Below are 72,089 nucleotides of genomic sequence, written 5' to 3'. Positions count from 1 at the left end.
AATAACTTTTAACTGCATCCTATTCTGCATGGTCATAGTGATTTTTTTAAAGGTCAACTTCCTTATAGAGTATTGCTATTTCATTGTATTTGTTGGATATCATTAGTAATTAAGCAAGTTCATAATGGGCAAGAAGCTGTAGCATAATAAATGTAAGAGGAAGCTGCAAAATGTGTCAACAATACAGGTGTGTAAGGGGCTGTAGAAAAGGGCTTGAGGCTGCATGTGTGAATAGGCAATGCCATAGTTAGTAGAAATTAATAGTATTAATTTCGGGAAGTAATGTTGTAATTATATGAGTCATAGAAATGTACATGAAATTAAGAGAATGGACAGAATTATACTTAGATTCAATTCCAACGAAACAGCAGGGGGGGGGGGAAGTCCCAGAGTGTAGATTTGTTGTACTTTGACCTCTTGTGTAATTTGTTTCGGTGATTTTGTTTGCATTCTCTTCATTTTTAGCATAGCTCTTTCACCCTCCTGGTTCCCTGTCCAATGTCCCTGGGTCTGCACATTGCATGTAATTCTGCCTCTGTTAGCCTGTGTTTCTTGATTTTGCTTACTGGCTCCTTCATCCTTCAGGTTATCTGTGTTAGCTCCCTGGGATTAACTCTTTGCATGGAATTTGTGTGTTTTGGACTGCATTTGTGACCCTTAACCCCTTAAGGACATGGCCTATTTTGGGCATAAGGACGGAATGATTTTTTATTTCCATTTTTCAAAAGCCATAACTTTTTTGATTTTTCCGTCGACACAGCCGTATACGTCACGAACTGTAGTTTTTATTGGTGCCGTTTTTGAGTACATAAGACTATATTGTAAAACTTTTATTAATTTTTTTTTATGATAGCAGGGAGAGAAAACACATCAATTCTGTCATAGATTTTTTATTTTTTTTACAGCATTAATCATGCAGCATAAATGACACAATACATTTTTTTGGCGGGTCGGTACGATTACAACGATACCAAAATTCTTATTTATTTTTTTATTTTTTTTCCCCACTTTTACACAATAAAAACCCCTTTTTTGGAAAAAAAATTTCTAAATCGCTGCATTCGAAGTCCAAAAACCTTTTTATTTTTCCATTGCCGGAGCTCTGTGAGGGCTTATTTTTTGTGAAACGAGCTGTAGTTTTTTTTTTTTGTTACCATTTTTGGGGTACATACAGCTTTTTTGATCACTTTTATTGCGTTTTTTGGTAGGCAAAATGAAAAAAAATAAGCATTTAGCTTTAGTTTTTAAGGACTTTTTTAAACGCTTTTTGCTGTGCAGGATAAAAAGCATGTTTAATTTATTGTATGCATTGTTACAGATATGATGATACCAAATATGTGGGATTTTAATTAAAGAATAAATTATGCTACATTGGGAATAAGCACAAAAAAGGTTGTTTTTTTTACATTATTTTTATCTTTTTTTTTTACACTTTTTATGTCCCTGTAGAGGACTTGTACAATAGCACCTATGATCGCTATGATAAGGCATTGCAAGACTTCTTTCCTCTAATGCCTTATTGCTTGTATTAGCGATCGCAGGCATTGGCAATACAGGATGCTGCGGATTACATCACAAGAGTCCGATAACGTCACAGAGGGAGCTTGATGCACCTAGACAAAAATGCACGCCAGGTCCGAGCTGGTGTGCATTTCTGGTAAAACTTATACCAGTTTAGAGCATGAGGGCTTATTCAGACGACCGTATATCGGCCGCATATTCACGCCGGCCGATATACGGCGTCTCTCTCTGCAGGGGGAGGAGGCTGGAAGAGCCAGGAGCAGTGCTCTGAGCTCCTGCCCCCTCTATGCCTCTTCTCCACCCCCTCTCCGACCCTCTGCACTATTTGCAATAAGGGGAGGCGGGATGGGGTGGAGCTAATTTCTGGCACTTAGTCCCGCCTCCTCTCATTGCAAATAGTGCAGAGGGGGGAGAGGGGGTGGAAAGATGGCAGAGACGGGGCGGGAGCTCAGAGCACTGCTCCCGGCTCTTCCAGCCTCCTCCCCTCTCCGAGAGAGACGCCGTATATCAGCCGGCGTGAATACGTAGCCGATATACGGTCGTCTGAATAAGCCCTTAATGATATATAAATATTTGATCCTGGGCAGCCCTGCACCTTAATGAAAAGCCCCATACAGTTTACAGAAAAGTGTCGAGGCTTGCAAAGAAAGGATAAAAGTTGTACATTTTTGCACAAACATGTAAAGAAAAAATTGCAACTTTATGCCAGAAACTGGCATAAAACCTTTCAGATATGTGCTCTAGGGTATTTTAAGAGTCTTAGATTGTATTCATTCCCAACTGTCACTTTTGTGTAGCATTTATAGTGGTCATAGAACACCTCATGCCATTTGTCTCCTTGGTTTGTAAAAAAAACCAACAGATTTCTAATTTAGCTTTTAGCATTTGTATCAGCAAAGTCTCTAGGTGTTAGGGTTTTTGCCGAGATCTGTGGTACTATATGGGTTTTCAGCGGCATAGCCCCACAGGTGGTGGTGATTGAGCTGACTGGGTCTGGATTCCTCCAGCCAGCCAGTCCTCTGGGTCTTAGACCCCTGTGTGTTAGATGTCTGTATCTCTGGAGGCCCCTCTTTAAGGGGGAAGGACTGTTAGGGTTCACTGCTGGGATCTGTTGTACTATGTAGGTTTTCAGCAGCATAACTTCACAAGTACTGTTGATTGAGCTGGCTGGGTGTGGATTGCTCCAGCCAGCCAATCCCCCAAGGTCTGTTGCTCATATATACCAGCTCCTCTGCCAGAGGCTGCTGGCCTTTACTCTGTTTGATCAGGATGTTCAGTGTGAACAGTGTCATGCTCCTGTGTCTGTGCAGTTCTCGGTACGTGTAGTGTGAACTGTGTCTTGCTGTGGGTCCTTTATCATCTAGAACGAGGTAGGTCCCTAGGTTCCAGCGTTGGGTCGCCCCTATTGGGACAATCACCCCGCATTGCAGGCAGGTTTCCTGAGGTTATATATCTTGTTAGTGTAGGGATCTGCAAGACAACGAGGACCCATGAAGTGGGCTGAAGTATCTTGGCTAAAATACCAACTAATACCTCGTACTGTATCTATTCCATCTATTAATACATGCGGGTATGCCTGGTGCGTGTTTTGAGCATTTAGTAGCCATTGGTTTTTGTCAAAGATGAATTTCACAGTTCTGATGTTCGGTCTGGTTTCGCTAGTTAGTGAGTGTGAATGGTATAACATTTATGTCTGTTTCTCAGTCATGTCCACAAGTTTCGTGTCCAGTTTACAGTTGTGTAGTTCATATGTCACTAAGACTCTGCAGAGTGTTCATGTCCCTGCTCGCCATTACACTAGGTGTCCTTTTATGATCCCTTTACAGCACATTTGTGATGTAAGCATAGCTAGAAGCAGGGGCGTAACTATAGAGGATGCAGGGAATGTGGTTGCATCCGAGCCCAGGAGCCTTAGGGGGCCCATAAGGCCCCTCTTCTCCATATAGGGAGCCCAGTACTATGAATAAAGCATTATATTTGGGGGCGCCGTTACAGGTTTTGCATTGGGGCCCAGGAGCTTCAAGTTACGCCTCTGGCTAGAAGGACTTATCTTTCTTTCAATCCCTCAATCCTGCACTTGTTACAAGATGGAGTATAAATCACACCCTACACAGTCCTATGTACACCAAAAATACTTGCTGCTATCACTGGCTGTTTTACTGTAAGACAGGGTAGCCACCTAAACCTGGGTAACGTTACGGGGTACGGGCACTCCCTGCACTCCAACAGTCAAAGTTACATTCTTATTGAGAAGGTCTGGTATCTACTTTAAGTCCTTAAGTATCTACTTAAGTCTGGTATCTACTTTAAGTTACAAAAAGAAAGGGAGCAGATGCTGAATATGGGGGTTCAGGGTGTCCTATAATCCTGCTGTTCAGACTATAATAAATGGCTGCATTCCCCAAACACAATTATATAATATTACCCAGAAAATGCATTATGCCAGGGAAAGCTTAAAGGGGTTGTCCCGCGCCGAAACGGGTTTTTTTTTTTCAACCCCCCCCCCCCCCCCCGTTTGGCGCAAGACAACCCCAATGCAGGGACCTAAAGAAAAATCGGCACAGCGCTTACCTGAATCCCCGCGCTCCAGTGACTTCTTACTTACTGGCTGAAGATGGCCGCCGGGATCTTCTCCCTCGGTGGACCGCAGGGCTTCTGTGCGGTCCATTGCCGATTCCAGCCTCCTGATTGGCTGGAATCGGCACGTGACGGGGCGGAGCTACACGGAGCCGGCATCCTGCACGAGCGGCCCCATTGAGAAATGAAGAAGACTCGGACTGCGCAAGCGCGTCTAATTTGGCCATTAGACGCCGAAAATTAGGCAGGCTCCATGGAAACGAGGACGCTAGCAACGGAGCAGGTAAGTGAAAAACTTCTTATAACTTCTGTATGGCTCATAATTAATGCACAATGTACATTACAAAGTGCATTAATATGGCCATACAGAAGTGTATAGACCCACTTGCTTTCGCGGGACAACCCCTTTAAGTTATATTATTGTCTTTGAACTGTAAAATAGCTGGATGCAGCCTGCTGAGATCACAGCCATTATGTTGTGGAGGTGGGATTTATGAATTGGCTATGCGGCGTTTGTCTTTGCATCTGCAGATGCAGAGACTCTGTTTAGACGCCGCTCAGCCTATTCAAAAGTCCTGCCTCCACAACGTGATGACTGTGATTGGTTCTTCGCGCGCTGCTCAGCCAATCACTGCAGCGCTCGATGAACCAATCACAGCCATTGCATTGTTTCTTTGAGTGCTGCATTGATTGGCTGGCAGCGCTCGAGAATCAATCAGAGCCACCTAATTTATGAGTCCCAGAACCAGGAAGCGATCTTCTGTCGGTGGCTAAAGACTGCAAGCAAACTGGAGCTCCAGAGACAAGTGGGAGGACACGTACCACGGCTACAAGGTAAGTATAATAAGACATCCCTGAAAATAAGACCTAGTGCCTCTTTTGGGGCAAAAATTATATAAGACAGGGTCTTATTTTTAGGGAAACGTGGTATTATTTTATAGATATCAGATCCTCGCTCTAGGGGAGACATTTGATTACTTACACAGTCCATCTCCTCGTTTACTTTACAGCTTGCCACTGTGTTATGGTTTCAGTGTTCAAGCAGTATATTCCTTTCTTGTTCAATATCTATTTAAGGGACTGCGTTTTAAGAGACAATTAGAAGCAAAAGTGAAAAGGCATTGGAGAATTGAAGAATCTGCAAAACTATTATCGGTTTCAGAAACTTTAGAGGAGTTTGTTAGTTACAAAGCTGTAAGGCCTTCGTGTTCAAAATCAAAACTAATAACAGTAAGCTGAAAATTACTGGGTGGAATAATTGTTAAGACATTTATTATAAACTCGTAATATGACACATTGAAACTACCGACTTTCTCTACATGGACAAGAGTCCTATTGAGGACTCTCCCTGTAAATAACTTCCTATTAAAAAAATATGAATGTTGCTCTACCAGTGTTCTCACTTTCACTAAATTATACTTATTTCAATACTTCATTCCAGTATTTCTGGATCATACAGTTAACGGGAACCTGTCACCTCCCTATAGCACCATAAACTAAGTTATGGTGCCGTTAGGGGAGGAGACAGGAAGACAAGTGATGTATTTTTTTATACTTACCCACTCCCTGGTTCCTGCACTGTTACCCAAAAAAGACCGCATGCCACTTGGAAATGTGACACTTCTCAGGTTGCAATGCATATGCTCTCTTGTAGACTTGTGTTGGAAGGCATGCACAGCAATCTGAGAAGAGTCACAATTAGAGACCCTATGCCTCTACACTGGGATGTAGAAAACTGATCAAACCTCCCTGTAATGTTGCATTCACATTCATGAGACAACCTAACCACCAAGCATCATTTTACATGCAAGTGACAACACTTTTTATATCTTCCAAAAACAATGTTTCACATGAAATGTTTGTTTGCTGCACTTCACTAGTCTATGTAGAAGACCTCTTCACTATTGAGCCATTCTGCATTCCAGGTATAAAAACATGAAATGTTTGAATCCCAGATAGTCATCTGATTTCTTCATGTTGTCTTTGTAGCAAATAAAAAACAAATTTTATTTGTATAGCGCCAACTTATTCCGCAGCGCTTTCAATTAATTATCCCCCACCAAGCTGGGTACTCATTTTACCGACCTAAGAAGGGTGGAAGGCTGAGTCAACCTTCAGCTGGCTACCTGAACCATGCAGGGATTGAACTTGCAACCTTCAGGTCGTGAGCAAGGGCTTAGGACAGCATTTCTGCTGCCTTAGCACTCTGTGCCACACGAGGCTCTTTAACACCTTCTCATTCCCAATTTTTTTCTCTTGACTAACATATTCCAAGTTCATATTCTTGCTGCCTGAGTCATAATTTGTTAAGTATAAGAAGTTTATGTTGTAAGCTTGCCCTAGCCGCTAGCTTCTTCACAGTTCCACCAAGTCCATTACATGAATTCAGAGGCGTTACTTGAAGCTTCTGGGCCCCGATGCAAAATCTGTAACAGGGCCCCCAACTATAATGCTTTTTTCATAGTAATGGGCTCCCAATATGGAGAAGAGAGGCCTTAGGGGCCCCCTAAGGCTCCTGGGCCCGGGTGCAACCGCACCCCCTGCAACCCCTATAGTTACGCCCCTGCATGACTTCCTACCATGACACATGGCTTTGGAAATCTGATGCAGATAAACTATTGCACATGTGAACAGAGCTCTGTTTATACTTGAGTTAGTTCTTCTCCTTAAAGGGGTTCTGTCACTAAAAAAAAAATGCTATACTTTTCTATTCCTCTCCCATCAGTCTACTTACAAGATCTTCACTTCCCTTATCTTCTCCTGTCTCCTGCAGTCCAGGGGCTCACTTTAGCTCCAGCTGCCTGATTCTGCTCCCTCCTGTGAGGTTATGTACATTAGGTTGCAATGTACATTAGGTCACAGCTCACAGGCCAGCAGGAGGACTGCCTATTTTCTTCAGAGATTGCTCATGCGAGCTGTCTCTGAAATAGATTACAATTCCTTCCTAGGCAGTGAAGCTACAGCACAGGGATGTGACCTTCACTGACCCAGCAGGAAGGAGTTTGTGATGAGCACCCTTCATAACAAGCTGGACCCAGCCTTCAGTGAGCGGACCTGGGGCACTGGAGAAGCTCAACCAGGAGAAGATGTGATAAGGAGACAGACAGGGAAGGAATAGGTAAGTTTAGATAATTTTTCTTTTAATGACAAAACCCCTTTAAGGAAAACCTGATGGAACCATTATAAGTCAATGGAGGAAGCAATCCTTATAGATCACAACAGATCCATGAAACGCATCATGGTGGATCGATCCTTGATCTTATAAAAACATTTATGATGCCATGTGAACAGAGCTTAATTTATGTATAGAAATATAAGCAACCTCTTAAACCATTGCTAATAGAATGGGCAATATATGACCTATGAAAACAAAGAGAGTGGCTTTGTTATTCTCTAAAAGAATGACACATAATAGCCCTAAATACAGTCTTATCACATGATTCCTGATAATTATGATACTGATAGAGAAATTCAGTAACATTATATGATCGGGTATTGTTTTTGCTCTCAGTAATAGAAACAAAATAATCTTGTAGATACAGTATGAAGCCTTTTAATCAATAGCAGATTATAATAGGAGCACTTTTAGTAGCCAACTGAGACCCAAGGCTACAGGAGAGTCCATGGCGGCCCAAACCACTCTTATTATAATCCACTATTGGCTCTGTCCCACCATCCTTATACAAAGCAGCTGAGCTTTCAACAGCGGCCAGTTGCAAAATTTTAGCCTGGTTGATAAACACTTGGCACTAGTCAATTAGTAGCAGCCAACTCTAAGGGTGGAGACACATGGTGTGGCTAGATACATACAGCCACATCATGTCCACACAAATTACTGGCAAAAATGTGTGTGGCCATTGACCACAATAAATGTGCATAGTCCGGCCCTGTGGCCCCAACCACACTGTGTGTTTTTCCCCTGAACCTGTTTATCTACTTAACATAAATACAGCTCCAGAACTGACCTTAGTAAATAAATACGCAGCACCAGAACCAAGCTCATCACAAAAATACAGCACCAGGACCTAGAACTATGTCCTTTTCTATAAGACCAGTTTCAGACAAGCATAATATGAGTACAATTTTGCACTCATAATAGGATGAGTATCCCAGCCCGACCATGGGGCTATTAACATGAACTTACAGTACTATAGTGATTTATGAAATGAGAAGGTTGCGTATAGAAGCAGGAGCTTACATAGAACTCATGGGGCCCCATAGCAAAACTCAGAGCTAGGCATCCCCTCCTTCCCAATTTTTTACATCTACATTCTACAACTTTTATAATATGGTGGGCTTAGATATAGTGGCTCAGCTCTAGTATACCTTTAAGTATTGCAGTCATCAAATAAAGCTGCATTCAGATGGCCATATGTGAGTTGTGCCTGAGAATCTCAAATGGTATGCGATGCACCCTTGATGCCTAGGGAGCAATTGCAATGATAACAGAGATGACGCGCCAAAAAAAATAAAAAAATGAAAGAAAATAATAGAGTCTGTGACCCTGATCTTTACATCATTCTCTGGTCACCAGAGATAAAGCACCATTGATAGTGGTTCTAATTTAGAAAACCCCGTTCTGGTCCATTATGACCCTAGGGGTACTTTTCTTACATACATACATCATATGTTTTGAACAAGGTTCCTGATGAACTGCTAGTCACATAGCAGAGAAACGCGTTGAACCATAAACGAACCATAATTGAACCATAACGAATCATAATTCTAATTGTGAATCATAATTAAACCACTATTGGAACACTCGACAACCAAACCTAATGATATTGAGTGCTGGAACTATACTCTGAATAGTAACACTATAACCATATTTAATGGCATAGGGTACTGAGTTATATTCACTTCGAACCATGATAAGGTTCGGTGGCTAATAGCGCTATGACCGTGATGATCCTGTATTAAATCCTCAATCCACTATTGGACGGACGATCGACGGCTCATTGCTCTAGTCCTCTAGTCCTATAATCTGTCTAAACATCTAAGCCAGCGTTATTCCTGGGTCTAGAGTTTAACGGTTGTTTCTCTACCCGTGGGGTACCTCTCGCTGACTCCTATACAGCGCTGTGGGATCAAGAAGTAACATCTCTATCTGATGCACTCCCACTGAGGCTCCCACATTGATCTAGGTTTTCGTGTGTTTTTTTCTTTCTTGTTTGTTTGTGAGTGACCGTTAGGCCATGTAGATTTTTAATCTTTACTAATAAAATTTAGTTTTAATTCTTCAATCTATTCTGTGATGGAATTCGCAATTCAAATCCGACATGTGAGCTTGGCCTATGGATTTTTATCTGAAACGCGTAAACAGAACCTATATTTCATGTGACCTCTGTTAGTTTTTTTAAAACATGGATTAATAAATAAGCAGTTTTATTCTTTATTCATTTTGCTGTTGCTGAACTTTTGTCTATTGGAAATGTTCCAGAAACCTTGCTCTATGTGTGTCCGTGCACGGAACCTCAACACACCTTATAATTGGCCATTTGTTGACTGCAGGTAAACTGACCATTTTTTCTTATGCCCTGTTGAAATTAACATGAGGTATATGACCTGTGCAGATACAACACCTGCACTGTACAGGAGGCCATATTGTATTTGTTGCCTCTAACTATAATGCTTTATTCATAGTACTGTGCTCCCTATATGGAGAAGAGAGCCCTTATGGGCCGCCTAAGGCTCCTGGGCCCGAGTGCAACTGCATCCTCTATAGTTACGCAAGTGGCATCAACTAAGAGTATACGGGGTGCAGCTATGCAGTGCCATATAAGGCAGCTAAGCTTTATTCATCTATTAATATTACCATTTACATCTTTGTAATTGTCTTGTTACAAATATGTGGTCATGTGTCCCTGGTGTCAGAATCGCTGAACTTCTGCAGACATCACCTACACAACTATGCGGCTCAGTGCGTACATGTACATTAGCAGCTATATCACGGATGGGGATGTGCACATGCACAGATGCCTAGGCAGAATATCGGTATATGTGTAGTGCAACACCAGTAACTATACCGATCTGCCAAACGGCACATATTTTTAGCAGCATGACTATTATAAAGCTGTTTATGGTAAGCTTAAGTATGGGTCATGGACAACCCCATTAATTACCGTTATTTTATCAATCACTCCAAAACTCTAGAGAGGAGCTCATTTTTCTTGTGATTCATGTTTCTGTAAATCACCAACAGTTCTCGATTACACAGCCATTAGGATTCATTAGCTGAGACGATTCGCCACATTTGAGGTCTGCTTTTGATAATTTTAAGATAATAATAGTCACATTATTTCTCTTATAATATTCAATTGCCAATGAAGCAGTAAAGTGCAAATCAGGTGAAAAATACATATTTATGGTGCATTAAATACTTTCGAGGAGAATGAAACTTTTCATTTTAGAACTGTACATTGAGTTTTGTTCCAAAGTTCTGTGTGCATTTGTAAACCTTACAATGTATTTCTTGTGAGTAACAGCCACTTGGCAGTAATAATATGGTATAGCCTGGTTACATCTCATGTTCGCGAAGGGAAGACAGATTAATCATATTTCATTCCGTACTGTAGTATTCCTAAATGTGATTCTTTTGTTCCGCAATAAATGACTCACTTGTGTGTCATGTTAAATATAGTGGTTGCCCTGTCATAGTGGATTCTTCTTTTTCATGCTACGTGTCATATTTGTCTAACTATGCAGTGCATCAGGATTGCTACCTTCAGAATGGCTAATCAAAAGTACACAAGCAATATAACTCGTCAATTATACATGTAAAAATTTACTATGAACACAATATTTTTTTGTCTACTTGTTTGGCTAATTGGCAATATAACTGTTAAAGAAACAGATGACGGAAATCACTTACAGTGTAGCGAGATCTTTTGTCGGCACTATGTGGAGTGATGTAGTTTGATCCAAGCATAGGTTCACAGACCTGATTGTTGGCTGAATCTATATGTGGAACCCTGCATGACACTCCACTGCCACTTCTCCTGGGTTACATGCTGACCAACCGCCCCCCTCCCCCCCACAGCGCACACCAAAGTGTCCCTGCGCAGCCTTCAGCTGCCCTAATGCCACACCACCCTCATGTCTATTTAGAAGTGCGTCTGCCATGAGGAGGAACCGCAGGCACACACTGCAGAGGGGTTGGCACGGCTAGGCAGCGACCCTCTTTAAAAGGGGCGGGGCGATAGCCCACAATGCTGTACAGAAGCAATGAGAAATAGAATCCTGTGCCACCGCCATCAGGAGCTGCACACGTGGGCATAGCAATGGGGAACCTATGTGCCACACACTATTCATTCTGTCAAGGTGTCTGCATGCCCCAGTTAGACTGGTAATATGTACCTTAACAGTAACCGCATTGGTGGTAATGTGGTGGTGACTGCGGACCTAGTAGCGCGGTTTTATTTTGTTGGTTTTCGGAATGTGGCCAGGATTAAGTGGGCCGTGGCGGGGGGATGTTTTTGAGGCACTACGTGTCCTCTCCACGTGTCCGTGGTTATATGCACCTTAACAGTAACCGCGTTGGTGGTAATGTGGTGGTGACTGCGGACCTAGTAGCGCGGTTTTATTTTGTTGGTTTTCGGAATGTGGCCAGGATTAAGTGGGCCGTGGCGGGGGAATGGTGGGGGGGCTCTCTTGTAGTGTCGGTAAAGGTGAAATTCTTGGACTGGCACCAGACGAACCAATGCAAAGGCATTTGCCAAGAATGTTTTCCCTGTTGGAGGAGGAGGGGGATGTTTTTGAGGCACTACGTGTCCTCTCCACGTGTCCGTGGTTATATGCAGCTTAACAGTAACCGCGTTGGTGGGAAATGGCCTCGCCGCCATCATGTCTTTGGGAAGCCTCTGTTTCCACACCCCAGAGACATACCATTAGCAGCGGTATAGGCAGAGCCCAGAATTCGTAACATTTCAGCCGTAGCATTAGGACAGGCCCCACTAACATATCACTAGCAGCATTATAGCGGGAGCGCAGTCTTCGTTCCATGTCAGCAATAGTAGCACTCAAACAGGCCCCAGTAACAATTCCGAAGCAGCAGTATAGCGGGAGCGCAGTCTTCGTTCCATGTCAGCAATAGTAGCACTCAAGACAGGCCCCAGTAACAATTCCGAAGCAGCAGTATAGCGGGAGCGCAGTCTTCGTTCCATGTCAGTAATAGTAGCACTCAAGACAGGCCCCAGTAACAATTCCGAAGCAGCAGTATAGTGGGAGCGCAGTCTTAGTTCCATTTCAGTAGCTGCAGTATAGCCAAGGCCCAAGTAACATTTATGTAGCTAAAGTGTAGGCCAACTCCACACACACTTCTGTACCATGAGTGCAGGCGAAGAACATACAAATTGCTATGATTACACTGTAGGTGAGGGCCCCAAAAAATTGGTGTACCAACAGTACTAATGTACCTCAGTAAAAATTGGCCATGCCCAACCAAGATGGCAGGTGAAACCCATTAATCGCTTTGGTTAATGTGGCTTAAGTGGTAACTAGGCCTGGAGGCAGCCCAGTTTAACGAAAAATTGGTTCAAGTTAAAGTTTCAACGCTTTTAAGAGCATTGAAACATATAAAAATTGTTTCGAAAAATTAGATGAGTGAGCCTTGTGGCCCTAAGAAAAATTGCCCGTTCAGCATGATTACGTGAGGTTTCAGGAGGAGGAGCAGGAGGAGGAGGAGGAATATTAGACACAGATTGATGAAGCAGAAATGTCCCCGTTTTGGATGGTGAGAGAGAACGTAGCTTCCATCCGCGGGTGCAGCCTACGTATTGCTTACGTATCGCTGCTGTCCGCTGGTGGAGAAGAGAAGTCTGGGGAAATCCAGGCTTTGTTCATCTTGATGAGTGTTAGCCTGTCGGCACTGTCGGTTGACAGGCGGGTACGCTTATCTGTGATGATTCCCCCAGCCGCACTAAACACCCTCTCCGACAAGACGCTAGCCGCAGGACAAGCAAGCACCTCCAGGGCATACAGCGCGAGTTCAGGCCACGTGTCCAGCTTCGACACCCAGTAGTTGTAGGTGGCAGAGGCGTCACGGAGGACGGTCGTGCGATCCGCTACGTACTCCCTCACCATCCTTTTACAGTGCTCCCGCCGACTCAGCCTTGACTGGGGAGCGGTGACACAGTCTTGGTGGGGAGCCATAAAGCTGTCCAGGCCCTTAAAGACTGTTGCACTGCCTGGGCTGTACATGCTGCTCGATCTCTGCACCTCCCCTGCTACCTTGCCCTCGGTACTGCGCCTTCTGCCACTAGCGCTGTCGGATGGGAATTTTACCATCAGCTTGTCCGCCAGGGTCCTGTGGTATAGCAACACTCTCGAACCCCTTTCCTCTTCGGGAATGAGACTGGGAAGGTTCTCCTTATAGCGTGGGTCGAGCAGTGTGTACACCCAGTAATCCGTAGTGGCCAGAATGCGTGCAACGCGAGGGTCACGAGAAAGGCATCCTAACATGAAGTCAGCCATGTGTGCCAGGGTACCCGTACGCAACACATGGCTGTCTTCACTAGGAAGATCACTTTCAGGATCCTCCTCCTCATCCTCCTCAGGCCATACACGCTGAAAGGATGACAGGCAAGCAGCAGGGGCACCGTCAGCAGCGGCCCAAGCTGTCTCTTCCCCCTCCTCCTCATCCTCCTCATGCTCCTCCTCCTCCTCCTCCTGAATGCGCTGAGATATAGACAGGAGGGTGCTCTGACTATCCAGCGACATACTGTCTTCCCCCGCCTCCGTGTCCGAGCGCAAAGCGGCTGCCTTTATGGTTTGCAGGGAACTTCTCAAGATGCATAGCAGAGGAATGGTGACGCTAATGATTGCAGCATCGCCGCTCATCACCTGGGTAGACTGCTCAAAGTTTCCAAGGACCTGGCAGATGTCTGCCAACCAGGCCCACTCTTCTGAAAAGAATTGAGGAGGCTGACTCCCACTGCGCCGCCCATGTTGGAGTTGGTATTCCACGATAGCTCTACGCTGCTCATAGAGCCTGGCCAACATGTGGAGCGTAGAGTTCCACCGTGTGGGCACGTTGCACAGCAGTCGGTGCACTGGCAGATTAAAGCGATGTTGCAGGGTGCGCAGGGTGGCAGCGTCCGTGTGGGACTTGCGGAAATGTGCGCAGAGCCGGCGCACCTTTACGAGCAGGTCTGACAAGCGTGGGTAGCTTTTCAGAAAGCGCTGAACCACCAAATTAAAGACGTGGGCCAGGCATGGCACGTGCGTGAGGCTGCCGAGCTGCAGAGCCGCCACCAGGTTACGGCCGTTGTCACACACGACCATGCCCGGTTGGAGGCTCAGCGGCGCAAGCCAACGGTCGGTCTGCTCTGTCAGACCCTGCAGCAGTTCGTGGGCCGTGTGCCTCCTATCTCCTAAGCTGAGTAGTTTCAGCACAGCCTGCTGACGCTTGCCCACCGCTGTGCTGCCACACCGCGCGACACCGACTGCTGGCGACGTCCTGCTGCTGCTGACACATCTAGATTGCGAGACAGAGGTTGAGGAGGAGGAGGAGGAGGGTGCTTTAGTGGACGAAACATACACCGCCGAACATACCAGCACCGAGCTGGGGCCCGCAATTCTGGGGGTGGGTAGGACGTGAGCGGTCCCAGGCTCTGACTCTGTCCCAGCCTCCAATAAATTCACCCAATGTGCCGTCAGGGAGATGTAGTGGTCCTGCCCGCCTGTGCTTGTCCACGTGTCCGTAGTTAAGTGGACCTTGCCACTAACCGCATTGGTGAGGGCGCGTACAATGTTGCGGGAGACGTGGTCGTGCAGGGCTGGGACGGCACATCGGGAAAAGTAGTGGCGACTGGGAACTGAGTAGCGCAGGGCCGCCGCCGCCATCATAGCTTTGAAAGCCTCCGTTTCCACAACCCTATACGGCAGCATCTCAAGGCTGATAAATTTGGCGATGTGGACGGTTAACGATTGAGCATGCGGGTGCGTGGCTGCGTACTTGCGCTTGCGCTCCAACACTTGCGCTAGCGACGGCTGGACTGTGCGGTGCGAGACATTGGTGGATGGGGCCGAGGACAGCGGAGGTGAGGGTGTGGGTGCAGGCCAGGAGACGGTTGTGCCTGTGTCCTGAGTGGGGGGTTGTATCTCAGTGGCAGGTTGGGGCACAGGGGGAGAGGCAGCGGTGCAAACCGGAGGCGGTGAACGGCCTTCGTCCCACCTTGTGGGGTGCTTGGCCATCATATGTCTGCGCATGCTGGTGGTGGTGAGGCTGTTGGTGGTGGCTCCCCGGCTGATCTTGGCGCGACAAAGGTTGCACACCACTGTTTGTCGGTCCTCAGGCGTCTCTGTGAAAAACTGCCAGACCTTTGAGCACCTCGGCCTCTGCAGGGTGGCATGGCGCGAGGGGGAGCTTTGGGAAACAGTTGGTGGATTATTCAGTCTGGCCCTGCCTCTACCCCTGGACACCGCACTGCCTCTTGCAACCTGCCCTGCTGCTGCCTCCCCCTCTGAAGACCTGTCCTGAGTAGGCGTTGCACACCAGGTGGGGTCAGTCACCTCATCGTCCAGCTGCTCTTCCTCCGAATCCTCTGTGCGCTCCTCCCTCGCACTTACTGCCCTTACTACTACCTCACTGCAAGACAACTGTGTCTCATCGTCATCGTCCTCCTCACCCACTGAAAGGTCTTGAGACAGTTGGCAGAAGTCCCCAGCCTCATCCCCCGGACCCCGGGAACTTTCCAATGGTTGGGCATCAGTGACGATAAACTCCTCTGGTGGGAGAGGAACCACTGCTGCCCAATCTGAGCAGGGGCCCGAGAACAGTTCCTGAGAGTCTTCCCGCTCCTGAGCATGTGTCATTGTAGTGGAGTGAGGAGGCTGGGAGGAAGGAGGAGCAGCAGACAGAGGATTCGGATTTGCAGCACTGGACGGCGCAGAACTCTGGGTGGATGATAGCTTGCTGGAAGCACTTTCTGCCATCCAGGACAGGACCTGCTCAAACTGCTCATTTTCTAATAAAGGTCTCCCGCGTGGACCCATTAATTGTGCGATGAATGTGGGGACGCCAGAAACGTGCCTCTCTCCTAATCGCGCAGCAGTCGGCTGCGACACACCTGGATCAGGAGCTCGGCCTGTGCCCACACCCTCACTTGGGCCTACGCGTCCTCGGCCGCGTCCACGTCCTCTAGCCCTACCCCTACCCCTCAGCATGCTGTATTACCAGTGATTTCACAGCCAGGAAATAAATTGGCGCAAGCCTGCAGGCCAAATAGAATTTTTTCCCTGCTTTTTACAAGGAACACCCACACTGCGTGTATTCAATGAATACTAAGTTTAATAACTGTGTTGTGGCCCTGCCAATTTGTCCCAGAACTGCAGTGATGCAAAGTAATTCGCTTCCTACAGCAGATCAGGGATTTCCCATGCAGGAAAAAAATTGCTGCACGCCTGCGGTAAAACGTAGCTGACTGCGTCTGATTTTTTCTGAACGTTCAACGCACAGCACACACGTACACAGAGCCCTGAGTACTGTCAGAGGCAGGCCAAATAGAATTTTTTCCCTGCTTTTTACAAGGAACACCCACACTGCGTGTATTCAATGAATAATGTATGTCTTCTGGCCCTGCCTACACAATTCTATCCCTGTAGTATTAATGCCGGGTGCAATGCTCTGCACAGCCGGTTTTGAGAAAAAAAAAAAAAAATGCAACACTGCTAACAGCAGCCTGGACAGTACTGCACACGGATAGATGTGGCCCTAGAAAGGACCGTTGGGGTTCTTGAAGCCTACACTAACTCCTAACACTCTCCCTGCCTAACCCCCACTTCTGTCCCTATTGCAGGGCGCAATGCTCTGCAGATCCAATTTTGGAAGAAAAAAAAAAATATACTGTGCTAACACAGTACTGCACACTAGTAGATGTGGCCCTAAGAAGGGCCGTTGGGGTTCTTGAAGCCTACACTAACTCCTAACGCTCTCCCTACAGCAGCTCCAGCACGATAGTACTTTCCCTCAGCTAAGTCACAAGGCATGTGTGGCGAGCCGCGGGAGGGGCCGATTTTTATACTCGGGTGACATCAGATCTCCCCAGCCACTCACAGCAGGGGGGTGGTATAGGGCTTGAACGTCACAGGGGGAAGTTGTAATGCCTTCCCTGTCTTTCAATTGGCCAGAAAAGCGCGCTAACGTCTCAGAGAGGAAACTGAAAGTAACCGGAACACCGCGTGGTACTCGTTACGAGTAACGAGCATCCCGAACACCCTAATATTCGCACGAATATCAAGCTCGGACAAGTACGTTCGCTCATCTCTAGTCTTTGTCACCAGTAAGGAGAGATATAAAGAACTGCAGCCAGGACTGATACAACAATAAGTACCTTTGGGCAGCTGACCTAGATGTCACGTCCGTGCGGCACACGAGCACCACGCTCCGCACAGACGCAGGGTGGCATTCACAACTACTGCAGTAGATAATACTATGCACTGTAAAACAGTGTGCACCACAGCAGGAGTACGTAAACCAGAATGTAAAGCCCGAGTACTATGCTCAGCACGGTGTGAAGTAACGTACACACTGCTGGAAATAAAGGCACACCATGCCATGCTGAAGAGTAGCACAATTCCAGGGAGAAGGAAGTCTGGGGGGGGTGAAGGGTCCCTGCCTAGAAGCGGGTCATCGCCTTGATAAAGGCGGCCCCACAGTCTTCTTCCTGGGCCCTGATTGTCCCTATAGGAGCCTCTGGAGAGATGAACCGACACAGCAAGCAATACAAATGAAAACAGAAATATGACTGAAAAAGAAACCGCAGCACTTATCTGGAAATAGTAAAAAGACACCCAGCACAGAGGAACACCACACTCCAAGAACTCCTCTATAAACTGAATAAGCAGCAGTGAGCAAAAGGAAGGGGTAAGACTATAAGGCTCTCCACACCTGAGGACTAGCAGAGCAATTAGAGAACCACACCCCAAACCTTCTCCTAGGAATGACTAATCATCAGCATGCATCCGTGCAGCAAAAAGAGACAGCAACCAGCAGTCTCTGCACATGGTGCATTAACCCTTATCCTGCATAACAAGGCGACAGGTCTTTGCCTGCGCTGAGGCCACTATGCCACGACGCTGTCGCGACCCACAGGCCGCAGCAGTACCTTCCTTTTGAGAAGGGGCCTTTGGACCCTTAGGTCCTAGTTTACTAGGATTCCACTTATGAAAACTTTTCACTAACTGGTCTGCGTTGACCTCAGAACTCACGTCCTCTCCTCAGGGCCGTACCCCCGCCAATGCACCAGATACTGCAGCGAGTTCCTGACTCGACGAAAGTTGATGATGCAGTTGACCTCGAACTGCAGAGTTCCGTCAACCAACACTGGCGAAGGAGGTGACAAGCCAAGCCTGGGATTCACCACCTTCTTAAGTAACGCTTTGTGGAACATATCAGCAATCTTTAGTGATTTGGGAATTTCCAATCTGAAGGACACCGGGTTAAAAGGACCAATAAACCATGGACCCAGCTTAAAAGATGGTTGTTTAAGCTTGATGTTCCTTGTGGATAACCAGACCATGTCACCCACCTGAAAGCTAACCCCCTCTGACCGACTATTATCTGCCACCCTCTTATAGCTTCTGACCGATCTCTTGAGATTTCTTTGCACCTCCTCCCAAACTGCTTTGAGGCTGGATGAAAATTCACTCTCTTGAGGAACCTCTTATGTGAATTTAGTAAATGAACCAAAACATGAATGGAACCCATAATTGCAAAAGAAAGGAGATGTGCCTGTAGACTCTAAAGATCTGTTGTTCAGAGCAAATGACAAACATTATTTTCTCTGTATGTGCAGTGTTCCATAGGGAGACCCCAGACACCTGTCATACGTGGGGAGCTGGGAGGGTTAAGTGATGGCTTGTCATGGCGGCTCTTACCAGACTCCTTTCCCTGAGGGATAACATGCAGCCAAGGCCAGAGTATAGCTGCAGGCCACCAAAGACACCCCTAGGATAGGGAATGCCAATAAACAGGAAAGTGGTCGCAGTAGTTGTCACAGGTAACGCCACCGTTCCTACACACCAGAATAATCCTCGGTGGAGAATAATTACACACACAGAGTCTTAGACTACCATGGGTCCATAGGAACAGTTAGGACCGTTATAAACTTTACTTTAGCAAACTTGAAAACAATTCTTACAAGTTTCATTATGTCTTTACAGTGCAGGCAAGACAAAAGATTTGAGGTCAGGGAGCAAACTCAGGATGACAACGGCCCTGCAGTCTAAGTTATCTGCCAGAAACCGCTCCTTGAAGGGGAACACTCCGGAGGAGGAAAGGGATAGGGTCACTCCACGGACACTCTGTCACCAATTATTAACTTGAAGTATTCTCAGTCTTGGTGATGCATGGGTGAGACTATTAAAGGGAGTACTTCTATGCGGTCATCCTGGCTCTGGAGGACTACGTAGGAAAAACTTGAAGATTTATTAGTACCTCTGCACTGGCCTTGTCTGGAGAATTACTTACGACTGCTCACTCTCTTATTGGGGCTCACTCCACTCACATCCAGACTTCAATCATCACAGGATATCTCTCCTCCGCTTCCATCTTCACCACAAGGAAGCCGAAGGTGCTTCTATGCAACTCTGTGTTTGTTGCTCATCCAGATGGAACATAGGTTGAAGATGAAGACGTTTTTCCCGCTCTCATGCACTTCTATTTATACCCTCAGTCATAGCACATGACATGACAGACTGATACAGTTACATGCAGACTATGATTTTATTAAAGTTAACCTCTTAAGTGCCGCAGCTGTGCAACACACACAGTGAAAATGACAAGACGGGTTTTGCACAGTTCATCCACATAAGACAAACATGTATAACATTTAAAGAGGGGACGAGGATGGTGTACTGGGTCACTACATATGGAATAACCCAATCTTAAGACAAATGTCTGAAACATAAAATTTTAAGCACTTCTAGGACAGTGGGGCGGAATCAATGGCTGACACAGGTATCGGGGAATCCAAGGGTCTAATATCAAGTTTCAGCCATTTGGCTACCTCATAATGAATTAAATTGACTCCTGCTCCACTATCCAAAAAGATTGTTAGCAGGCAACGATGCCCACCAATAAGGATCTCTGCAGGAAGGACCAACCTAAAGGATGATATTCAGGCGACTTGCGGACCCAGTGGGAACTTCCTCTTAGCTTTCAGGTTAGCAAGTTTTCCTGACTGAGACCCTCGGAAAGGACAAACCTGTATGAAGTGTCCTTTACGGCCGCAGAAAAAACAGCGACCCCTGCCCCCCTGCTTCACCTTTTTCACCCCTCCACCAGATAAAGAACCTAATTGCATAGGTTCATCACACTCCACGGGTTCTACGGACACAGCAAAGGACAGCTCACTTGCCCGCTCTCTCCTCCGCCGACCAATCGGTATGGCTAGGGACATGGCCTTGTTAAGAGTCTTAGGTGCCGGAGGCAATACCATGAAATCCTTTATCTTGTCGCAAAGCGCAGAGCAAAATTGACTCTGCAATGTGGGGTCATTCCACTATAACTCATTAGACCAGAGGCAAAACTCTGCGCAAAAATCTTCCCGGCGACATGGGGCGGCCGGCGTGCAGCGGCGTGGGCGTGTCCGCCCGTAGGGTGCCGGCAGCACTCCTCCGTCTCTCTTGTACCGTGAGTGGGGGAGTTGGCTCCTCCCACTCTCCGCCCTGAGCGGAGTTCTGTAGTCATAAGGCTGGCAGTGACCTGAGCTCACCACCAGCTATTGGTTCTGTCAGCTCCTAGTCAGTCCTGTCTGCAGTAGTCTCAGTCAGTACCCTAGTTTGCTCATCAGCTTCCTTTTCCCGCTTGCCTTGTGCTTGGTATTTTCTGTTTGGTCACTCCATCTGCCTTTCCTTGTCGGTACTCTCTCTCCCGTTAGTTAGATATATCTCGTGCAGTCGCCAGGTCCCTAGCCAGAGGTGACAAGCCAAGCCTGGGATTCACCACCTTCTTAAGTAACGCTTTGTGGAACATATCAGCAATCTTTAGTGATCTGGGAATTTCCAATCTGAAGGACACCGGGTTAAAAGGACCAATAAACCATGGACCCAGCTTAAAAGATGGTTGTCTAAGCTTGATGTTCCTTGTGGATAACCAGACCATGTCACCCACCTGAAAGCTAACCCCCTCTGACCGTCTATTATCTGCCACCCTCTTATAGCTTCTGACCGATCTCTTGAGATTTCTTTGCACCTCCTCCCAAACTGCTTTGAGGCTGGATGAAAATTCACTCTCTTGAGGAACCTCTGATGTGAATTTAGTAAATGAACCAAAACATGAATGGAACCCATAATTGCAAAAGAAAGGAGATGTGCCTGTAGACTCTAAAGATCTGTTGTTCAGAGCAAATGACAAACATTATTTTCTCTGTATGTGCAGTGTTCCATAGGGAGACCCCAGACACCTGTCATACGTGGGGAGCTGGGAGGGTTAAGTGATGGCTTGTCATGGCGGCTCTTACCAGACTCCTTTCCCTGAGGGATAACATGCAGCCAAGGCCAGAGTATAGCTGCAGGCCACCAAAGACACCCCTAGGATAGGGAATGCCAATAAACAGGAAAGTGGTCGTAGTAGTTGTCACAGGTAACGCCACCGTTCCTACACACCAGAATAATCCTCGGTGGAGAATAATTACACACACAGAGTCTTAGACTACCATGGGTCCATAGGAACAGTTAGGACCGTTATAAACTTTACTTTAGCAAACTTGAAAACAATTCTTACAAGTTTCATTATGTCTTTACAGTGCAGGCAAGACAAAAGATTTGAGGTCAGGGAGCAAACTCAGGATGACAACGGCCCTGCAGTCTAAGTTATCTGCCAGAAACCGCTCCTTGAAGGGGAACACTCCGGAGGAGGAAAGGGATAGGGTCACTCCACGGACACTCTGTCACCAATTATTAACTTGAAGTATTCTCAGTCTTGGTGATGCATGGGTGAGACTATTAAAGGGAGTACTTCTATGCGGTCATCCTGGCTCTGGAGGACTACGTAGGAAAAACTTGAAGATTTATTAGTACCTCTGCACTGGCCTTGTCTGGAGAATTACTTACGACTGCTCACTCTCTTATTGGGGCTCACTCCACTCACATCCAGACTTCAATCATCACAGGATATCTCTCCTCCGCTTCCATCTTCACCACAAGGAAGCCGAAGGTGCTTCTATGCAACTCTGTGTTTGTTGCTCATCCAGATGGAACATAGGTTGAAGATGAAGACGTTTTTCCCGCTCTCATGCACTTCTATTTATACCCTCAGTCATAGCACATGACATGACAGACTGATACAGTTACATGCAGACTATGATTTTATTAAAGTTAACCTCTTAAGTGCCGCAGCTGTGCAACACACACAGTGAAAATGACAAGACGGGTTTTGCACAGTTCATCCACATAAGACAAACATGTATAACATTTAAAGAGGGGACGGGGATGGTGTACTGGGTCACTACATATGGAATAACCCAATCTTAAGACAAATGTCTGAAACATAAAATTTTAAGCACTTCTAGGACAGTGGGGCGGAATCAATGGCTGACACAGGTATCGGGGAATCCAAGGGTCTAATATCAAGTTTCAGCCATTTGGCTACCTCATAATGAATTAAATTGACTCCTGCTCCACTATCCAAAAAGATTGTTAGCAGGCAACGATGCCCACCAATAAGGATCTCTGCAGGAAGGACCAACCTAAAGGATGATATTCAGGCGACTTGCGGACCCAGTGGGGACTTCCTCTTAGCTTTCAGGTTAGCAAGTTTTCCTGACTGAGACCCTCGGAAAGGACAAACCTGTATGAAGTGTCCTTTACGGCCGCAGAAAAAACAGCGACCCCTGCCCCCCTGCTTCACCTTTTTCACCCCTCCACCAGATAAAGAACCTAATTGCATAGGTTCATCACACTCCACGGGTTCTACGGACACAGCAAAGGACAGCTCACTTGCCCGCTCTCTCCTCCGCCGACCAATCGGTATGGCTAGGGACATGGCCTTGTTAAGAGTCTTAGGTGCCGGAGGCAATACCATGAAATCCTTTATCTTGTCGCAAAGCGCAGAGCAAAATTGACTCTGCAATGTGGGGTCATTCCACTATAACTCATTAGACCAGTGGCAAAACTCTGCGCAAAAATCTTCTATCGGTGATTTCCCCTGACGTAGGCCTCTCATCTTACCCTCCGCCAGAGATACCTTATCGGGGTCATCGTAGATCAGGCCCAAAGCTGAAAAAAAGGAATCCACCGACAAAAAAGCCTCAGAGGTGGGAGGTAATGAGAACGCCCAGGTGTTACGTGTGCTGCTGAGACATGTTGTACTACTGTGCTTCCAGCAGCACAGCACTCTCAGGGTTAATTGATTGAGCTTGCTGGGTGTGTTATTTCCTGCTAGCCAATCAGCTGGGTCTGTGCTCACATATAAAAACCGGCTCCTGGTCAGTCTCTGTATGGTGTTCAGGGGGAGCAATCATGAATCCTTGTCTGTTGAAGTTTGTTGTGTGACCTGCTATCTGTGTTTTGCTGCAGCTTGCTGTGTGATCTGTGCCTTGCTGTTCATGTCTGTTTGTACGTTTATTTTGTGTCAGTTTGGTCTGCTGAGTTTGTTTGCTATGTCTGCTCTAGGTTGGCCCCTAGGGCCCTCTAGTAGATGTGTCTTGCTAGTGTAGGGACTGCAAGATACGAGGGGCCTTGCCGGGGCTTGCAGCTTAAGTTCATTGGCCAATGTACGAACTAACACCTCGCATTTATATTCAGCCTATCATCTGCTATTAGTGTTTGCATTGTGGCTGCTGTATGCTGTGTATTCTGGCTCTGTGTCCTGTTGTTCAGTCCCTGTCATGTGGCATGTGAATGCATCCTGTTCTGATGTGTGGCTCCTAGGATCAGCTAGGGCCGAGATCCGAAGACCGCTGTGCTGCCCTTATTGGGGCAATGTCCCCATTTAGGTAGGGCCAGGTCAACCTCCCCTATAGCCAGGGCCAGCTGCTTGAAAACCGTGTGACCCTGGTGAAACCTGTGTGCGTACCTAGTCCCCTTTGGTTATGATCGTGTGGGCCCTGTGCCTAGGTTGCCCACACGGTCGTAACACCAGGCCTGGGGATCACCCTGCAACCTGGAGATTACCAACTCTACTTTCTGCGTCTCATCATCTGAGGAAAAAGGGCGCAGTCTAAAGTACAATTTGGAAGATTCCTTAAATACAAAAAACTCCTGCCTTTTACCACAAAAACGATCTGGCAGATCCAGCTTAGGTTCTTTAGCTAAACCCAACCACCTAAGCATTGTTGCTTAACTTCAGCAACCTCACTAGCCAGAAACCTAAGCTGATTGGATAATGCCTCAATTGGATCCATGACCCAGCAAGGAAAAAACAAAAACCCACTAAGGAAACGTATGGCTGCTTATTATGTCACGTCCGTGCGGCACAAAAACACCACACTCCGCACGGACGTAGGGTGACGTTCACAAGTACTGCAGTAGATAATACTATGCACTGTAGAGCAGTGTGCACCACAGCAGGAGTACGTAAACCAGAATGTAAAGCCCATGGGACACAATAGTACTACGCTCAGCATGGCATAAGGCTCTCCACACCCGAGGACTAGCAGAGCAATTAGAGAACCACACCTCAAACCTTCTCCTAGGAATGACTAATCATCGGCATGCATCCATGCAGCAAAAAGAGACAGCAACCAGCAGTCTCTGCACATGGTACATTAACCCTTGTCCTGCATAACAAGACGACAGGTCTTGGCCTGCGTCAAGGCGACCGACAAGCCGCAACACTAGGCCTACCATGTACAAGTTCCTATGAGTGACCATAAGGGTAATGTGAGGAAAGCAATATTAGCAATGAGTCCATTTTTCTCGTGTTTCCGTATACCATCAACAGTTCTCGATTACACAGCCATTAGGATTCATTAGCTGAGACAATCTGCCACATTTGAGGTCTGCTTTTGATAATTTTTAAAGAATAATAGTCAAATTATTTCTCTTATTCAATTGGGTGGTGTGAGGCACGCAATATTAGGTTAATTTGTCTGTTATGAGGATACATTGTCAACTCTGTGGCAATATTCAGGTAGGCATCATGTGGCACTGTAGGTTACTATTCCTAAAGGTTCTTTATTCAGTACTTATATATAGGTACTACTGTATGCACTATTGATATTGGTATTACTGTACCAATACTGTTTATCTGGGCACCGTATTCAACTATTTACACCAGCACTGTAATCATTATTTCCAAGCAATGGGATGAAACTGAAAGGAAGGAGACACAAATTAGATATTAGAAAAAACTTTCTGACAGTGAGGGTGATCAATGAGTGGAACCGGTTACCACGTGAGGTGGTGAGTTCTCCTTCAATGGAAGTGTTCACAACAGAAGCTGACCCGATGGCCCTGAAGGTCCCTTCCAACTCTACCTTTCTATGATTCTATGGACTGTATGCACTTATTACATGAACAGTGTATCCATTCATTATATTGTATTTATATTTGAATATTATCTTATAGTGTATTTTGAGGCACTGTATAAAATCATTATCTAAAGACTACATGACCTATTTATCTGCATACAACAGGACATTCAGGGAGCGATTGCGTTTGTGGAAGTCCCCTACTAACAAACACTATGCAGTATCAGTGTGACTCAAATTAACTGTTTACATTCTAAAATGTAGGGTACTTGAGAGGCTGTTACCACTTAGCACAGGGAAAAGGGCTGACTTTGGACAGTTTTGGGACTATTGAATAATGTTTTTAGTTAGGTAATGCTAATTTTTGCTAATTAGGTAGTGCAGGGACCTGTACACTATTGCTTCTCAGCTGGGCAATCTGAAACACCACCACAATAATACTTCCATAGTGCCCAATTAGCCATACAGCAGCAATATACACTGTGCCACATACCATTCAGATAAATATTTTTATACAGTATCCAGATAATTACTAAAATCAGGGCATCCCATGGAATATCCGAGTCCCCTGACAAGACAAAATTTTACTTTCCTTTTAACCTATGGGGATTAAGGGGTGATAGTAATATCCCTGATGGTCTAGGGTTGTTAAGGAGTTACTTGTCACAGTCCTGGTAGTCTAGTAATGAAGGGATTAATACTAATACCCAGGAGTGTAGCTAAAGCCTCATGGTGCAAAAGTTTATCTTGGGCCCCCCAACTTCTCTTAACCTCTTAACACAGAGGCATAACTTAAAGCTCCTGGGCCTCAATGCAATACCTGTAACAGGACCCCCAACTATAATGCTTTTTTTCATAGTACTGGGCCCCCTATATGAAGAAGAGAGGCCTTATGGGGCCCCCTAGGGCTCATGGGCACAGATGCAACCGCATCCCCTATGGCTACGTCAGTGCTAATACCCCTACTCCAGGCCTAGGCCAGTGGAGCAGTTAAAACCACCATCCCTAGCAGCGGTGATACTAACATCCTTGATCTTTCAGCGTACTGAAAGGGTTAATAAAGCAAGGTGGTTATTCACTTTTCAGGTGTTCTAGGGCAGTGAAGAAGTTAATGACAACATCCCTGGTAGTAAAAGTTCTTGAAAGATTAATGACAACATCCCTGGTGATCTAGGCTAGTGAAAAGGCTAATATTAGCATCCATAGATGACATAAATATAGCACCAGAACTGGCTCTTTTAAAATACAGCAATTAAAGATACTCAGGCTCAGCTCTAGTACACCTTTAAATGATGCAGTCACAAGATAATAGATTTTGTTTCCCTTCACAGTAATAATGCCCCTCAGTGAACCCTCTCACAGTAATAGTGCCCCTCAGTGACCCCCCTCACAGTAACAGCACCCTGCAGTGACCCCTCATAATAATAATGCCCCTTGGCGACCCTCACAGTACTAGTATAGCTCTAAATAATAGCAAGATACCAGCTATATATAGTGATTACAGTACAGTTACCTCCAGTGATCACAGTTAATATCTCCTCTGATTGCAGTCGTCCACTTTCCCTTTTCTCTATCTGGTCCCAGACTGCCATGAAGACTACTTTCAACCATAACTCATCCCTGCACACTCTACCCATCTTGACGCTACCCCCTCCTCTCAGTGCCCCCATAGTTATAGTGCCCTTCTGTGGCCCTACAAAGTAATAATCCCCCCTATGTCCCAACATAGCTATAGTGCCCTTTCTGTGACTCCACTTAGGAATAGCACACTCTTTGAATCCTCATCTAGTAAAAGTGTCCCTTTCATTGTCCCACTTCGTACTAGTGCCCCCTCTGAGTCCCAACTTAGTTATGTTCAGAGTGCATGGTGTCCAACAGCAGTGTGAGGCAAGAAGATTCTGCTACTGCTCACCATTGGTCTTTCAGAGGAGTGTTTCTGGGCAACTACAAACCCCCCTTAAGTGCACCCCTGAAAAGAATTGGCCCCATTGCTGCCAACTAGTTTGGTAGCTCTAATACTGTGGCTCATCAGTGGTACAGCAATTCCAACAAGCAGCAAGTATGGACCTCAGCTGCTCCAAGGAACACTGCTCACCCAGAGGATACAGCCATCGTGTGGAGCAGAAGACATGGAGTGCAAAAAAATAATAAAGGTGAGTGCATACACATCATCTTAGCATTGCCACAATACACAGGGTATTAAACCAGGATCTTCACGTTGTCTTCATTTATTTTCAGTGTAGGTAATGTAAATGCTACAGAATGCAGACATTTTAGACTAGGGGTGTCCAACCTTTTGGTGCATCTGGGCCACATTGAAGGAAGAGCTGTCCTGGGCCACACATTAAATACACAAACACTCACGATGCAGGGCATCGTCCTCCCCACAACCCCCATCATCTTCTACAGTCCTCCAAACAACTCCCTTCATCTTCCACTACGCTCCTAAACAACTCTCATCATCCTCCACATAGCCCCTACTACCCGGCTATATGGACTCAAGACTGGAGTCAGTTTCTGATTCTGCGTGCAAGCCTGGACACAGAAACTGCCCAGGATAACTTGCAGTTCGTGGCCACAGACCCGTTTCTAGCACTAGGGGTGGGACACACAACAGCACTGATGGCCAAGATGAGGGCACAGTCTAATTGATACTGGATATGAGTGGTCAAGAGTAGGGAGGACAGGAGGGAGAATCACCACTGTACGCTGGACCTGGAGTGCGTGAGTCCGACAGTCACAGAGTTGCAAGTGCCACCTATTGCCTCATCATCTGTATGAGGCTGTCTGTGAGTGGAAGCTCACACCCCGCCGCTGTCAGGTACCGCCAACAGCCTTGCCTTCTCCAGATTCAGTCTGTAGCGGCCACCCTCCCCTGTAGGCCGCATTAATAGCCATGCTGGGTTGCATGCAGCCTGCCGGTTAAACACCCCTGTTTTAGACAATCGTATTTTTATGACTTTGTGGCAACAGTTTGGAGACGGCTCTATCCAGTTCCCATATGACTATGCCCCTGTGTACAAAGCGAAGTCTGTGAGTTTGCTTGAAGCCCTAACCTCAACCCTATCAAACACCTTTGGGATAAACTATGATCATGGTGTTGGAACTGTGTATACATATATATATATATATATATATTGTTTGAAAGTACTGTTCAGGCAAATATATATAAAGACGGTGTGTGGGGTTCCCTACTGTGCTTTGCATCGATGACCATTATATCTTAAACCATGCTCAATACCTGCTTATCCAATGCCCAATTTAGTAAAAGTGGGGGCACGATTTGAGGAAAAAGGCTAGTAACAACCCTATATATGTTTACGTTCTGTTTGTTATTTTCATCATCCTGGAGGTTTATGAAGCACTGCATGATGTGCACCAAATTTATGTATTTTTCAAGATGTTTACACCTACTGCAAATATCCTTATGATGCTATACATGTACATAACGATCAAAAGCTGTGCCCAGGTAGTGACCGGTGAGTGTGGGAAGAATGTTTGATCCCGACCATGTAACCATTTAACAACCATAATCAGTACTGATCACTGTGCTGACATAGTGAGGAAGCTCTGTTTGAGATCTTCTAATTAGCATAGCAATCATCATGGTTGACGGTTTTATACAATGGGGTGCACCTAACTGTCCACTATCAGTGAGTTACTGTACAGACGATTATGTTATGTCCGTGAAAGGTGCAACAAAGCGACCTAGCTGGGCGTAAATATAATGACCTAAAAGGATGAGTAAATACACACTAGTACAAAACAAACATAAATGGGGAAAATAGGGAAACTGACCCTAACCAACTGATAAGAGGAAACCATACCTATAAGTGGGTCAATAGGCCTAATGAGGGTGGACCCACATAAGGAACCTGGGGAGGCCCTGACTTTCTCAAGATGGTGACAGGGAATAGTGACAAAAGTTAAATAACATGCTATTTATAATAGGCCACAATAGGATAGAGAATAAGATGTACAAACATCCCAGATATAACAGATCACCAGACAGACTTAGCTTATCCCCTTAAGGATGCTGCCCTTCTTTTTTCATTTTCATTTTATCCTCCCCATGCTATTGGTCCTGTAAAAAAAAATGAAGTCAAACAGAATGGATTCAAATGGGAACATTTCCTTTTTTTCTATCATTGATTTAAAATGCAAAACTATGGATCAGTTTTAATGCGGTTTAACGTAAGTTTCTTTGTTCCAAAAATAGAATAGGAAAACTAAAAGCCCTAACAGATCCCAAAGTCACCTGGATCGGGAGTGATGCCGTGATGTCACCCCGGTCCCGTTACTGAGTGGCGTCCAGCGCGCTGTGACGGGTGAAATGGAATGTGAAATTTATTCACAAAAAATAATGACACCAAAGGAAAAAATACAAATTTTTTTAAAGTATTTATATTTTAAATAAATGCCAATTAGCAGTAAAAATCTATACATATAGCGTATTGCCTACTCATAATGACCTGTGCAATTTAGTGTTATCCCCTTTAAAAGTAAGCAGCATCAAAAACAACAAAAAACAACTGTAGAATTGCTTTTTTTATGCATCCATCCTAAATATATATTTATTAATGAGCTGGCAGAACGATTGTAGAGTAAAATATCAATATTTGCAGATGTTACAAAACAATGTAAAAATATTAACACAAGAGAAGACCGTATATGGTCGCAAATGGATCTGAATTAGTTAGGACTGTAGTGGCGAATCTATGGCACGCATGATAGAGGGGGCACGCAAAGCCCTCTGTTGGCACACACGCCGATGGCTGCTCACCGTGATAGTGATTACCAGCAGCGGTACCGCAGCACCCCAGCTGGTAATAATTATACTGCGCTGGTCCCGGGTGCACACACTGACGACATTGATAGTATTGTTTGCAACATGGGGAAGAGAGACTTTATGGGGCCACTAGGGCTCCTGACCCAGGTGCGGCCGCACCCCCTATACTTACACTCCTGATCCTCACCCGACTTCTCTTCCTTGGTTCCGCAGAAGGAGAAGGCAGGAGGAAGCTGGGAGTACACACTGCAGTCCGCAGCAGCGCCTAGAAGAGAAGGAACGTCGCTTTGACGACAAGGAGAAGGTAAGCATATGGGTTTCAGGTGGGGGGGGGAGGCTATTAATACTGGGGCTGATATAGGGGACACTATTGGGGCATTGGGGCCCTGAATCTTCAAGTTACGCCTCTGCTACTGAGGCCATTGAGGGCATCACTATTACCACTGGGGCCAATATAGGGGACACTATTGCTACTGATGGACACTATGGGGGACACTATTACTACTGGGGCCACTATAGGGGAGACACTATTACTACTGAGGCCACTATTGGGGTCACTATTATTACTGAGGCTACTGTGGGAGTCACTATTACTACTGGGGCCAATATAGGGGGACACTATTACTACTGAGGCCACTATGGGGGACACTGTTACTATGGAGGCCACTATGGGGGTCACTATTACTACTGAGGCCACTGTGGGGGTCACTATTACTACTGAGGTCACTGTGGGGGTCACTATTACTATGGAGGCCACTATGGGGGTCACTATTACTACTGAGGCCACTGTGGGAGTCACTATTACTATGGAGGCCACTATGGGGGTCACTATTACTACTGAGGCCACTGTGGGGGTCACTATTACTATGGAGGCCACTATGGGGGTCACTATTACTACTGAGGCCACTGTGGGGGTCACTATTACTACTGAGGCCACTATGGGGAGACACTTTTACTAATGAGGCCACTGTGGGAGATACTATTACTACTGAGGCCACTGTGAGGGTTACTATTTAGTCCACTATGGGGCTCATTATTACTACTGGGGCCACTCTGGGGGACATTGTTAGTATTGGGGCCACTATGGGGGCCACTATTACTGTGCAGGCCACTATGGGGGTCACTATTACTACTGAGGCCACTATGGGGAGACACTATTACTACTGAGGCCTCTATGGGGGAGATACTATTACTACTGGGGCCACTGTGAGGGTCACTATTACTATTTAGTAGGCACAACTCTCCAGAAAAGACACTGGGGCGGTAGCATATATTATCCAACTTTTCTTTTATTGAGTATATTAAAAACCAGCATAGGATACGCATTTCGGGGCGAACTCCTTCCTCAGTCACGCGGGGTGGGGCATCACTTCTAGGACTATGGGTGCTGGTGTACCCAGTGGTGGAGCTGGAGACACGGCAGAAGTGGAGAATAAACCACAGAAGGGTCGGTGACCCAGGGACTTAGGAGTTGAGACGGAATTTTTTGCCCCCTTAAGGTTTTTGCCTTCCTCTGCATTAACATTGGTGGTAACAGGCTGAATGGCTCTTTTATCAGCCTGCCATACTATATTACTACAGTCTGCCCCACTTTGCGCTCTCCAGTGCCCCTCATGCCAGCCCTGCTACCAGTGTGAGGTAATAACTCCTCCGCAGACATTACTAATACACTTCCTCTGCACTAATGACACCTGGACATGCTCATGACAATAAATGGCTTTATTTCAGGTAACACAGTAATCTCCTCAGCACACACGACAGCCATGATTTCCCCATTAGCCGCTCCGCGCCCCAAGGGTTACCATAGTAACCGGCCATTCCCCAGGCCTAGCCCTCCCTGTTCCCGCCCAGCTGGAGTTTCTGTGGACGGAGGCGTCATGTGACGGGCGGGACCTTCTTGTCTTCCGGGTTGGGACACACTTAGCATATTTGCCTCCTTCCCACCCGAGGGAATTGCTGTTGACGGCTCCATCTTGGCAGCAGAGGGTCCTGTCAGCTTCTCCTCCCCCACTTCGCAGCGTCGCGGGACTTCTGACAAGGTGAGGCGGCTGTCACTATGGCGCTGAAGTTCTTGGAAACTTCATGGGGTAAACACAGCATTGTCGCTCAGAGGAAGCCTTCTGCAGATGTAGCAGAGCTGACTAGGAGGCTGCACTGCAAAACCACAGCCTGCAGTGGTTGACACATGACAAACTCTGCTTTGCTGCATTGTGCCAGGACCCTGTGAGGGGATGGTGGTGGTTAGGTAACATGGCAGTGCTGCAGTACGTCAGCCTTCCCAGTAACCACACCCTGGAGAGGTCTGGGAGGGAGAAAGTTGCAGAACATGTTCTTGTTGTGTGTGGAGTTCTCCCACTACAACCTGTCAGCAATACGCAGATGTAGCAGAGCCGAGAATGTCATTTGGTTGAAGGTTATAGACCGTCCGTCCGTCTGTGCTGCCACTTCCATTCCTGTAGGACATAATCGGGGGAGGAATATCGGGCTGCACTACAACAACAATACCACCCCCGCACCGCGGGATGCGACAAACACAGCTCTGCTATATCTGCGTACATCCTTACGGGGATGAGGTATCTGGTTTTTGGGGGGGGGGGGTTGGGTTTTTTTCTAGGATAGCTTGTGTAGGAATGACTATTATCTTGGGACGGTAACTTCGTGCGCACAACAATAGGGAAGGAAAAAAGCGCAGATCGCCAATAAACCGGAAATGAAGAACATTAGCATTCGCGTGTATAGTTGACGCTGACAGCCTAACTATAAAGCCGGGCAAGAAGCCGTGGCACATTGATTCTTACTTTCGCATTAGCGTATATACGTTGCGTGTAAAAGAACGCAGTATGTTGTTATTACGCATTGTTCTGTATGGGCTATGTATTCAACGCTGTATGTGCGCAACGCGACAGCAGGGACTAACAGAAATAAAAACGAGTTGCGCTGCATATGACGGTGTGTGAGAGATACGCTGTCCTGCGCAGTGCCCTACCGACTCCTACGGCGGTGTAATGCTGCGTGACCCATGTAGCTTCATGCTTACGAGCCCCTATACTCAGTGAATGGAGCCCATTGATTTCAATGGGTTTGTTCACATGAGCGTATTTCTTTACGCAATATGTGATCACATGAAACATTTCGCAGCACACCATAAGAGTCAAACACACTTGGTTCGCACTCACACCGTAAGAGCCAATTGAAACCAATGGGCTTGTGTAAAACCGGCGTATATGCACAATCTGGGATTTTGTGTGCGGATACACGTGGTGCGTTTGCGCACTTAAATACATGCAGGCTAAATACGCGGCTGTAGGCGCATTACATTTGCGTGAACATGCGGCGTATTTGCACAGCTTAAATGTGCTCACGTCTGTGTGAACAAGCCCTAAAGCAGAGAAAAGAGAGGGGATTTGGCGCTGCCGCCCAGGAGGATCCAGTCCGGGAATGCAGAAGAGACCTTTATTAGGGTAACGCGTTTCTGCGCCAGATTGGTGCTTTTTTCAAACTAGTGAAACGCATTTGCCCAATAAAGTTCTCTTCTGTATTCCCGGATTGGCGCCGCCTTCGCAGCAGCGCTGAATTGCCTACCTTTTTTTTCTGCTTTCTTTAGTAACATTGTACAGGCCCACATGAAGAGAACCTACATCCGCTTGTTAGGGGCATGAAATGCCCCTGCGGTTCTGGACAAGCAGTTGTATGTGCCACCTCCCTGACCGCCTGATGCACAATGTGTGCTAGTATGCATCATTATTCTAAGGCCGGTCTCACACCACCAGATTTGGATTGCGGAATCTGTGATTGTCACCCATGCGGACGATCTGTAGTATTCCGCATTTATGAACAAGAATAGAGCATTCGCACGTACTCTCACATGAGCGGACAGCGATTGCGATTTCCACTTGCTGAAATAAAATCGCAGCATGGTCTATTCTTGTGCGGATTCCATTGAAGTCAAGGGAAGCTGTTCGACCCGCAGCCCATACGCAATTGACATTACAGATCGCGGTTACCTGTGACAGTGCGGGGGGGGGGGGATTTTGAGGAGAAATCTGTACTGTCCATCTGCAATACAGATTTAAACATTTCTGCGCGGATGCCGGTCTGTGCCAAATTCCGCTGCAGGCTCCCATGTGAGACCGGCCTAAGGCCTACCTCACACGTAGATGCGGCAAAGCGCCGCAATTTTACTTTCGTTACAGCATGTTTTAGCGCACCCCATTATTATGATGGATGATGAGGTGCGCTAAACAGCCAAAAATAGAGAAGACGGCGCTTGAATATCAAACGCATGTCTGCGAGGCCCCATTTATTTCAATGGGAGTGTTATACTGCGATTACTGGTCAATCGTGGTAAAATTCACACAGACGACGTGATATTGGACCAAGAACTCTGACTGATGTCATGCCTGCAAAATTGTGATGTTCAATACAAGTGCATTGTGTGTAAATGCATGCAGAAAACTGACCGAAGAGTCGTCTAAACAGCAGATGTTCCCTTTTGAACAACTGCCTGCTTGTAGGGAATGGAGTGCAGATTCTGGATCCACAGCGGATTTGTGATGAGAATTCACCTCTCCAAATAAGGGGGTGAAGTCTGCAACAAATTCCACACCAGATTTCCTCTGGAACACCCAACAGCGAAAACTGCAGAAAACTCCTTCCCATGTGACCATGTCCTATAAGTGATGGCATGCGGGCTCTTATGGGTGCTTCCAGTAGCTCAGAGGAACCACCGTTGCCTTTAATGGAGCGCACCTGCAATCACTACCAATCCAACTTCTACAGTCTTGCAGTAGAAATGGGCACCTGAAAGCCACGCGTTTCACTGCAGACTTAGGCTGGATTCACACAGGGCGGATTTGCCATGGAAATCCTGTGCAGAATTTCACTGTGGCAAATCCACTTGCCGCCGATAATCCCGCGATTAGTCAGCCATGTGGACAAGATTTGTCAAAAATCTCGTCCACATGGGAAGGCCAATCCGTTGCGGCAAAGATGGCATTAGCCGGGGCTGTGGCACAGACTACCTGGCGGCAGCGTGTCTTTTTTTTTTTTTCCCCTTGCGGCCGTGCTCCTCTCTATTGGAGCGCCGGCTGCAACAGAAAAGCATGCGGCTAAGCCGGTCCAAAACCCACGGCTGCGTGCCACGGGTTTTGAAGCTGCGCTTTCCTAGTTGAAATCTCGCGTGTGTTTTTTTTTTTTTTTTTCTGCAGCAAAACCACAAGATTTCTGGCGTGATTCTGCCCTGTGTGAACCCAGCCTTACATTTCACGCCTGCGCTGCCTCACATCTACAAGCTTATAATACAGTAGTGAAATGTGTGTTCTTGTGACCTGAAGGTTTATCATAGCAAGCGATGCTCAACATATCTGATAACGTGCGAATTATAAGCTCACACCCAAAATACCTTGTGCGGACAGATAGTATTTCCTCCAGAGAAAGGGCCATGGGGGCCGACGGCATATGATCACTCTCGTCAAAACGGAGTCTACAGCCTGATTTCATCAACAACTGCTGGAGGGGAAATGGGCTGCACCTTACAGCTGAAGAACCGGTGTAACGTGTACATGCAACTTCACCGGAATCTGTCACAATCTTCTCGCAGCCCTCTCTGGGATGCTGACGGTCACACTGGTTGTAGTGGAACATCTGCGTTATGTATCTATGCAGTAGTTTAAGAGAACCTTGCGTTTTATTAGTAGCAGCATAGAGGACTACAGGAAGTAGTCCTAGATATCCATGAGCTGCAGCTAGCTCCGCTCTCCAGCCGCTAGAAGGGAGAACCTGAGCCCCTCCGCTGCACATTCCTTACATTGAGGCTCTCATGGGAATGACTACAAACGGTCACTTCTGTTAACACGACAGATGCTGTAGGATTCAGCCAGACACAGTGGAAGTCACGTGGGCCCAGAACAGGGACCATATCAGTCTAGTGATCGTATTGTCTACCTTGCTGGGCACTGTATGGGAGGTGCATCCCAAGGAAATGTTTAAAACTTTCCCCAGAGTGGCCCTTTAAACAAGAAACCTTTGATCTGTTAGAATTCTTGTTCGCCCCGTAGATCCGACTAGCTATAGTATATTTTACTTATGGCTGCATCTGTGTAATGGGTTAACCCTTTCCAATCCAGTTCCCCTGCCACCCATACACTCCCCTGCTGTATCTTATTTCGCATTGTGGATTCCTTGGAATTACTCAATAGAAACGCATAAAAATGAGAGAGAGAGAGGCCGCCTGCAGACGGCCAGGTCGGATCCGGCAGCGAGAATTCTCGCCGCGGGACCCAACCCGAGCGCCTGCAGAGAGCAGCACGTACTCGCCTGCGCCCCGCAGTTCCGGATCTTTCATGTGCCGGCGCATGCGCAGACTGGAGCCGGCGGCCGGGTGAGTGACTTTTCTGTAGTACATGCTGCGGTTTGTTTGCTGCGCAAGATTTCGCTCGGCCAAACCACGGCCATCTGCATAGGATTGCGTTTGTTAATGCAATCCTATGCAGGCTTCCAGCGGCGGAAATCCCACGGGAAATCCTGCCAGGCCAGATAGAGATTTTTTTTTTTTTTTTTTTAAGCTATCCTAAAACCAAGTAACCATCGGCCCATGTAAACAGGCAGTGTCTCATCTGTGAACGACTGCCTGCTTGCAGTGAATGGAGGCAGGCAGCCAGAAGACCTCTCTGGTGCACTCCGGCGCCTCCATCTGGGGAAACCACAGCAGCGATAGTCATCCCATGTAAAGGTATCTGCTGTTAGGAGGCTCATGCTGTCGCCCTCTGTTGGTATCTCCAATCTTTTGCAGTGACTTCTCTACTAATTGCTCTAGATTTAATCCTCTACCACTATATAACATAAGCGTGATAATAAGCTGTAATCCTCCTCTCTGAGCATAGCCGGAGGGCCAGTCTATACCACCGACTATTCCAGTTTAGCTGGCATGTCCATCAGTCGGGTGTGCTGGATGCTGTGCCTTTATTTGTACATAGCTTGTTGTAAAGTGAAGCAATATCCTGGGTGTTGTCTTGTTGGCTAGAAGGACCAATCAATATTAAAGCTGCTGTTCAAACATCAGCATTCACAGTCCTGTTACCCATATAATACACTTGTATAATAGTATGGTGGACTATTAGACTCCTACCCAGAGTGTATGGGTTTATAGCAACAAAGTCATGGAAGAAGCAGGGCCGTGTCATGGAGGAGGGGGCATCTATGAATACAATGGGGGCTTTGCAATTAGCCTGATTAGAGCTCATTATTCTCTAAGATGGATTCTAAAATATAATTGGTTGCTAAGAGTAAATCCCTCACGCTTCTTTTGCATTTCTACTAAATTCCACAGAGGAAACTCTTTCTGTATGGCTTTTAAGGGAAAATGAGAGTGAATATTTTAGAAGCAATTTACTAAAAAAACCAACAGTTGATCGGTATCAAGATTGCAACGTTAAAATGCTTAAAGCGTGCGTTCACATGTAGCGGATCTGGTGCGAGTTTTGGTAGACTTCAACCTTTCAACAGATACGCGTCAAAATTTGCATCAGAATCTCTAAATGTACCCTAAGGTCGCTTTCACAGGGCGTGAAAATCGTGCGAGATTTGTGTGTTGCGAGATGCACAAATATGAACCCCATTCTTTTTGATGGGGTCGCTCACAAGCGATGTTTCCCTGCATGGCACCGCTATGCAATGTGATGCAGGACACAAATCGCGGCATGTTCTATCTTGTTGCTTGCTCTCATATCGCAGCCCAGCGGGGCCAGCGGCAGCAGCGCCCTACATGCTAGGTACATATAATGAGAGTTCTCCCATTGAAAACAGCCGCACCAGAGGATCCCCGCACCTCCAAAGTGATGCAAGGCTGGTTTGCCATGAAAATGCCTCACATCCAGGGAATTTCACATGGATGGCGAGCGCGATATGAGCGCACGTGTGACGTTAGCCTGAGGCCGGGCTCACACAAACATAGTTGAATTGCATCTTGCGTGCTCAATATACAGTATGCGGTGAATGGAGTCACAAAGTCTATGGACTTTCAATGCCTCCATTCACCAGGTGTTACGCACAGGAAATACGCGTGTGTAATACGGATTTGTTGCAAATTTTGGCGCAGATCTGCAGAAGACTTCACTCTTTCAATTGGAAGGGCGAAAACTGATACAGATCTGTATCAAATCCGCAATGTGTGAACGCACCCTTACGCTGCCTGTCCACGGCCGTGATGGAATATCGCTAGCGATACTCCACCACGAGGGAGGAGGGAAGAGCACTGACAGGTCTAATAGGCTCACTATGGCAAATTGCAGCATGCCGTGTTTTCAATCCAGCAAGCGATGAATCGCTATAATTCTCTGCTCCTGGATGTCGGGCTGCGCTTTCCATAGTTAGCCTATGGAGAGCTTTTCATAGCGTGATCCGTGGGCGATTTATCGCCAGTGGATCATCGCCCGTGGACAGGCAGCCCTATACAGGAAATTTCCTTTATCGCAGTATTTGGCTTCACTTCTTCATCAACTTTGTGGATTGATGAGGAGCAGACACATAGAGAGAGCACACTGTCACTCCATCCTAAAGGCCCATTTACATGGAGCGATGATCGCTCAAAAGCGTTCGTTTGAGCGATAATCGTTGCGTCTAAACGCGCGGCCATTGTGCGCTGCTGGTAAAGCGTTACATTTGAGGCAGCCTAAAAATCGTTGTGCGGTCTTATTAGAATCTCGCACTGAGTTCTCCGCGGGTGGTGCTGATAGCATTGTTTCCCTTCGGAGAACAATGGAGCTGAATGCAGATAAGAGCCCTCTGGCTATTAACTGCATTCAGCTCATGGCTTTGTTTGCACAGTAATAAGCTATTAAGTATCTGAGTAGCTACTTAATAGTTTATACAAAATGATCGCTCAAAGCTGTCACTCAAACTGTGGATTGAGTGATCATCACTCCGTGTAAATGGGCCTTAACTGTCCTTGTCACCTGATTAGTAATGTCTCTGCTGTCCTGTGACTCCGACTTACACGGTTGTGCTTTAGTTTGCCTTAGAATTTGTGAACCAAAAGACTCTTTCTATAAGGGGATTGGGTGCTAAGTGCAAATCCTTCACATGTCTGCATGGGTTTGGAGGAAGACTTGGAGAAGGAATATTTAAAGCAGTTTAATGTAAATGGGGAAAATAATGAAAGCTGTGTAAATTAGTAAAGTTAGGTGGTATCAAGATTGCAACGTTACTGGATAGAACTGTATGGGACAATTAGGAGAAGTATGTTTTAAAGGAGTTGAACAAAGATTTGAAGTTATCCCTTATCCACAGGTGGGGGTCTCGCCTCTGAACCCCCACTACTCTAAAGAACAGGATTCCCATAGGGATTCCCCCTCCTCCCCCTTCCCCATCCCACCGCAGTGACATCGCACTGAATGCTGCACTGGCTGAGCATCTGCAATCAGCACTCCATTTATTTCAATGGGGCTGATGGGAATGGCCAGCAGGTGCCACTCGGGTATCTTGGTGGCCCCATTAAAATTGAATGGAGTGCTGGTGCACTTGCATGGCCGAGGTAGCCAAGTGTCCTCCTTACTGTGGGAGTTCAAGTGAGGACGACAGGAGCCCCCTGTTCTTGAGATCTGCGTGGTTATCAGCAGTGGGACCCCCACCGATCAGCTAGCTATCCTCTGCCTTATGGATGTGGAATCACTTTGAATCTTGATACAACCCGTTAACCTTTCAGTGACTGGCCTGTTTGTAGCCTTAACAGAGCAGTTTCCTCTGTTTTTCTGTTGTCACAGTCCAAAAGTCATATGACCTTTAGCTTTCCATCAACATAGCTGTATGATGGCTTGTTTTTGGAAAGCATGAGTTGTATTTTCTTAATGGCACCATTTTGCAATATGTTGTAACTTTTTTTTTGAAGGGGAGACACACGTGGTGTCACCCCCCCCCCCCCCCCCCCCCTTCCTTCCCAGTTCACAGTACTGGGAAAACTATGATAAATTTATTCTGTGGGCTGAAAGGATTACAGCTATATCAAACTTGGCTCTTTTTCTGTTTTACTTCTTTGACACAATAAAAATTCTTTAAAAATATCATTTTACATCTCTTATTTTTCCGTTTGGAGCGCTGGTTGAGGACGTGGGAGGAGGTGTAGCTTTCATTGGTAACATTTTGGCGTGCGTACTAATAATCTGAAATCTGCTGCGAATACGCAGCTGATTTTGGGTCACAATCCGTTCCAGTGGTGCAGATTTTGACTGTTTTGGATGCAGAAACGCTTTGGAATGTTCCGCAGCATTTACACTACATGTAAACGTAAAATCTGTAGCGTCTTCCTGGAGCGTCCTCTCCCACATGTAATGAGAAGCGCTGCGATATTCTGCTGGCGGAGTCCATCACGGCCGCGGGCATGAGGCCTGAGGCAGCACTTCAGGTGGAAACTACCATTATTTACCCATGAAATGTGAGTGGAAAAAAAATACCAGAACAATTTTTGCTTGTTTCCTTTCATACAGCCACACCTATTTACAAACCGCCGTATGCAGACCATGTTTGTAGAAAACTCCATAGACCAAAGAAAATGCAGCAAAAATGAGATTCCAGTTACCAATAATGTACTATTTCTGGGCCTTTCATATTTTACTGTTGTCCTACAGTAAAGCTCTAGATCAGCACTTATTACCTTTTAGAGGCCGATGTGTCAAAACGCAAACAAATGTGACTCTTTAAAAAAAAACTTGTGTGAAACTAACCTTGGTGCCCATTCATATCTGCATATGAGGCTTCAGTCACAATTCAGTCTTTCTGTTCCATTTTTCTGGAGCAGAAATGCAGAATATATAAATTTAAAATGGAAATAAATGTTTGCTTTTTATTTTGAGTCCAAGCCAGAAGTCCAGAGGTGGATTCGGGAGGGATAGTAAATAGAAAGGAAGGACTTCTGATGGAGCCGCTTCTGGTTTGGCTCAAAAAACTGCATGAAAAACTGTCACAAAAACCTGTGTGTAAATCCAAAGTACCGTAAGTATTAATAATTAGCTCACAGCATTTATAACCCCGCTATTCCTGCTCTGCTCTGACTTTGTACCACATACAGTTTGTAACAGAGGTTCTCCCAAAAATATTTCTATATGAGGAGAAAGGTGCCATCTTTTGGAGCCAAACGCAGCTCCACCCCGGTCAGTGGCCCCGGCTCCGCAGTATGGGGCTGCAGGGATTCTATTGGGGCTCATTCACCCGGGCGTTTACACTATTCGGTTGCAAAAATATGCTGCGGATTTACATGATTGAAAATGGCTTACGCCCGTGTGCTTTGCTCGCTTCTGCCGGTTTTTGTGTGCACAAAATACACAGAAAAGTACACAGAAGAGTCCATGTATCTGGTGTGTAAATACACAGGTTTCCTGCAGATTTGCATCGGCCCATTCGCTTCCAACAGCAGATTGTGGCGCGTATTACGCACCAAAAAAGGACATGCCGCTTATTTTTTTTTCCGCCCGATCGAACATCCCGTGAAAATGTATGCTCATGTGAATGAAACAATACGCCCGTGTAAACAAGGCCATGAGTTGCAAATAGGACAACCTCATCTGCTGTCATTTAACTTGTCCCGTTTGGATTCGCTTCTCTCTTAAAGTCAGTTTGTTGTAGTTCCTGAAAAGCTAATGCAAACGTGATAGCAAAGTTGTCCATTTCGCAAAAATTGTCTATATGTCGTGGTGTGTGTGTTTTTTGTTTTTTTTTTTGTTTTTTTTTTGTTCCCCTTTTTAACTCCTCCTTCATCAGAATGTCACAAGTTTTATGTTCTATCTGGAACATTCTCTAAAATGACGCTTCCCCGTGACCAGATAGTTCTTTGGCTCCTGCTCTAAATTTTCTTATCATTTTTGGTAGTATGCCCAGATGTCTTACTAATTTCCACACTACAGTGAACTCGCCGTCTTCTTTTGCATGTTGACTATCGGACAACTGTAACGCTGGGGTCACACGGGTTGTATTCTGGGCGGAAATTTTGCAATTTTGTCACAGTGAAAAACTGTGAGATTTCCGCTGGTAAAGCACAGCTTCAAAACCCGCGGCACTCGGCCGCCAGTTTTGGAGCGGCTTCGCCGCATGCTTTTCTGTTGCGGTTGGCTCACCCATAGACGAGAGTGTGGCCACAGCTGGAAAAAAAGGAATGGACATGCTGCTTCCCGGGAATCCACGCCGCAGCGCTGGCTTCTTTGCCACGACGGATTCGCCGCCCTGTATGTGAGATTTTTGACAGCCCCCCCGCCTCCCTGCTGGTCCCTCTGTGAGCGAGCCATCTGTTGCACGGCAGCGCAGACACACAGGGACAAGTTGCTTGGCCAACATTCATCCCGTCTAAAGGGGCCTTAAATCTGCATCAAAATTTGCATGCAGATTTTCACAGCGGAATTCATGCATTGCAATCAATTAATCCTTCAGTGTAAATCTACAACATTTCAGTAGCACGTAGAGCATACTGTGGATTTCTGAACCCACAGAATAACTTCCACTGCTGAAATTCTTTTTTTTTTTTTACGCACCACAAGTGAGTGCAGTGTATTAAAACGTAATTCCCTTACATTGTACGGTACATTGTTGCCGAATTTTGCAGGAAACGGCAATAGCAAATCAGTCCTTGCTTTCCATTAGCCGAAGTATCCTTATGCTGATGCCATTTTAATGCCTTTTTTATCACTTAAAAATCCCTTTATCTTCGGAGTCTTGGAAAGTTAAAAAGTCAAAGGTTTGGCTTGCCGACTCCACAACCCTGATGGCAAGCCATAGGGGAGAACTTATAACTGGTTGTGGCGGAGAAAAGTCGTAAGTTTTGGTGTATGCTTGTTTTGTGCAAAAAATCTGCAACTTTTGTTTTTTTCTATTTATGCCGTACTCTGCTAAGCCCCACCTGCTCTAATAAAATAAGAGGAGGCGAAGCTGCTTGTGCTTGAGAAGTTTGTTATATTTTGTCAAAAAATTGCATAAATTATCTTTTTTTTTTTTTTCATGTGCACAATATTTGCCCATATAAAACCACTCAGCCCAGCGCAAGTAAGATTGGCATATAAAATGCCAGTCCAGATAAATTGCCCCCGTAGTTTTCTATTCTCAGCTCTATTTCAAACAGGGCAGACAGGGTAGTATGTACAAATGGGTTTTGTTTCGTTCCCCTCCACACAACTATTAAATAGAAAACAAAGTCTATAGCCCCTGAAGGCTTAGTGGTCCTTGACAGGTGCCATAAGTTCTGTCCCGCCATGGATAGTTCCAGCTAAAAATAGAGAGTGTGAGCAACAAACATGTCCAGAGGGTATGTGTGTGTGGGTTTCTTTTTTGCTAAACTCTCTCAGTTTTAATTACGCAATGCATTTTTCTTCCTGTCTTGCAGAATGGCATACCCATACTCTTCATCAGGGTTCCCGGGATATCCAGGCTATCCAGTAAGTACTATCACTGCCTGCATGCACAATGCTTCTGAGCCACATAAATGTTTCTGCAGATGATATTTGATACACTCCTGTGCAAATCTTTTTGCATACATCTAAAAAAAACCAAAAAAAAACTTTAGGGCGCCGTGAAATTCAATGCTATGCAAATAACGGTGTAGATAAGCACCAGCTAAACTAACCAGGCAGAATGACTTTAATGTGCTGTGTAGCATAACCACACTCGCGCAGTACTACAGTGTCTTTCTGCTTTATCATGCTTAAATTGGTGCCATGTAAAAAAAAAATACAACTTGGCTTGAAGAAAAAATAAGAGCTCTTATACGGCCTTGTTAATGGGAAAATTGAAAGTTACAGCTTTTGGAAGGGAGGATGAAAAATCTCTGGTCCTGAAGGGATTAAAAGGAAAGCATGCAAAGGTGTACATGGCATTTAACCCCTTAACGCAACATGGTGTTAGTTTATGCCCAGGCTACGGGGTACTTAACGCAACAGGATGTAAACTTGCATCGTGTGGATGGCGTGGGGTCAGAAGCTGAGCATGCGCCACCCTGCAGCCGGAGGCAGCTGTCACCAATAATGGCCTCCTGCTGCAACAGCCGTGCTACAGAAGGACAGCCCCCCCCCCCACCTTGTTACCCCCTACATGCGTAATCTATGTAGCATGTAATAAAGAAGCTGATTTTTAAGTTCATATACTTTTTGTGCTGAAAAAGCCCCCCTCGGCTTATACTCGAGTGAATACGGTGCCAACCGAGCTGCTTACCTATTCACTGGTCTTTCCCGCTCATCTGTGTGTTCCTGCAGCCTCTGTGTCTGGTCTGATGATATCGCCGGTCTTCATTTCTTCTGCACGCCGGCCGCCGCTGTGTTGTCCGTGCCGGAAGTGGTGTGTGTAGCCAGGCGACGCCCCCAATGACTGATTAGCTGCACTCACCACTCCAGCAGTGACTGCCTGGATTCACCCCTCCGGCGCTGCAGAGACTTATTCCTTGGTGGCTGCGGTGAGTGAGCTTCTGCGCCGCTGCTGCTCTGTTCCCTGAGGCGTGCAGAGCCTCCCTGGTGGTGGCACTCACATCCCGTTTCTTCCGTCGGCACGGGCCCTGAGGGAACGATGATGATGATGCAGTTTGTGGTGGGATAGAAGGGCAATAATGCAGTTTGTGGTGGGATGGAGGGGCGGCTATAATGCATTTCGTGGTGGGATGGAGGGGCGGCTATAATGCATTTTGTGGTGGGATGGAGGGGCGGTGATGATGCAGTTTATGGTGGGATGGAGTGGCGGCGATAATGCAGTTTTACCTGAGCCCCAACAGCAGCGGAGAGATAAGTATTTTTTTTATTTTTTACACATGTTGGGGATGATTTTCAGGGAAGGGCTTATATTTAAAGCCCTTCCCCAAAAATCACTGTATGCAGCCCATTGCAGCAGCGGTGGCCCCATTAAAAGCAATATTGCACGGACCTCACTTGAGTATAAACCCACCCTAGACTTATACTTGAGTCAACAAGTTTTCCCAGTTTTTGGAGGTAAAACTTGGTGCCTCGGCTTATACTCGCGTATATACGGTATATGAAGTCTGTAATGCAGCTTATTTTTTTATTTTTTTAATTTCGACGGCAGTAAGGGTTTAATAGGTTGCACGCAGCATCACTTAATTCTCCAGTACCAGAGCGGCCTTAAAATAAAGCATATTGTAGGAGTCCGAGAAGCTGAGCTCTGCGGTGCTGTTTTTGATTTTGTACACCACAAAGTTGCTGTAACTATCCCTGTACTTGCAGAATGTACATGGATGGAACAAAGTGGTCACCTGAGAATGTGTTGGCTGTTTCTGAAGCCAGTTGTTGGCATTTTCCATATGAAATCAGTTGGCGTGTTTAATGGGAAAACATTTCTGTTTTCTGTAAAAGTGAAGGAACAGAGTAAGGCTCTGTTAGTCTCTGTGCTGCGGCTTTCCCATATAAAAGAAGCCATAATGCTTTCCCAGATCGGTCGCAAAATCGGGGTGCGGCCAAGGGGTCTGTTTTTATTTTTTCTGAGAAAAATAATGCTTCATACAGCTTTATTTTCCCGCCACTTAAGACTAATGACTTACTTACTAATGCATTTTTAGAGTGTCTAGTTTAAGTTTAAACCACCTATGAGTTGGCTTAATTTACCCCAAAGATGGTGCCAAACGTATGGTGCAATTTTTTGGCTCAGTTCAGGCCACACCCCGTTTTTGGAAAAAGTATCTAAAACACATGGTAAATGTGGCGAATGACATGTATGGTGTAATTTGTGCCAGAAAACGGTCATATTCTGATTAGTAAATAAGCCCTTATGTCTGCAGTGGAGAAAAGTGCCAGTGAAACTTACACTATCCTACCAAAAGTATTTGGACACCCCTATCCGTAGCATGGACCGTGGCTCATTAGCATGTCACGTGTCCTAAACCATGCTGCATAAGATGCCAACCCTTGGAGGTGTCAGCCATAGTTTGACTATATGTAAAGATGTTGGAGGATGGCCAGATGATTGGGCCCTCACACACAGTCTGTCAGATGACTGAGAATCGGGCACCAAAACTGCTTGGTTTCACTGTAATTGCTGCAGTCTCAGTGCGGTTCTTGGCTGCGGTTAACATGTGTAGCCCAGAACTGGTAGGTTCTTCTTTTTAATTCTTACTTTGAATCTCTCTCCACAGGGAGGTGATCCTGCGTATCCCCCGGCTGGGCAACAGGCATTTCCTGGTGGACAGTATCCTGGTGGCGCCTACCCACCAGCAGCTGGAGGAGGATACCCTGCAGCAGGTGGTTTCCCAGCACCTGGTGGCTACCCTGGTGCAGTGCCATCCTATCCTGGAGGCAAGTTTTTAATTTTACCATCAACTGTTTTTTGTCAATATTCCTTTTTGTATTTACTAATGACCATCATAAATTGATGATTTTCAATATGATCTATTTGGACTGTGCTAAATGCATGTAGTTCTATCTAGTTACTCTAATGGCTTTCTGTAGGTTGACACTTCACACAAGTTTTTTTTTTTAGCCCTTAATAGAATCGTAAGCAGCAGGTTTCAAGAATGCAGTTTTGTAATTATCGCATCTAAATTGTATTTCTAGCTTGGCACAGAAATTGTAGGCTTTAGTTGATTAAGTTTGCAGATCCACAAAGTTGTGATTTGAACATCTCTCTCAATTGGCTTCTCTCTCTAATGAAGCTCTACTTGCTTAGACTCTGAAATACTAGTTGAATGCTGTTTACTCTGAATATCTGTCTGTTTCCTTAAGGTTGTTTTTATTCTGTTCTACGTTGTTCAAAGAACATTACTTTTTGTACCCCCCCCCCAGCTCCTGGATATGGAGCGCCAGGTCAAGGATCGGGTTATGGAGCACCAGGTCAAGGTTCAGGATATGGAGCCCCTCCCGGTGCCCCAGGCTATGGAGCCCCACAAGGTGTTCCTGGGTATGGTGCGCCTGGTTTTGGGGCTCCTGCTGGAGGATATGGAGCTCCAGCTGCTGGGGGATATGGAGCTCCTGCTGCTGGAGGATATGGAGCACCTCCAGGTGGTGCACCAGGCTATGGAGGATACCAACAGCCATCTACTCAGAATTACGGAGCTGGAGGACCAGGTCAAGCACAAGGTTGGTGGATTTTTACAAAGACTAGAAGACTTGTAAAACAAGTCCAGATCCCACTGTATATACCTTCAGTACACCATTCGATATATTGGTAAAGCCTGTCGAAGCGCCATATTGCTTGTAAAGGGTTGTGTAATATTACAGTTAGTGCTATACAACTGTAAATTGCCGTCTTGGTATTTAATGCTGGAGCATTAATGGCATTGCTGTTAAACGCCATTTATACAGTGATCAGCAAGGGAGAGACAATATCAGCAGACTCTGCCTAATCTCGTTTTTGTTGACTTGTCCAATGAATAAATGGCATCTTTCACACTTAAAGGGGTTGTCCCGTGGCAGCAAGTGGGGTTATACACTTCTGTATGGCCATATTAATGCACTTTGTAATATACATCGTGCATTAAATATGAGCCATACAGAAGTTATATACTCACCTTCCCTGCGCTGGCGTCCCCGTCTCCATGGTGCCATCTAATTTCAGCGTCTAATCGCCCGATTAGACGCACTTGCGCAGAAGGGTCTTCTCCCTTCTGGTCGGTCCGGGCATGAGCGGCGTTCTGGCTCCGCCTCTTCTACACGTCATCGCGTAGCTCCGCCCCGTCACGTGTGCCAATTCCAGCCTCCTGATTGGCTGGAATCGGCACACGTGACGGGGCGGAGCTACACGGTGCTGCGTAGAAGGGGGCGGAGCCAGAACACCGCTCGTGCCCGGACCGGCCAGAAGGGAGAAGACCCTTCTGCGCAAGTGCGTCTAATCGGGCGATTAGACGCTGAAATTAGACGGCACCATGGAGATGGGGACGCCAACGCAGGGAAGGTGAGTATAGAACTTCTGTATGGCTCATATTTAATGCACGATGTATATTACAAAGTGCATTAATATGGCCATACAGAAGTGTATAACCCCACTTGCTGCCGCGGGACAACCCCTTTAATGTAAAAAGAAAAAAACATGCCTTCCTGCTATTCCCAAAGTCACCGGTGGCATGGGAATAATGCAGAATTTAAACTGTATTACAATTTTGTTAAAGCCCCTATTTTAAGGTGTCTGCAAACCCCCTTTTAACAGGCTTAGTTTTTGTGGTAAATGATACTGACTGTAGGACTCTTATGATAAAATCCATGAAGCCAGAGCCGCCCATGTAAATGATACAGAAGGTTTCCCAGCTAAGGAGTCTGCCTGATCATGAATAATTTACAACCTCACCTGGCCAGAGCTACATGACAGGTAAAAGGAGGACAAAACTGGTCAGACTGGCGTAGGTTGTGCTACTTGAATATTATGATCTGTAGATTTTTGATGGGCTATACAACGAATCCACAAGTATTATCCTCCTCTTATGTATATATTGTCATTTGATTAGTAGAGATGCTTACTTGGGGTGTGTTTGGCTCTGATTTTGGGTGTATTGGGCTTGTTTTCTAGGTGGATATCCCTCAGGACCGGCGCCCGGACAGCAGCCTCTGGTGTGTATTTACCTAGTTTTAATATTTAAGGATGTCAGATCTCAGAAAACTTTGCAAATATATGAAAGATTGTGGATTATAGCAGAATATATGTTTGTCAAATGCCTGACTATACCGTTACAATTAATAACTGTAGATAACTCCTTTTATATTGCATATTATAGGTTAGTGTTGAGCATCAGGTATGTGATGCATTGCTGCTTATGGCTTTGTATTTAAGCACAAAATGCATGTACTGCCCACATTAACACAATTAACTAGATGTGAGGATGACTGCTTCACTTTTTTTTCGTATTAAGGAATAATTGCATTTTGTTTGTAAGTTTTCCCTAGCCTTATAATGCCTGTAAATGAGCTGCAATATGCAAAACCCAATGAAATCCATTTATTTGTTGCCACCCCTAATTTTCCTTGTATTTCCTTCATTGTTTTCCTAATTACTCTGTGCTGTTATGCCCTATTTGGGGTAGACCCTGTTGGAGCAAGGTGACTGCATGCGTGTGTACTTTTAAAATAAAAAAAAAAAGTTTAAAGAATACAGCTGCATGTTTGTTCCAAAAAGCATTTGTGTGGTTCACATCTTACATAGACAATGTGTCTGTGTTCATGATTTTGTTCACATGTTGTATTATCATACATGTCTAAAAAATCTCTAGCACTAGTATTTGGATTACAAAAACTGTTTGATCAGTAATCTTAAGGCTACATTCACAATGGCAAGCACGATATCGGGCTGAGAAACCCGGGCCGATATTGCGCACGTCAACGTGGTTTTTTTTTTGTTTTTTTTCCCTCCAGATACAAGACCTTTTTTTAATGCAAAACGCCTCGCATCATTTCTCTGAAATTCCAATCCTCCAGCACTTGTTTCATGTCCTTCGGCGGACCAGCAAGTGCTTCCCATTGATTGTAATGGGATTGGCAAATGGAACCGCATGCGTTGTGTTTTAACTGCCCCATTAAAAACAATAAGCGATGCGTTCCAAGAGATGCAAAAAAAAAAAAATAGGACATGCAGCGATGGTTTTTTTTTTTTTTTTTTTTTTTTTTTACCTTGCAGAAAAAAATCATTCATGTGTATGAATACATTCAAAAGAATGGAGTTCACATTCACGCGTCTCGCAATGCACGAAATTTGCAAGAAATTCACGCTCATGTGAATGTAGCCTAACTGCGGGTACTTTTTATTTATTTTTTTAACCGGAAATCACTACTACCCCTGTATGTATATGTCATACACAGCTGTCAATCACTGATGGGACCGCCCACTGAACTGTTCAGCTCAGAATGAGCAGAGCTCTACAGGGGGAGGACATAAAATATGGAAATGCCATACAAAATGCATGGCTTAATTTACATGGGATTATGAATCACATTTCACAAGACTACAAGTAAATTTGAACTATATCCATAAGACATGTAGAGACCGATTTAAGTGGAGGTAATATGATACAGATGCAGAAGTGAACGTCCGCCTGAGCAGCAAGATTCCATTGGCCAGGGGTTTCCATATTTTTGTCCACCCCCTGTAAATGAATAGGACACAAGTTATACAGAATGTTTCCCAATAAACTATATATCCCTCTGCTCTGCTCCTCCTGCTCTATAACACCGTGCCAGCAGTTTGGACAGCAAGTTCGAGCTGATGGATTCCCTTTAATTTTTGGTCCAGAGCACGCTGACCTTTATCTGTTACTGTTGTGTAGTGGAAGTGGGTGTCAACGTCTCTGTAAAGTTAGACACAGGTAGGGTATGTTCACACAGCAGAATTCATTGCCACATTTTCCACAAGCTTTAAAAACCACGTCAGTCTGCGGCTTTCTGACGCAGTTCTTGATGAGGACCCATACTCTGTTTTAGCCCTGTCAATGGAAAAAAGACATGTCACTATTTGATGCGGAAACGCGTCACAATTCTGTATGCAGATTTTGCACTTTGGGGTTAAATCTGTACACGGACCTGTGGAAAATTCTGCCATCTGAACATACACAGTCTTGGCCACGGTTTTCGGGGTCTTTCTCTGTTTTTGCTGCGGGTCCACATGTTGATTTTAGCCCTGTCAATGAAAAAAATCCAAGTGGAACTCTGACGCAGAATATCGTGTTTCATGTCCCTTCTTGGTGTGATAATGCTTTAGAATTCCGCACGTGGATTTTGTCCATTGACAGGTGTAAATCCAAACGTGGATCCACAGCAAAAAGACCTGGATATTCCATCACTTTTTAGAGGCTGGATTCACAAGGAAGAGCTTTGACGAATTCTGCCTTGTGAACTTACTTGTAGTGTCCAATTCAGGAGCGTACACTCGTACTGTAGTTTGTGTGTCCATTTGGGATGTTTGTAGTTTGTTACCCATAGAGTCCACATTTGCCTGCTGGATGTGTGTCTTGGTCTGGTTGTTCCAATTCTTCATCACAGTGCATATGGGACATGTCATAAATAGTTTCAGATGCAAAAAATACTTGTATTTTCATCAGTTCTGTATTTATCACTAGATTGTATTTCCTCCTATAATGTTTTGGTGATGGTTTTCCAGCCTTTTGCTTCTGCAATGACTGCCACTCAGGGAACTATCAGAGCTGCCGCAAATTTTGATGCCTTAGCTGATGCCGAAAAGCTGAGAAAGGCGATGAAGGGATTTGGTATGGATTTTAACTTATTTTCTGTAGAACCCTGCATGTGTCTGAGTAACCCCATCACTATATATGATTTTGTCTTGTGCCTCTTACACAGGAACTGATGAACAAGCCGTAATTGATGTTGTTTCTAACCGTTCTAATGATCAAAGGCAGAAGATTAAGGCGGCATTTAAAACCGCTTATGGAAAGGTAAGTTTACCAGTAAGGTGTGGGCTTCCGTTATCCACTGCAAGTATGAGGGTTCTGCACAAGTCTGTACTACTCAGCTCTCTATTAGAGATGTATGGTGGTTCTGCTCATCCTGAACAATATTGGAATACATTTGGGAAAGAATCGGTAAGAAAATTTGCTTAGGCAATTTCTACGCAAACAATGCAGCAATCATGTTGGTTAGTGCACCTGCTCCGGAGTACACAGCTTTAGTGCGGTGTTAAAGGACTCTTCAGAGTTTAAAAAGAAAAACTTTGTATAGGTAGAGAATGGGTTAAAAAAAATTGCATCGGCCATACTCTCTTCTGAGGTCTTCTCCCACTCCAGCACCCCTGCCGCTCTAGTCCCAGGAGATGGTAAGCATGCGGACGCCTGTGTTTGACCACTGTAGCTGCTTTTAGTACTAGAACTGCCAGGGCTTCTGCACTGGATCTGGAGGGAACTTCTGCATGGTGAGTGAAGCTTATTTTTTTTATTATTTTAACCCCATTTAATCCGGATTTGCTGAGCTCTGTCACTGGCTGCAACAGCCTGTGACGTTCCATACGTAGGATGATGCGGCCTGCATACAATACATCAGTGTGGCAACACAGAGCTTTCGGCGAGGGATAAGTGGGGAGCTGAGAGAGGCTGGGAATGAGCTTGTTTGTTTTTTATTTTCTACTGTGGAAAAACAAGAGCCAAAATACCAAAATATCTTCCCCCTCATAACATCTTATAATGACCAAGCAAGCTGCTATTTTGTTTTTTCAAAGAGACTGCTTGCCCTAATACCCCCAAAAGCCCAGGGCCCAAAATAACAAAGCAGCAACAGCAGCGAGTCTCCTGCCCAGATGGTAGGCAAGCAGTCTTTGGATAGCCACTTTATATAAAACGATATATTCACAGAACAGAGCTACGTGTAGAACAGCCGTTATACACAATTTTACCTGAATATCAGCACTCTGTGGCAACCGGCATATTTCTATAGCAGCATCATGGATCGAGAACAATCACTGATGGGTATTAGTCTGGTCACGCTCTGTAGTGACTTAAATTGACACACGTTTATCACTCTAATACTAATCCAAATACACAGGACCGCTTTGCCCTGGGCGGTTTCATTGTGTATTTTTGGACATTTCTTCAATACTGGCTTGTAGCCTAAATTGGTGAAGTATATTTGTTTGTGGTCTTTTCATGTTGGTCCCAAATATAGGATTTTTAATCATTAAATCAATAAAGGTTACGTTTTAGGGGTCCCACCCAGTGATTACTTAATTCCCCCTGGGGCCTTTCCGCTTCAGTGACTACAGAACACCCATACTAGGTTAAACCCGTAGAGCTGTAAAGAGGTGTGTATGCAGGTTTAAAGCTCTTTAGCCATAAAAAGGCATATTGGCTGTTTGTTTTTTTTTGTTCTAAAATAACTTGCCTAATTTTGTGATTATGATATTCTGGAAATGGTGGTATAATAGTAATTGGTTGAATCAAATGGCTAAGTGACTTGTACACTATGAGGAGTCTTCTGAAATAGTTTTTCCTTTAGGCAGTCTATGGCAGGGTTCCCCAACTCCAGTCCTCAGGGACCACCAACAGGTCAGGTTTTCAGGATTTCCTTAGTATTGCACAGGTGATGTAATTATTGTCGGTGCCTCAGACATTGCCACAGGTGTTCTTACCATAGGATATCCTGAAAACATGACCTGTTGGTGGTCCCTGAGGACTGGAGTTGGGGACCCCTGGTCTATGGCACCCAATCATAGCTCAGCTTTCATTCCTCATACAGCTCTTGAAACATGGAAGCTGCTGCAGGATTTGTTGCTGTGCGCAGTTTTCCTCTTGGCAGATTTATTGAACAACCTAGGAGTCTATTACAACCTGACAGTTAGCCCTTGTATGGAAGTAAATCTGCAGCGCGCCACCTGCTGTCTGACGTTAGTATTTTACATATGGTTGTTCATTATCAGTCAACAACTGCGTTCTGCGGGAAATATTTGACCTTTAATTGAGCTAGTAACTGTAGGCCTGGAGATATGTTAAGTGTATTTTTATACTTGATCAAACTTCACAGTGTCATTAGTGCGGTTATGAGCGTGAGTCCAACCTAAGGCTACAGAGACTTTGTAGTGTTATTCATTGACTTTTAACTAGTGAGTGATGGCTGCTGTCAACAAGATTTTATACAGCTCAATGTATTCCTTTTGGACGGCTGCAGTAGCTCAATAGTTAATCAATCTGTAAGGCCCAATGTCCACTTGCATGCACGGATTCCACTACTGCATCCAGCCGTGCCTGCAGACATGGGGAGAAAAAAACCTTTTCTTACCTATCCAGCTCCAGCACAGATTTCCTCTGTGCCATCCGGATCTTCTTTCTTCAGCACAGCAAATACGTCCGGACTTGCTGGCGGTGTGCCGGATGCCACGCAGTGTTTTTTTTCTTTTTTTGTTTGTTTGTTTTTTTTAAATCTTGTTTCCCGCGGATCTGCTGCACGTCCACAGTGACCGCTGTGGCTGTGCCATGGATAGGATGGCTTCGATTGACTTCAATTGAAGCTGTCCTGCGGGATCTGCAGAATAATGGAACATGCTGCGATTCCATCAAGCGCGTGCAATCCGCACGCTGAGGGGGGGAAAAAAAAAATCACAACCGCATGTTTTAAGTTGCCCTGCGTATGCTAATGCATCCCTATGGGCGACTAGAGCTGCGGATCTCCCACACAGGAGGCATGCGCGGATTTTATAATTAAAATTCGCCTGTGGACATTGGGCCTAAGGCCTCATGTCCACGGGCGGATTGGACCCCGCATGCGGGATTCCTGCAACTGAGTTCAACCCGATGCCCGGCCGGTGACCACTGCGTTTCCGCCTGCACATGGGCTGATTGGACCCTGCATGCGGGATTCCTGGAGCAGAGTTCGACCCGGTGCCAGGCCTGCTTACTTGTCCGTCATCTTCTCCTATTTCTCCTGTGCTGCCATTGTGCCTGGCGACACATGCAAAGTACAGGGGACGCCGTTGCTATGGCGATGATGCGGCCTTGTCTGCTGCTTATGTGCCGGAGCATGCGCAGTTGAGAGGACGCAGCTCCGTTGCCATAGTGATAATGCGGCTTCTGTGTCCTGATGAATGCGGAATGGTCGTGGCATGGGCGACTTCCATTGAATTCAATGGAAGCTCTCCATGCGTAGCCCACAGCAAATCGCAGCATTCTTTCCTGCAAATGGAAAATCGCAATCTATTTTTGCTGGTGGGAAGGAATCGCGTTTTTTCCATGGCATGCTCCGGATTTTGCAATGCAAATCCGCCCGTGGACAGGAGGCTTTAGTCGAGAGAGACTGGGAGATGTCAGCCAAAGGGTGAGCATTTAAGTGCTCATATAAATGTCTTGGCGTTTTTTTTTTGTTTTTTTTAGCTGCGTTTTTGAACCGCAGAGGGACGCATGCATTCTCACAGACCACACCCTATTTCTTTTTCTTATTTTTTTGCTGCAGTTCAAAAACAACCAAAATTGCAGAGTGTGAAAGAAGTCTTAGCAGTCAATTGGGTGTTCGCTCGTTCATCGGCTGATCGCTGCCCTGTTTTACATAAGGCATTGATCTGGTGAATGAGTGCTCTAACAAATGCTCATTCGCTATCCTTGTCTTCTGTAAAATGTTTAGAAGGTCTTAGGCCTCCCTCACAAAGACATTGATTACCGCAATTAGTGGATTTTTTTTTTTTTTTTTTGCATTTAGGCTGTTCTATTTTAGGGCATTTAGCGCTCCTCATCAATGAGGCCGAAAACTAAAACGGAATGCGGCAAAGTGCTGCGATTTAAATTGCAACACCTTCAGCAACGCCTGTGTGAGAGAGGCCTCGGTATGGCTCCAACCATAGGTGTTTCAGCTCTCTTGACAGGTCTGATTTAAGTAATTGCTTGCACTCCCCATAAAATGTAAATTTGGGATAATTTATATTAATGAGATTCTGTATACTTCTTGACATGTCAGACTGTGTAGGGACACTCCCAGTTGTCAATGTGAAATCATTTACACATTTCCAGGAGGAATGACACCATGCAGAGTTCTAAGAAAGGATGATCCAGCACTGTAATTATATGGGTAGCAAATTATTTACCAAAGCTGATGTGTCAGGGGAGTCGGCAGTTCCTCAAAGATAAGTTTTGGGGTGTGTTCACACATAGTAGAAGTCCTGCGAATTTCCTGCAGCATTTCTGCTTTAAACACCACACCATTTGGTGCGGATTTTGACTCTCATTCAGTTGCGGATTCACAGCTGATTTCATCCTCCAAATAACTGTGCTCCTCTCACCTCTAAATACTGAGTGCTCACTGTCAGCACCAAGAGCACAGCAAACAGTCACCCAGTCACCGTTACTGAGCGCCCGCTATCTTTCCTAGGTAACGGGCAGCCCACTTCCGCCCACCTGACCTGCGGCGCTCAGTAGCGCATGCGGTGTGTGCTGCAATCTGTATTTGGATGGTGAGGGTGATGTGGGGCGGTATTTACGGCCCCATATTACTCTTGCCCGTGTGAAACTAGCCCAATACTGCATTTGTAGCTCATGCCAAACTCTAGGTACATTGTAATCACAACAGTCTCGCACTAAAAACATCTTCTTTATGTGTGGATTATGAAATGTTTCAGATATTTCCATTTTGCTCCCTCTTGGAACATACAAGTTCTAATTATCCACATAGAAATTACAGAGTTGCTGCCTCCACACAACAGGCAGCACAGTTAAAGGGGTTGTCCAGTTGTAAACTATTGATTATGCTCAGAATAAGTTATCGATAGTAGATTTAGTAGAGAGGGAGGTGGAGCAAATCCAGGTACGTGCCTGAGGCAAGAGATTTAAGTGGGAGTGAAATTAAGGTGCTGCCAGGTAAATGCCTCACCTGGCAGGGGCATGAGAAACGATTTAGAAGACCAGATAAAAGCCGGGTACAAGGCATAAACTTCCAAAGAAATGTTCTTATAACAGGTGACGTTGCCTTGGACTCCCTGCTGATCAGTGGTTTTCCAGGCTTATTTGAATTCTCTAGGAAGCAGACAGCTCCGTTCTTGCTGTATTGGGCAGGCTTGGTATTACAGGCCAAGTTCCCATTTATTTCAATGAGAACTTGGCCTGCAATACCAAGTCTCGCCACTACAGTAAGAACGGAGCTGTCTGCTTCATAGAGAATTCAGTTCAACACATGAGTGCATCGGCCTCACAAACAGTTGATCGGCAGTGGTCCTTGACAACAGACCCCCGTCAATCTACTATTGAGGACTAATTCTGAGAATAGGCCATCAATAGTTTACAACCACACATCCTATTTAAGGTTATCTAACAATGTTGTGTATGCCTGTATTATGTTAAACTGTGTGTATGCGCCCTTGGGTAGCTTTAGTGAGCCAGTTCTCTATATATTGTAGGCAGTTAAAGGGTGAAGCTGTGGATGGAGTATATCTCCCTCCCAGGCTCTTAGTCTGGACAGGGTGGAGATCCAGTCCATAGCTTCACCCTGGTTCTCAACTCAGCTGTAGGCACTGACCCCGTTACTGGGGCATAAAAAGCTTCAGGTGTTTAGAGTCAGTGTCTGTCAAGCTGAGGAGGGAGCAACACCTCACTGCATGGACCTGAGCACCCTGCGTGGTGCACCTGTTTTGAGAGGACTTCTCTATTTTGCTTTGCTTGGACTTTACCTTAAAATAAAAGTTAAGCAAGTTTTATTCACTTTCTGGTCCAGTGTGTCTTTGCTGCCCCCACCCCCTGGAGGGCTTTCTTACAATATGTAATGTTTATAGGCCAAAGTCACTGTGTAGAATTCACAGTGGGCTTACAGATCCTTAAGAGACTGGGATTAACAGAGAGGATCTAAAACTTTTATTTGTGTATCTAATTAAAAACCTGAGCAGATAAATCTCACAGAACTATGGATGGCATCAAATAATGTGATGGTATGCCACCTCAAGGGACTCAACGGCCTGGATCCTAAAAACTAGATGGTGGCCTTAGGTTCCTACGGTACTAAACACTAGTGTAGACAGGCTTATCTGAAAGAATGCAGATCAGTGGGAGGTGAACCGTCACTGTCACCCCTCTCACTGAAGACCCATCCGTTTTCCAAGGTCGTACCCAGCGCTTAAGGGTGCGTTCACACGAACGTATATCGGCTCGGTTTTCACGCCGAGCCGATATACGTTGTGTGTAACAGCAATGACATAGTGCAGCTTTCGTTCAGCCGTCGCTCATCTTTGTCTTTCAGCGTACTATTCATTAAGATAGGTTCATCACGGGAAATCGTGGTGACATGTGCTCCCAGCCGCGGAATATCGCTCGCGATATTCGGTCCCGACCATGGGCACTCAGCTTTAGGGTGCGTTCACACGAATGTATATCGGCTCGGTTTTCACTCCGAGCCGATATACGTTGTCATGTGCAAGGGGGGGGGGGAGGCTGGAAGAGCCCAGGAGCAGAAACTCAGCTCCCGCCCCCTCTCTGCCTCCTCTCCACCCCTCTGCACTATTTGCAATGGGAAGAGGCGGGACGGGGCTAATTACCGGAACTTAGCCCGCCCCCGTTTCGCCTCCTCTCATTGCAAATAGTGCAGAGGGGCGGAGAGTAGGCAGAGGGGGCGGGAGCTGAGTTTCTGCTCCTGGGCTCTTCCAGCCTCTCCCCCCCCCCCCCCCCCCCCCTCCCCCCCCTGCACATGACAACGTATATCGGCTCGGCGTGAAAACCGAGCCGATATACATTCGTGTGAACGCACCCTAAAGCTGAGTGCCCATGGTCGGGACCGAATATCGCGAGCGATATTCCGCGGCTGGGAGCACTTATGTCACCACGATTTCCCGTGATGAACCTATTTTAATGAATAGTACGCTGAAAGACAAAGATGAGCGACGGCTGAACGAAAGCTGCACTATGTCATTGCTGTTACACACAACGATTATCGCTCAAAAGATGACTTTTGAACGAATTTTGAGCAATAATCGTTGTCTAAATGGGCCTTAGTACATGTTTTTAATTAGACACACAAATACGTTAAGTTTCAAAGTCACTGTGTAGATGCAATGATATGTGCTTGGTTGAAGTGTCTGAACATTCAGTTGTGATTTATGTTCATTGTTCTTGTTTTTCCAGGATTTAATTAAAGATTTGAAGTCTGAACTGAGCGGCAATGTTGAAGACCTCATCATCGCACTCTTTATGCCTCCAACTTATTATGATGCTTATTGCTTGTACCATGCCATGAAGGTAACATTACTTCTTGAAAAACAATAGACTTGTAAAAGTGTCTCAAACATTATGGTGCTCTATCAAGAATATCATTGCTTATGTCACAATGTACACGGCAGAATTTCTAGGACACCACCTTATGTGAGAAAGGGTTAGGACTCTGGATCTGATCTGCCTTCACAAACTCTACACAAGGTTTCTGATCCAGACAGACCTTTAGGCCTCATGTCCACGGGGAAAATCAGATCCGCTGCAGATTCTACATGTAGAATCTGCAGCGGGTCCCTCCTGCCCCGCGGACATGAGCGCTGAAAATAGCAATTTAAAAGCATTTACCTATCCGTAGCGGGCGGCGAAGCTCTGCTCTTCCTCACGGCCGAATCTTCATTTTCGGCCGGCGGATGAATTCCTGACGCCGGCGGCACGTCGTCGACATGCCGCGCGCATGCACCGGGCACATCCGCCGAGCCGAAGCAAGGGAGATGCGGCCGTGAGGAAGAGCAGAGCTTCGCGGCCCGCTGCGGGTGAGTAAATGCTTTAAATTCCTATTTTAGGTCTCCCGCGGATCCGGACGGCTTCCATAGGCTTCAATAGAAGCCCGCGGGAGCCGTCCCCGCGGGAGACCCGCATGAAAATGGAGCATGGTCCAGATTTTTTCATGCTCCATTTTTTTTTTAAATCACTTTTATTGACGATCCGCGGGTATTTATCTACCCGCGGGTGGTCAATGCATCCCTATGGGGTGCGGATCCGCACGCGGGAGATCCGCTGCGGATTTTAAATCTCATTTTGCCCGTGGACATGAGCCCTAAGGCCTCATGTCCACGGGGAAAATCAGATCCGCTGCAGATTCTACATGGAGAATCTGCAGCGGGTCCCTCCTGCCCCGCGGACATGAGCGCTGAAAATAGAAATTTAAAAGCATTTACCTATCCGTAGCGGGCGGGGAAGGTCAGCTGTTCCTCACAGCCGGATCTTCATTTTCGGCCGGCGGATAAATTCCTGACGCCGGCGGCACGTCGTCGACGTGCCGCGCGCATGCGCCGGGCACATCCGCCGAGCCGAAGCAAGGGAGATGCGGCCGTGAGGAAGAGCAGAGCTTCGCGGCCCGCTGCGGGTGAGTAAATGCTTTTAATTCCTATTTTAGGTCTCCCGCGGATCCGGACGGCTTCCATAGGCTTCAATAGAAGCCCGCGGGAGCCGTCCCCGCGGGAGACCCGCATGAAAATGGAGCATGGTCCAGATTTTTTCATGCTCCATTTTTTTTAAAATGCCTTTTATTGACGATCCGCGGGTATTTATCTACCCGCGGGTGGTCAATGCATCCCTATGGGGTGCGGATCCGCGCGCGGGAGATCCGCTGCGGATTTTAAATCACATTTTGCCCGTGGACATGAGCCCTTAGGGTTTGTATCCACCGTCACTTGGATATTCCACCTGGTTCACGTTTTTGGCACGCAGAGGACAAGCGATCTTGCGTTTTTATTTCCTTTTCCATCTCTGACCATTTTAGACTTGCAGTATACTACCTGACTTCTGTATTACAATCAGGGTTTCCAGCTGTTCATTTCTTATTGGAATGCTCAAATGTTACTCCATCATTGGGACTTGTGTGGCCTTCATGATTTGCATATTTGGTAGGCATCATGGAAATAACCATATCTGGCAAAGTATATTTTACCAAATTCTCCTGACAATTGTATATCTGCTTTCAGTATCTTGTTGCTTGTGAATAGAGATGAGCGAGCATACTCGCTAAGGGCAATTACTCGAGCGAGCATTGCCCTTAGCGAGTACCTGCCCGCTCGAGAGAAAAGGTTCGGGTGCCGGCGCGGGGGAGTGGTGAGTTGCGGCAGTCAGCAGGGGGGAGAGAGAGATCTCCCCTCCATTCCTCCCTGCTCTTCCCCACAGCTCCCTTCCCCCCGCCGGCACCCGACCCTTTTCTCTCGAGCGGGCAGGTACTCGCTAAGGGCAATGCTCGCTCGAGCAATTGCCCTTAGTGAGTATGCTTGCTCATCACTACTTGTGAACTTTAATGCCGTACAATTGTTCAGCTGTTTTTTTTTTTCTTTCCTTTTCTAGGGTGCAGGAACAAAAGAAGGTGTTCTCATTGAGATCCTGTGTTCCAGAACAAACAGTGAAATCAGGAACATCGTCGCATGCTACAAATCTGAGTTTGGGCGAGACATTGAGAAGGATATCCGATCTGACACCTCGGGTCATTTTGAGAGGCTTCTTGTGTCTATGTGCCAGGTTGGCTGAGTAACTCTCACAATGCTCTGCTTTGTAACTGTGTGTTCCAACCAACATGCTGAGGCTCTGTTCCCATGTGTCATGGATTCCGTCAGAAGTCAAAACCACAATACAGTGATGAATCTGGTGCACATAATCCATCTGGTCCCATAAAGTTATCCTCCCCTTCTTCCTTTATTAAAAAAAAAAAAATAGAAGTAGCTAGCATGCAACACTGGGTTTTCCTGTCAAAAATGACTAATGGAGCCTGTCATGGATGTACAGCAGTGTTTCCACTGAGGTTGTTTTTTCATAAATTCATAGTAGTAGAATTTTTGAAATTCTATTTGTAGTCGACTACAATCTTTCCAATTAGTTAACTGAACAACATTACATTATAGCCAAATTACCAAAATGATGTATCTGAATTGTGCAGAAACTTCTCAACAGCCGACAAACCTTTTAAAAGATATCCCACGACACCCAACAGTAACTATGGATCTCTACAAAGTAACCTCAATACTCCCAAATGCATAATGCAAGATAGCGGTCATAACTTAGCTGCTGTGTTTTGCTAATAACAAGCACAAATTTAAATGTGCAATTCATGGGTGAAGTACCGCAGGTAAGTACTCTACATAAAGAACGAAGCGATTGAATACAATGAAGCTGGCAGTAATTGAATAGGTCATTTCTAAAGTGACTTAAATCCCAAAAATGCCATTTTCCACAAAACAGGATTTTCATTGGTTGGGACTATGGGCACTTTGAAATAAAATGTGATATTTGCAGTGAATGGGTTGTCGGTATTTCAGTGTATGTTTGTGGTTTTTTTTGGTTCTTATGTTACAGTAGACATCATAAGTGCATAACCACTCCTGCCTCCATTTCTTCAGAAAATGGATAGTCCCATTGGAAATCGCCTCTACACTTGTTTTTAGAGTTCAATACTCATTCATGTGAATAATAACCAAAAGAAGAGACTTTAAATCCTCACAAAGCAAGGTCCCTACCCTGGTACTGATGGTACAACCAGCCTCTGCGAGACCCGCGCAGAAATAGAACATGTCACGATTTGTTTTCCGCGTGAGATTTCACGTGGATAAATCACGGCCGTCTGCCTAGGAGTGCGTTTTTTTTAATGCAATCCTATGGCAGCTTCCACGGGCGGAAATTCTGTGGGAAATCCCGCCGCAGAATTTCCGCCCATGTGCAGGGGGGCCATAGTTAAGTTTTTTTTTATCTGTGGTACTTGAGCCATGAATTCTACCTTGTAATTGGCTGATGTGTACTTACTGTGAATAAACTATCTTCTGTTGGTTTGCATATTTGACATCGCTGTGCATATAGAATCGTTCTATAATTAGGTGGCATTGTGCAGTTCACTCACACAGCTCTTGTGTTTCTCTGTTTACATATTCTTGTGTGTGGTACATTGTCCGCTTCTTTTTCCTCTTTTCCTTTGTGACTATAATCCCTGTTCTAGAAATGGAACAAAAATCACAGTGGTATTCCGAATCTATATAGCCTTAGAAATGCCCTTCACAGATATAGACAAAATTAAAATAGATAACTTTTATTAATAACTTGTTTAAAATTAGGGCCACATAAATCATATAACAAACACTGACACACGTGGACTGACAACATGGATCGTGCTGAGTGACTCAGTGACCGGATAGAGTAAGGGTCTCAATTCCCCTTAGGTATCCAGTCAGGTTAACCCCTATTAACAGAATTAGGGGACTGGGTCACTGGTTTATAGCGGTACGTCACAATAAGAAGGTTTCCGATCTAGCGTGGCTGGTTCACAGCTGGAAACCTCTTGACTGTTATTATCGCTATTTTCAATAAGGATCATATGGTTGATCAAAAGATCTATGTTACACCATACTGGATACGTCGTCACTCATGGTTCATATATTTACACGTTAATGATGGGGGAAATTAAACCCCTCAGTGGATGAACACTCAGATATTAATGTAGGTGTTCCAACGTCAGTAACTGAGTAGTCGCTCAGTGCTCACTCAAGCATTCTTTTCATGTCTTGAGGATGAGATAATTACTCAGCAGGTAGGTGACTACTAGGGTGGCTTTCAGTGTTTCAGCGCTTGTTTAACGTATTAATTCAGAGTTGTGTATTGATTTCACACAGTGAGTGACTGTTCCAGTATTTAGTGTACGTATTTCGAATAGTCACTATAGTGGTCACTCAAACGTTCATCAGTTTGGAGTAACGGAATAATTGCTCCAGAAGTACGTGATCACTTCCGTGGCTATTCGTTCAGACATTAGCTCTATTTCAAAATTAATTTCCTTTAGGGATAGGACATTAGCTCAACGCGTTTCTCCGTCCCTGTCTGGGGCGGTTCTTCAGGAGCAGGGCCGAAAATTGCCCTAAAATCTATGTGATAATCCCTATGAATCCTATTTTAGTGAATAAGACCCTTGTTAGTAGTCCTTGTTTTTATAGAAGGAAATAAAACAAAGGTTCTCCTCCTATTAATTCCCTAGGCTCAGAGACTAAGTGTGAAGGGTCGCTTTGCTAGATGATGATAGCAAACGGACCGATGAAAGCCTACAGGTATATTGCTAGCGACTTTACTAATTGCAGTAACGCGTTGAGCTAATGTCCTATCCCTAAAGGAAATTAATTTTGAAATAGAGCTAATGTCTGAACGAATAGCCACGGAAGTGATCACGTACTTCTGGAGCAATTATTCCGTTACTCCAAACTGATGAACGTTTGAGTGACCACTATAGTGACTATTCGAAATACGTACACTAAATACTGGAACAGTCACTCACTGTGTGAAATCAATACACAACTCTGAATTAATACGTTAAACAAGCGCTGAAACACTGAAAGCCACCCTAGTAGTCACCTACCTGCTGAGTAATTATCTCATCCTCAAGACATGAAAAGAATGCTTGAGTGAGCACTGAGCGACTACTCAGTTACTGACGTTGGAACACCTACATTAATATCTGAGTGTTCATCCACTGAGGGGTTTAATTTCCCCCATCATTAACGTGTAAATATATGAACCATGAGTGACGACGTATCCAGTATGGTGTAACATAGATCTTTTGATCAACCATATGATCCTTATTGAAAATAGCGATAATAACAGTCAAGAGGTTTCCAGCTGTGAACCAGCCACGCTAGATCGGAAACCTTCTTATTGTGACGTACCGCTATAAACCAGTGACCCAGTCCCCTAATTCTGTTAATAGGGGTTAACCTGACTGGATACCTAAGGGGAATTGAGACCCTTACTCTATCCGGTCACTGAGTCACTCAGCACGATCCATGTTGTCAGTCCACGTGTGTCAGTGTTTGTTATATGATTTATGTGGCCCTAATTTTAAACAGGCTGTTCTAGAAATGGGTGGGACTCTTGGCACAGCACCCCCTGCTGCTTGGTTTTGATATTTCGTTTTTTACACATTGGATGCTAGTTTGTGTTTTTTGTTTGTGGTTTTTTTTTTGTTTTTTTTTAATAACCTCATTTGGCTATGCTGACATTTGCATCAAAGCCTCAGTCACAGATTCTGTCTGGTTTTAACCGTAAAAAAAATAGAGCTGTCTCTCCCATCGAAACAGCTGATACATTGGTGGAACCTGACAGAGCCCATTATAAGTCAGTGTTGTGGCTTCCATTTTATAAACTAATACTACCCCACAAATATGCACAAAGCCTACCAGTGTTATAGTTACACTAAGCATTCAGTACAGTTTTACTTGGTACATGAGGCATGAATCAGAATTGCTTTGAGCTATTCATTAACTTTGTTTTAAAAGGCATCCTCCAAAATACAAGCTAGTTCCTGAATCTTTTTTTCTATGATCTCGCTCTCCACTCTTTAAGTAATTTTATTTTACTTGCTATATACAAACTTTTATATTTTTTTCCTCAGGGAAATCGAGATGAAAATGCGAATGTAAACATGCAACAAGTTGAACAAGATGCTCAGCGTCTTTACCAAGCGGGTGAAGGAAAGCTTGGAACGGACGAATCTTCCTTTAACTTGGTGCTAGCCAGTCGCAGCTTCCCACATCTTAAGGCTTTGACAGAAGCCTATGCCAGAGTACGTGAATTACTGTTTCTATTCATGGAGATGCATGTCATGTTTGATTAAAGTAATAAATGGAAAATGCTTAATTTAGGCCGGGGCTACATGGAGACTTTGTAGCGCTGCCTTCCAATTTTAAGTATGAAACTACTGTTAACTCAGTTGAATGCAACGCATAGTAGTCTTGAACTGCAGCTGTCCCCCGATTGGTAAAAATTGTATTTTTTTTTTTTTTAATCGTTGCATTCAAAGCTCCCTCCCCACCCCCCTCCTTTTTTAAAACATTTTTAATTGTTTTGCAGCCGTACTCTTTACTACTACAAATTAGGGGATAGATAGAATTTCTCGAACACTGGAATATGCAGTCATTTATTTGTCAAAGTGACTGCATACTTGCTAACAGTCCCATTTCTTCTTGGGACTATCCCACATACTGGACGAGTGGGTTATACAATTAACGTTAACGTGGCATTACTGAGAAAGCAGTTAAGTGTCCCGCAGTTCAGGATTTGTTTTTTTGGCACTAGATGTATAAAGTGCACATTTAACCAATCTGAGGTGACATGGCCCTTTTTATAATTAAAAAAAAAACAAAAACAAAAAAAAACTAATGCTAAACGGTACTCCTCTAAACTTATAAGATGCTTATTATGTATCATATTAATGGATCTTTGGCACTGATTGTTGTAAAGCTTATTTTCTTTATGGTCTGAATACAGATTTCAAAGCGAGACTTGCTGAGTGTCATCGGAAGAGAATTCTCTGGTCATATAGAAGATGGATTAAAGGCAATCTGTAAGTAAAAAAACACCTAATGCATTAGATTTTTTTTTTTTGTTTACTTTTTAGAGTGGGTGGTTATAAAGCCAGTGAAAACGTACTTCTATTCTGTCACATATGCATGTGGAAAGACTAACCCCTACCCGCAATTTGCTGTAATGGTATATAAAGGTGTAATAGAACATTTTCACAGAATTTGCCCCATCAATCCTGCATTAGAATAAGCAGGAGCAACATATTAAATTAAAGGGTTCTTTTAGGGTTAAACAATGGAGTATTGCCTCTCCTCAGAATTAGGTCATTATTAGTTGAGCCATTGCTGGAGCTCGGCACTGATCAGCTGACTGAAGTGACCGCAACATTCAAGTGACTGCCACGCCACCTTCATTCCATAGCAGGCACAGCATCATACATTGTATAATGATTGGGCCTGGTATAACAGTTCAGTCCAATTTACATGAATGGGGTTGAGCTACTTACTAACTACTTGACTGATAACCATGACACCACGTGCCTAAAATGAGGCCACAGCAGTCGCCCAAGCACTGTTGTCTTTTCAGTCAGCAGATTGCAGGGATCATGGGCAGCAGGATTATTGATGCCTATCAATAGTTTGTCCCAAAAATTGCATTTAATACTTTTTTTTAAACTACTGTTACAATAATTATAATTTACCAATGTAACGATGGTCCTTTTTTTACTTGGTGGACATATAGTCACTGTAACTAGCACCAGTCAACAACATAGGAAATCTATCAGAGCTAATTGACTTTCACTTACTGTAGAACGGCTCATGAGGGAATTTGTCCAGACAGTTGTTTATGGCCGCTACCACCTTTTCGGTCACTTTACATTGAGGACGGCAATCTCTTTATACAAAGTGATGTGCTGCCAAGCAATTTTTATGTCCGCATTTAAAAAAATAAATGAAAATGCAATTATGACAATTGAGCTTCTTGCCGTTTTGATTACTGGGCAGTGATCGGCCATAATCATGGTGGCAATTATCGTCCTGTGTAAAATGTCCTTAAGGAAAAGGCTTTTTATTTATAATATGTTCACTTTGTTGTGCTGTGATCTCCGGACTTTCTGTTTTATGATCTGTTCAGTTGTACAGTTGCATTCAGTCTAGCGAATATGTGCTAAATGTATTTGCTAAGAGTGGCGTTTCATACACCATTTTTAAAGGGAATATATCACCTCCCTACATCGCCGTAAAATAGCCTATGGTGCTGTTTGGGGATGTGACGGGGAGCACAAAAATCTGTATCGTTTTCAGACTGCCATGTGCATGCACTCGCATAGTCTTTTATGCGAGTGCGCACACAGTAATCCGAAAAGTCAGATTTTCATGTGTCACACAGACTTAACGGGTGGGTATAAGAAATAATCACCCGTCTCCTCTCCTCGCAGTACCATAACATACTTTACTGTTCTGTAGGTAGGTGACACGTTCTCTTTAAACATAAGTATGTTGCAATAAGATGCACCAAATTTAATAAGGGCATCATGCCTCTTAAGTTTGGCACATCTTTGGCTGTCTGTGCGCCAGAAATTCAAATCTACATCTATGAGCAGGCTTAGAGTTGTGCTATAATCTATGCCAGGCTCTGAAATAAATTATAGTAAATCTGTTGGTCTCTGACGGCCATGCCCCCTCGTACGAAGGCCCACCCATAAGGTCACAAATATACCAAACTTTGCATGCCTGAAACCTGGCCCACGAATCCCTCTATACTCTGAAAATCTCAGCCGGGCTGATGCATTGTAATTTTCAGCTTCTCAATGTTAATAGAAAATGTCTCATTCACTGACATCAAAGTGACTGACTGACTGGGGCTTAAATTCGCAATAGTGCTACGCTAGGTAATATGTATTCCTGTCTGAGTGCTGTAATAATGCTCTTTGACTCTATTTACAGTGCAATGTGCTCTAAACCGTCAAGCCTATTTTGCTGAGAGACTTTATAAGTCCATGAAAGGAGCAGGTACCAAAGACTGCACTTTGATCAGGGTGATTGTAACCCGCAGCGAGGTATGTTTCTGCCAATACTTGCATTAAACACAAGTGTAATATACTTTATAATTAATGGGGAATATTACAAATATCCCTGCCATGTAGCAGCAGAGAAAATGTATAATGCTATACTAATGGGTGCAATTAAAGGCACTAAATGACCCCCTCAAAGCATCAGAGAATGAGCTGTTAAGAAGCCCTCTTCTGGGTCTGTGAAACCACATGGTGTATCGTGATCTCACGTGGCCGAAAAGCAGCAGTTTCAAAACACATAAATGTACCATTTTCCTAGAATAGTGTAACATTTTCTCTGATATGACACCTTTCCCTTTTGACAAACACAAATTCTAAAATAAAACCTATTCTTTCCCAATACACTTATTTTCTGAAAACACACATCTGGCTCATTGTGACAATGCCGCCCAGCACTTTACATTGACGTGTGCCTTTATACATTGACGTGTGCCTTTATACATTGACGTGTGCCTTTATACATTGACGTGTGCCTTTATACATTTTTTGCAAAACATTACGTTTTGATGTTGCTTATGGCTACAAATGTGACCCAAAGAAATTGAGTGTACATCCAAAGCTTTTATTACTAGTAGGTTTTGTCCATGAGTTAACACAGGCTTGTAGACATGGATATAAGTGGCATGTATGATCATATTCATCAGAACAGGGAATGGACCAAAAATGCATGCAATATTGCCAATAAACATGTGTCCTATTTGATTGGTAAAAGGGGTGGTGACCTGAAGAATTTTTTTTTTTTTTTTTAAAGTCTAAAGTGTCCAAGGCTGACCTACAATATCACGCACAACCTGTGGACAGGAATGGCGCTGTCTTTGTGGGAAAACACAAATGTTTTGTTTAGTGTGTGTGTGTGTGTGTGTGTGTGTGTGTGTGTGTGTGTGTTTTTTTTTTTTTTTTTTTAAATCTTGCACTACCTTTTAATACTTTAGCGAAACCTCCTTTTTAAACCTGCTGTAAATATAAATTTGCATCCTCAAATGGCTAGCACAGCCCCTGAGCACATAGAAAGTTGATAGAACTAGATAAATGCAAGACGTCCTAATAGACACGTGTCTGGTAACAGATGTAATGTATGTGCTGTGATAGATGAATGTGCTGCTGTAATTTCATTTATTTTAATACTGGACCATACAAGCAGTGCTCCAATATCTCTCCTCGATGGATGTGTAATGCTCCTCAATGAGTACTGTGCCCTGTTGATGGGTTTTTACCTGCAACATATTCAACACCAGATTGAATGTATTCATATAGGTCCGGTAAAGGGGTGCAGGGGCGTTATAAAGATGTTTGGTCTGAATTGCATATTTTATGCCAGAAAAATGTCTTAATACAATAAAAAGAACTGGTCAGCTCAAAGATGATCTTCAAACTGCAGGCAGCCTGTTACGGAGCAGCCGAGCAGAATATAGTTTTATGGGGGGGGGAATTCAGCATAACTTGTATTTTATTCATTTATATCTCTGCACGTTCTGTTCTGAACAGTCCAATGGGCGGAGCTATCAGTGATTAACATCTGTGTACGACTGTACATATAGAAGTAGCTGTTTCCGCTCATGCAGGAAAAATCATAGCATGCTCCATTTTTGCATGGATTACGTTGATTTTAATGCAAGCTGTCCAACTCGCGGCCCTTTTGCAATTGACAGTACGGAAAGGTCACAGATTTCACGGGGAAAGCAGGAGTTTAAGAAAAAAAAAAACCTGTACTGCACTTGCCCGACGGTGAGCTGTGTGAACCATTTGCAGTACAGAAAGAGAAAACTACAGGTACATGTGGACACCATGGCCGCCAGGGTCGGATTCCGCTACAGGCTCCCACATCCGGCTCTGCCATGTGCAGGTGGCCCTATGCTAGAAACTGGTATAAATTCTACCAGAAATCTATGCAAGTTAGTAGCTGATGTTAATTTGTGCCTGTAGAAGCAAATATGCAATTAATATGAATAGGTTTGTGTCCCTTCATATATTATTTGTATTGTGCTCCAGTGGAAATTTATATGAAGACTGGCATTACAAATGTAAATGTCATATAACATATCCTATATTGATCTAAAGGCCCATTTAGACACAACGATTATTGCTCAAAAGACGTCTTTTGAGCGATAATCGCAGTATCTAACTGGACATCGTGCCGTTTTCGGTAAGCAGTCGCTGATCGTTCTCTTTCAGCATGCTGAAAGACAACGATGAGCCTTATCAGGGATTCACAGCGGGATACAGCTGATACTATTGTTTCAGCTGTATCCCACTCCCTGATTACAGGCTGGGTATGAAGAACAGAGCGGTCCAGCTGTGTTCTCCATTCCCTGCTCGGCTGTATAACAGCTGGGCGCTGAGCAGAGAACAGCTGGATGCAGAAGACATGCAGGGCCACCCCTCTTGTCTTCTGCATCCTCTGCTCTGAGCACTCAGCTGTATAACAGCTGGGCGCTCTGAGTGGGGAACAGCTGGGTGCAGGAGACAAGCGGCCCCGCTTGTCTTCTGCATCTCCCGCTCGGAGTGCAAGGTGATCGCTCAATGTTTGAGTGATCACCTTGCGCTGTAAATTGACACGATTATTGCTCAAAAAACATCTTAACACTTGCCTTAACGCTTCCCAGTAATATTTTAGAAACATGAGGTTCTCTGTTAATTTGGAACAGATGGTATCGGTGCACAAGCCACGTCACACAATTCTGCATGTGGATTTGCACATTGAAAAGGGCTAAACGCACATGTGGCTTTGCAGACATGCGCATAGCTGCTGCAGTTTTTAGAGGTGTAATTTTCATGGAAGAATATCTGATGTGTGACCACACCTTTTACCGTTGTCAATAGCTGTCACAGTCGTGCGTCATGATGGACTCTGACTGCAGATCTTGGCTTATCTTTACTTCTGAACTTACAGTTGTAAATCTTGTCTTTGCAGATTGATCTTGTACAGATTAAACAAGCCTTTGCCCAGATGTACCAGAAGAGCCTTGCCTCCATGGTCTCAAGTGATACAAGTGGAGATTACAGAAAGATGCTAATTGCCATTACTGGTCAATAGAAGGTCCATCCTGTGAGTGCAGTGTGCTGGGGTCTGTGTTCCACATGGTCAATTGCTGTCAAGAAAGGGGTCTGATCAGCGGGCCAGATGATTTGTGTTCTATGTATGGTGTCTTTTTGTTACCCATAAAACCACTTCTAGAATTTGATCAGCCTTGTCCATTACCAGGAAACGGGACACATTTTAGTACTTGTTTTTTTGAGAAATATAATACACTTTGTACTTCAAAATGACAATGTTATTATAGTTATTCCCATACTCTGCATAATTCACATGAAATCTGCATATAGCATGAATAAATGTTTAATCCTTTTTGTTTTCTACCTACACTTGCTGTGTTCAGTACTCATTTCTGTCTTCTTACAGTAATGGCATTCATCGGAGCTCCTAATCAATGGCTGAACATTATATTGAGAAAAATATTTCCGTCTTTAGATATTCCAGGACTGTTAGAATAGCGCCACCTACTGTTTTCTATTGTGTCCACCTCAGTAAATGTTTGAAGGTGGTCACACCTGCTCAGTCTTGCTACGCTCTCTGCTTTACTGGGTCTGTGGAGGGATCCCTGGCGTGAGTTGGCTGTTTCTGGAGCTCGTGTCTTCCGTTTGTTGGAGGACATACCAAGCAAGTGACGACAGATAGCGTTACTGTAATTACAACTGTGCAGTACCTCTTCTGAAAAGACTTTGCAACTGATTCACTACACCAGGGATCTGTCTGCATACCCAATGAAGCAGATAGAGAAGCAAGACTGATGGTGACTTCACACTTGTAATCACGATATCACTACGTTTTTTTAAATGCAAATGCCAAACGCAGCACACAAAAACTTGCAATTTGCGTGGAAAAAAAAAAAAAAAGCGATATCGCGATCACAAGTGTGAAGGCATCCTTACTATATGTGATCACCTTTAGGCCTCATGTCCACGGGGAAAATCAGATCCGCTGCAGATTCTACATGTAGAATCTGCAGCGGGTCCCTCCTGCCCCGCGGACATGAGCGCTGAAAATAGCAATTTAAAAGCATTTACCTATCCGTAGAGGGCGGG

At 45.1% G+C, this 72,089-nt stretch overlaps 1 protein-coding gene across 2 annotated transcripts; it reads left to right on the top strand.

The window, feature by feature from the left end:
* The first annotated feature begins 32,181 nt into the window (after positions 1–32,181).
* On the top strand, positions 32,182–71,369 carry ANXA7 (annexin A7). Of its 2 annotated transcripts, XM_066600630.1 has the most exons (14): positions 32,182–32,339; positions 43,658–43,709; positions 46,403–46,562; positions 47,049–47,342; positions 48,766–48,806; positions 48,971–48,988; positions 51,343–51,448; positions 51,540–51,634; positions 58,772–58,885; positions 60,950–61,120; positions 65,022–65,192; positions 65,897–65,972; positions 67,879–67,991; positions 70,918–71,369. In XM_066600630.1, the coding sequence occupies exons 2-14, from the start codon at positions 43,659–43,661 to the stop codon at positions 71,038–71,040; spliced, it is 1,533 nt and encodes a 510-aa protein (XP_066456727.1). In that variant the 5' UTR covers positions 32,182–32,339; position 43,658; the 3' UTR covers positions 71,041–71,369. The 2 variants fall into 2 exon arrangements, with proteins under 2 accessions (XP_066456727.1, XP_066456728.1); XM_066600631.1 differs by lacking the exon at positions 48,971–48,988.
* The last annotated feature ends 720 nt before the right edge of the window (positions 71,370–72,089 follow it).

This window comes from Eleutherodactylus coqui, chromosome 4 (assembly GCF_035609145.1).
Source record: "Eleutherodactylus coqui strain aEleCoq1 chromosome 4, aEleCoq1.hap1, whole genome shotgun sequence".
In the NCBI taxonomy this organism is placed as follows: domain Eukaryota; kingdom Metazoa; phylum Chordata; class Amphibia; order Anura; family Eleutherodactylidae; genus Eleutherodactylus; species Eleutherodactylus coqui.
This window is presented reverse-complemented; position numbering and strand designations above follow the sequence as displayed.

What these genes read in the sequence shown, in the direction of transcription:
- ANXA7 (XM_066600630.1), top strand. Translation starts at nt 43,659, where the DNA reads ATGGCATACCCATACTCTTCATCAGGGTTCCCGGGATATCCAGGCTAT. An exon ending in AGGACCAGGTCAAGCACAAG is followed by an intron (nt 47,343 to 48,765) that starts GTTGGTGGATTT and finishes CTTGTTTTCTAG; the next exon opens with GTGGATATCCCTCAGGACCG. An exon ending in AAAGGCGATGAAGGGATTTG is followed by an intron (nt 51,449 to 51,539) that starts GTATGGATTTTA and finishes CCTCTTACACAG; the next exon opens with GAACTGATGAACAAGCCGTA.